At 37.7% G+C, this 62,243-nt stretch overlaps 1 protein-coding gene across 1 annotated transcript; it reads left to right on the top strand.

Moving 5' to 3' along the window:
• Window positions 1-21,134: 21,134 nt before the first annotated feature.
• Window positions 21,135-55,558, top strand: GALNT3 (polypeptide N-acetylgalactosaminyltransferase 3). Its single transcript, XM_005857527.2, has 10 exons — window positions 21,135-21,774; window positions 25,833-26,005; window positions 37,929-38,078; window positions 40,436-40,670; window positions 41,169-41,286; window positions 43,022-43,222; window positions 45,601-45,732; window positions 45,942-46,043; window positions 52,436-52,588; window positions 54,441-55,558. Exons 1-10 carry the CDS (start codon window positions 21,260-21,262, stop codon window positions 54,561-54,563), a joined length of 1,902 nt encoding a protein of 633 aa, XP_005857589.1. The 5' UTR covers window positions 21,135-21,259; the 3' UTR covers window positions 54,564-55,558.
• Window positions 55,559-62,243: the final 6,685 nt, after the last annotated feature.

Raw genomic sequence — 62,243 nt, 5'->3', positions numbered from 1 at the left:
GGGAGGGCATGACTTGGCCGGGCAGCCTTCCCGGCCGGACCCCAGACAGTCCTGCGCTGCAAACCGCGGCCGCCCGAGCCATTTCCACGGTTTCCGAGTGGTTTGGAAGGCGCGCTGTGGTCGGGACGCGGACATCCCCCGCCCCCCTCTCCTCTCTCTCTCTCTCTCTCTCTGTTTCGTCTCTACACTTTTCCGGGTGCGCTCCCTAAGCCAGAGCTGCGCCCACTTTCCGGTTTGATCAAAAAGAGTTATTTTCTTCGTGGCAGGAGGAAACCCAGCTGCCAGTCACCAACCGCACACCCTCTCGTTAAAGGACCTGTTGACTTAACGACCTGCATATCGCAGCTCTGGTTTGCCTGTGGTATATGACTCAAAGGTTCAAAAAAACTTGGTTTCAGGATCCTGCCACGTCTGAACCCGGGTGTGCCAGGCCCAAATTCCTTTCCTGGGTTAATTAGGCTTTTCTGAAGCCTAAGAATTGAGGGTGAAACTGGTGCTTACATTAGACTTTTATTTCCTTCTCCCTCAGACTCATCAAAGCACTTCCTTCTCTTAAAACTCATCAAAACACTTAACTTCAAACTCATCAAGTAACTGTTTCTGTTTTTAGAACCCCTATTGAGTTACCAGTTTTTCTGATTTCTAGACAATGTGAAGATAGCATAACTTGATAGAGAAGTGATACGACATAATGGAAATATTAAAGTCAAATTCTATTGTAAAAAATCAATCAGAAAGTTGCTGTACTTTCATTTGAGAATTTCTGGTTTTGGGAAAAATTTGTTACTGCTTTCACTGTATAAATTTTCCTTCGAGTTTGTGGCTGAAATGCATGAGGTTTAAGTCATAACCTACAATTAGATTTCTTTAAATTTAACTTTTAATATTTGAAGTTTAGTGTACATATGTATTAAACTTCCTGTACAGTTTAGTACCAAGCATGGTTCTTTTTATATTGCTTTAAACAGCATTTTTACATAGAAATTTCTAATAATAAATGGCAATTCCACTACCTAGGTTTGTTTTAGTTCTATCTTTGCTAATTAAATTATACACACACACACACACACACACACACACACACACACACACACACTCTAGAGGCCCAGTGCATGAATTCATGCACCAGTGGCGTCCCTCAGCCTGGCCTGCGGGATCAGACCAAAACTGGCTCTCTAACATCCCCTGAGGGGTCCCAGATTGCACCATGGGGCTGGGGAGGGACCGCGGGAGGGCTCCAGGGTGTGTCCAGTCTGTCTCACTCAGTCGGGATCTGCCAGACCCCAGTAGCAAGTTAACCTACCGGTCAAAGCGTCTGCCCCCTGGTGGTCAGTGCACATCATAGCGAGCAGTTGAGTGATCTTAGCATATCATTAGCATATTACACTTTGATTGGTTGAATGGACGACTGGACGACCGGACACTTAGCATATTAGGCTTTTATTATCTAGGATATTTAAGTTACACATTTAACATAAAATCCCCTAGGCAACACATAGTGTTAAAAAAAAAAAGGCAGTGCAATTAAAAGCTAAAACATCAACACAGCATGAAAGGACACAACTGGATATTTTTCAACCATTACTTTCTGCTTTTCTCAAAAGAGCCTTGCCTGCCCACTTAATCTTGTCTTCATACAGAGAAATAAATTTGCTAAATACTGTTTAAAAATTAGAGGTAGATGTTGCTCCCTGAATTTACTAGTAGAGCATTAATTTAATCCTCATTGATTATTGGCCAGATGCTATTAGAGCATCTTTACTTTTAACTCCAGGGAGAAATGCAACATGTTTACCTTAGCTATGGTAACAGTGTGCCTCAGTTAAACTGTTTGTAAAATTGGAAAAATAATACTTCCTTAGATTGAGATACTGAAGCCATAAAACAAATCAGGACTGTCCTCTGGTCTTAACATTCTCAGGACCTCCTCCTCACCCGGAGATGCAGTCAATCCATCCAGTTTATGAAAAACTGAAGCCTAGAGAGGTAGTTTAATTTCAGTTCTACCAGCAAGTTAGTGGTAGGCATGGTGTTCTTATTCCAGTGGCTTGACTCAAAGCTCATGTTATCTTCGCTTTTTTACCACCCAGGTTCTCACTTATCATTAGATGTGTGTCCTTTTATCTCTCAGATAGTTTGTAAGGTCTTTGTAATTGACAGGATAGTAAATTGCTCTATGTCCAGCCCTGGTTTACCCAAATTTCTACTTGTCCAGGTGATACTTGACTGCAGGGAGACTGAGGCCATCATCCTTTTCCTCTTACTGTGAATCACATGTGTATCAAAGATGCCATGTGGATTGAGATTTGAAACCCTTTCTTGGTTTTTCAGAGCCACGGTTAATTTTTTGAGTCAACACAGACAACAAAATTCAGTCCTCTGATCTTTTATGGTATTGGCTTAGAATATATTTTTTGAGGCAGCTACCCAGGGTCTTTCCTCTACTGGCAACACTCAAGATTTTTGGTTGGCAAGTCTACTTCCTCAACACCAATATTTTTTAAACTTTTTTTTGGGGCTGTGATCCTCAGTAAGAGATACATCTGTGCCTCAATGTACTACACTCGATTGTGTGTGTGTATATAAATGAAACAAGGTTCTCAAAACAATACTTAACCTTACAACATGGATGTTCTTATTTTATTTTTAAGATGTTGGTCTCAACACACTGGATTGATTTTATGACCACAAATGGGCTGGAACCTAAAATGAAAATGATGGTATCCCATATTGAATTTAAATTTTTTAAGGCTGAGTTTTCTACCAGCTTATTGACTCTGTCTCTGTCTCCCCCCTCCCTCCTTATTTCTCTGCCTCTTCCCTACATACTTGCAAGAAAGAAAAAATCAAACTGCACTTTAATCTATATATATAAAAGCCTAAGTGATTGAATGACCGAAAAACCAAACCACCAGTTGACCCGTCGCTATGACATGCATTGACCACCAGGGGGCAGATGCTCAATGTAGGAGCTTCCCCCTGGTGGTCAGTGTGCTCCCACAGCCAACCTTCTGCGGGCCCTCCCCCCGCCAGCCACCCTCCCATGCCTCGATTGGCCCGATTGCCAGCCAGGCCAAGGGACCCACCTGTGCATGAATTTGTGCACCAGGCCTCTAGTATCCTATATAATAAAGAGCTAATATGCTAATTAGACTGGACAGCGGAATGACCTTCTGGAACGACCAGTGGGTGGGGGGTGGGGCTGTGAGACGGGGCCGCGAGGGCAGAGTCCCTTGCACGAATTTCGTGCATTGGGCCTCTATTATATATATATATATTGGTTCGTGCACCAGGCCTCTAGTATCTATCGATAGATAGATAGATAGATAGATAGATAGATAGATAGATAGATAGATAGATATTGATTTCAGAGAGGAAGGGAGAGGGACATAGAAACATCAATGATGAGAGAGAATCATTCATCAGCCTCCTGCATGCACCCTACTGGGGATAGAGCCTGTAACCCAGGCATGTGCCCTGTCTAGGAATTGAACCATGACCTTCTGGTTCATGCGTTGACACTCAACCACTGAGCAACACTGGCTGGGCTCAAACTGTTCTTTTTAATATAGAAAATTATACTGTAATCTTTATTAAATATTCATTGAAAGGTTTGAGATTCTAAAACCTGGAGCTAGACTAAATCAAACATTGAGAACTGCGTAAAACCTCATTGTACATTATTGTATTTTAAATGGTTTACTTTGATAGGATTTAAAAAATTATTTATTGATTTGAGAGAGAGCAAGGGAGAGAGAGAGAGACTTATGGTTCCACTTAATTATGTATTCATTAGATGATTCTTAAATGTGACCTGACCAGTGATCAAACCTGCAACTTTGGCATATCAGGACAATGCTCTAACCCAGTGGTTCTCAACCTTCCTAATGCCGCGACCCTTTAATACAGTTCCTCATGTTGTGGTGACCCCCAACCATAAAATTATTTTCATTGCTACTTCATAACTGTAATTTTGCTACTGTTATGAATCGTAATGTAAATATCTGATATGCAGGATGTATTTTCATTGTTACAAATTGAACATAATTAAAGCATAGTGATTAATCACAAAAACAATATGTAATTATATATGTGTTTTTCGATGGTCTTAGGCGACGCCTGTGAAAGGGTCATTCGGCCCCCCAAGGGGTCGCGACCCACAGGTTGAGAACCGCTGCTCTAACCAGTTGCATTATCTGTCCAGGGCCACCCTAATGGGATTTTGATGGTCATAGTTATCAACTGAAAAATTGAGAGATACAAATAATTGTGTCCAGTTCCATTCTAAATTTTATGGCCAAGTTATAGTGCTGGATGGAGTCTGAAAAAAATTATTAGAGTAAACATAAGACAGCTAGTCTTTTAATATTTTTCTTTTACTATAAAACAGTTATGAGACAAATTGTAGGGACCATAATCCTTTCTTCTATAAAAGATGAGAGTGAGAGATTATATTAGATCCCTTAATGACCTGTAGGGATACAGGCTTGGAAGTTCAGATAGAAGCTTTTAATTTTAACCTGCCTTCACATTCCTGATAGAAGGAATATTTCTTCTAAGGAAATTATTAGTATATTTAATATTTTGGAAATGGTCAATGCCCAAATCATCTCCAGATACATTCAGTTCTCTGGTCCATAGTGTAAAAATGAATTTGGTGTGACAGATCTTGTATGGGTATAAAATGTGATTGAGAAGGAAATATTTTCAGTTTCTTATCTAATTATGCATCTATTTCATATAAGAATAATTAGTTTTATATAATTTTAACGCAGTTAATGTACTGCCAATAGCAACATTGAATCCAAATCAGTGCCAGCCATGGCAGGAGGCCAAAGAGCATTAACTTATGTCAAAGCAAAGACAAGAAGGACTCTGAATTCTAGGTCATTGGTGACTGTTGACAATTAGATTGTCTTTGAGTCATTCTCTGAGCCGGACTCATATTTTTGGCACTAAAATAGAGAGTTTTTCCCTGAGTACACATTTTCCCTATAATTGTTTCAGTTTCAAACTGTTTGAACTAGTTTGCTCATGTATCCCGTTGCCTGCTGGACATCTTTAATATTTCATAATGACCTGAGATTACACATGTGAAAATCAGAACCTTCATCCCATATAACAAAACAAACACATTTTAAAAACCACACAAAGACAACCTGTTTTGCTTCCTGTATTCTATAAGTATTAACAAATTTCTTCTTTGCAATTCTAAAACCAAAATGTCTCTGAAACCCAAACATTTTTTTTTGGTAACTGTTTGTCAGCAGAACTTAAACTCATTTGCTGTAAAACCCGAGTGAACTGTCAGGAAGTTACTTATGGGCTCTCCTACTTGGCGGGATGTGTCTCGCTACAGAAATAGTACTGAATTTTGATTACAGGTACTGTCCCAGGCCCTGCTGGGGATACACTGTTTGTTATATTGGGTATGTGAACCATATCATCCTTCTAACACCCAAAATATTCTCAATTTTAAAACACATTTGGCTCCGTGCTCCCCCAATTCTTCTTCCACTTCTACTGCCCTAGTTGAGGGTCTCATTAATTCTTGACTGGGGTACCAAAACCACCTGATATCTCAAAGCTACTTGATACCACAAAGGATACTCAGATCCATCCTCAGCCGAACCCCTAAGATGATAATCTCTTTAAAGATGGAAACTGGAACACTTTCTGTGGCTTCCAGGATAGAACCTGCAGCCCTTAAAATGGTCCCACCCAGGATATGACCCTTGTTTACTCTGCAAACCAAGTTTTATATTCCACCAACAGATTTCACACTTTTTTTCTGTGTGCTTTTGTTTGTTACTCCCCACTGCTAAGAATGCCATCCATATTATCTACCTCTATAACTTACGGGTTCTTAAGGCTCAACTGAGGTCTTGCCTTATTTAGGAAACTGTACCCACCCACACCTCCACACACATCTGAGCTGGGTGATATGTCCTATGGATACTTCCATAATGTGCTTTACATATGTGATATCATATAGTCTGCTTTTGCACCTGTGTTTACACACCCACCCACTCACCACCTACCCAACCCCCCTTTTAGTTTATTTAAAAAGCATTTAAAATCTTTCTTTCCTCTAATCCTACTGTGGAGTAAAACGTTGGAGTAAAAGTAGCCCAAGAAGGCAGCGGCATTGGACAGGCAGGATATTGCTCTTTATATGGCAGAGACCACAGGAACTGGGGAGTAGGAAACTTGTTTCACAATACTTAATTAGCCTATTTAATTTGGATTGCTGTTATTTCCATCTCATTCCTTTGAAATCCATGTTATTTTTGTGCCTTTTGGTTCTGTTCCAAGATCTGGGTTTTACCATTTAGAAATGAAAAATTAACTTTGTGATCGAACTGTCTTGCAGCTTTTGTTTATCAATATTCTACAGCTGAGTACATTACTAATTGTGATGAGTTTGTGGGGGGGTTGGTGGGCAGCTTTACTTAAGGAATATAATGTAATTAGACTAGAATAAAATAAGAAAGGCATACGATTCCTAGGAGTCTTCCGTCTCCAAATTCCGTTAGTTTTATCTATTGAATAAATATTTCTCAGATTCATCTACTTTCCTCCATTACTATCACTACTATCATCTCTTGCCTGATCGTTTGCAATGGCCTTCCTACTCGGCTGTCTGGATGTTTTCTGGTAGGGTCCCACACTGCACCCATCGTGATCTTTTCAAAACATTTGGTCTCTGCCAAAAAAACCTTCATTGCCTTAAGGATGCAATAGCATGGCCTAAGGGCCTGATATGAAATAGGTCCTGCCCACCACACACCTCTCTCATCATAGTTGTTTGCTTTGGCTCTGCTAACCTTTTTTTTATTCCCATGGTTCTCTTGCCTCTAGGTCTTTGCAAATGCCATTCCCCCTGCCTTGAACTCTCTTCCCTCCTCTTTTGCCCTATCTAGCTAAAACTCATCTTTCAGCACTTACTATAAATGCAGTTTTTCACTAGCGCCCTCCCACCCCACCCCCTACTATGGGTTAGAATAGTGATTTTTAGCTGCAAGGATTTTTTTTTAAAGCATGCAGTACCTGACTATTTAGTCAGGGCACTGACCTGTTTTCCCTTAGATTGTCAAAAAAATGACAACAGCCAGCACAACAATAGCTGTCTGGTGTGAATGAATAAAAATTGTACCTGTTTTTGTTTTGTTTTTTGTCAGATTAGCAAAAAATATATTTTGTGGTGTGCTGCAGAATTTTAGTGATTAGTTTATTTGTGACATGAGATGAAAAAGGTGGAAAGTCACTGGGTTAGAATGAAGACTGTAACCTAAAGAAAGTCCTACTAGGTAACTGGGAGTATTAATTTAAAAAAAAATTAAAATTTCTTCACAAAGGAAGCTGACTTTCATATGTGGCTCATAATTTAAAAATTAGATTTAGTTACTAATATCTTTATATTTTATCAATTAACACTAGTTAATATTTATTGTCATAGTAAGTATCAGTCCTCATTTACTATTGAGCACTTATATGCCAGGTATATTTTAAGCGAATTACATGAATTAATCACTTAGTCTTCAGAGAGCCCTACGAGGCATATACTATTTCTCTCCCTATTTTAGAGAGAGGAAAACTGAGAAATGAAGTAATTTGCTTCTATTACAAGGTTGGTGAAATGTCAGAGCCAATATTAAAATCTAAGCAATCTGATTCTGTACTTGTATCCTATTTATATGTAAATAAAATTAAATAGGATTATTGAAAGGCTTATAATACCCATGGCAACAAAAATCCAGTCAATGCTCATCTCCCCTAGTCTGCTGACTAAAGGCAACCACTTTGACACTTTAAGATGGGTTTCTTCCAATATTTACCTTTTGAAATAACATGCTTATACTACTATTTCTTAATTTATCAATATTTGACATTATGGTAGATAACGTCATTTTTGTAGATAAATATTTAGCTCTTTCACACACATACCCCCTGCCAATATAAATCTCACATTCTTTCTTTTAGTATGCATTTTAGTATTTATTATGGTATAAATATTGTTCACTGCTGAGCTAAGCAAGTGTATTAGGAGTATGGTTCCTTACTTGTAGATATGTTTTTTATCCTGGAATTAATAATTAACTAATTTAAGAAAAATAAATTTGTTTTGTTTTTCCACATGTCAATTTTTATTGCTATACTCCAACATCTCAGTTTGATTTTTCCACATAATTGAATCTATCAGGTATATTGGTCCCTTGCTGGAGCCATCTGTCTGTCCTCTTGTTCCAATTGTACTGTTGCTTTCTCAGCTTATTCCATAGCTGTCGTTTGGGATTTCTCTTTGCTGACATTTCCTTTGGAGTCTCTGTTTCTTAGATACTATGGCTTTTGTTGTTTATTTACTCCCTCATTTGGATGGAACATATTCCCCGGTAGCTTTCTGACAAATGCTAAATGGAATTAAGAAATTCGAGATACTGCCTGTCAGAAAATCTTCATGTTACCTTTACATTTTCTTTTCTGATTAATGTATTACTCTCTTTTTAAGTAGTTACTCTGTTCACCTGATTTAAAGTTTTTTTAAAAAGCAAGGAAGGGTATATTTCTTTCAAACTGCCCTCTGATACTCAGATTTTCTCTCTGGAGGCAACCAATGCTATCTTTTAAAATATAAAAACAATATGCATATATTTTCTCTCTTTTTAAAAAGCAAATAAATTTTGCTTTTCCCCCCATTTAACTTATTTTGGAGAAAACTTATCAGTATATTAAGTAGCTTCTTTGTTTTTATCTTAGCATAATATTCCACCATATCATAACTTATTTATTAAGTTCCATATTGTTACTAGTAGAGTGATAGGTTGTTTCAACCTTTTGATATTAAAACAATGCTTTAATGTGTAAGTTTACAGGCCGTCATTTCACTTGTGTACAAGCATATCGGTGGGGTAAATCTCTAGAAGTTATTCTCACACCTGATACATTGATGGGGAATTGAGACCTTTCACATTGATGATTCCTAGTCAAATGGGTTAAGGGTATAAGGTTAAAAAACACACACCCAGTAGTCAATACCTGATGGCACAGTGGGCCCTCTGGAGGACAATAGTGGAGAGAGGGTTTTCATTGAGCTTTTTGACCATGGCCTTTATTTTTTCAGATATGGCTCATCTGTTTGAACTGGATAACACCTGTTTCTATTGTTACTTCAGTTTCCTTCTTATAGTCTTTGCCCTCTATCATCACCTTCTTTACTGTTCATGGCCTCTTGTCCCTTATTTTAGCTCTGGTTCTTCCTCTGAAAATAATCCAGAACAGAGAGAGCATTCCATTTTCTGGTCCTTTTCAACAAGTCAAAAACCCATCCTTAACACACTTTGCAATTTAACCACCTTCCCAGACTCCCATTGATTCATTTGCTGAGTTCAGCTAACTCTACCTCCTAAATCTCTTCCCAAGCTCCCACACCCCTTCCAGTCATCTCTTGCCTGGATTATTCTTAATAGTCTCCTAACTGCCTCTAGACTCCTTTCTCTTCCCCCATCCCCCTAATCCATATTCAGCAAAGCTTCAAGAATAATATTTCCAAATTTCTGTTCTTATTAGGTCATTACCCTGCTTAAACTCCATCTAGGCCTCTCCCCTTTGCCTAAAGAATTAAGTACAAGTCCCATACAATTAGGTACCCCTCCCTTTTTTCTTTTGTACCTACTACAATTCCTGTCTTATAACAGAGTTGTAATACATATTTGTTAAAACAACTAAACAACCAAAGTTGGTTTCCCTATACTTTAGTGTTTTTCCCCTCTTCCTTTTTTTATGTGGAGCCTGGCATTAAGCATATGTCTCATAGATCTCACTGTGTGTTAATTGTCTATGTATGGTCCTAAGGAAAATTACTGAAGGTCAGCTTTTGAAAGAAGAATGTAAGTTTAGGCTAACACTGTTTTTTTTCCCCCCAACTGAAACATATATTAGAAGGGTCTTTTCATACTTTCACCATGAGGAGTGAGTAATTTCAGATGGTAATTGTATAAGTGGAGTGATATTGTGTGCTTCACATTAGGCACATATATAGCCTAATCGTGAAGACAGACATTGCTTTTATGAACAGTGTTTGTGGAGAATTAATTTTGTTCTTTCACATCTGAGGATGTAGCAGCTAACAGAGAAAGGAAGGGGTAAGTATAGGTAACCATATCAATATTGATGTTGAAGTCTTTTTGAATTTCTAGACTGGGGGTTGGAAAACTGCACCCTTGGGCCCCTGGTTTTGTAAACACAAACACAATTTTATTGGAACCAGCTATTTTCATTCATTTATGTATTGTCTATGGCTACTTTGGCATCAGAAAAATTGACTTGAATAGTTGCAAAAGGGCCCACCAAGAAAAAAAAATACTATTTAGCCCTTTACAGAAAGTTTGGGGACACCTGTTCTAGAGGGAAATGGAAGTTGAGAGGTGGAGGATAAATGAGTTGTGGATAAACCTGTAGCTAGGTGAGAGCAAAGTGATAGCTATTGATCAAGCAGTCTTACTCTTTTGCTTCCCCACTCACCTATCCTTAGTATTTTGGGACCTCAAAGGAAGAAGGAAGGGACAGAAATTATTTTACTACTTGGGAGTGCTTGGACTCCTTCATAAACATCTGACTAGATTTATTGTGGGCACATCCACTTCCAACTATATTCCATGACAAGACCTAGACACTCCCTTCACTAAGGTATTGAGAAAAGCAGTGAGGGGAGCCCCTGCATCGGTGCAAAAGACATCTATGATTGCTCTCCTTTGTAGGCCATTGAGATTGGCTCCCTGATTTCAGCAGGAGCCAAGTGACAGCACTTAAACACCAGGGACAAAGTAGATACATATACAATAATGGAAAGCAGAGACATGGATGTAATCAGAAGGTATTGGCTCACAAATGGTTTTGGTAGATAAGGTAATGTCTTTGGCAGACTTCTAATGGTAACTAATAAATGAAATAGATGGGCAGAATTACAGTATCACTTTGTGTATAGAACAGGAAAACTCTAGGTCTGCTAGCAAAAATGTTGATTTTAGTTGATGCAGTTGAGAGTCACAACCTCTCACCCAGTTGCCAACCATAAGACATATAGTGGACAAAATGACACACTGTGGATGTCAGCTGCTTTCCCCAGCTACTCCAGAGCTTGTTCAGTGGGCCCATAAGCATGGCCATGGTGGCAGGAGGGGAGGCTATGTATGCATAGCCTAAGCAATATGGACTTCCTCTTTCTATGGGTGACCTGGCTAGCACTACTGCCAAGTTCCTGATCTGCAGAAACCAACACTGAGTGCCTAGGGGTACCACCCAGCCACTGGAGCAGCTTGATTATATTTGATTTCCTACACCATTGAGTGAGCAGAGATTTGTCCTCATTAGAATAGGTAAATATTCCAGATATGGATTTGCCCTTTCTGCCAGCACCAACATCTATGGACTCACAGAATGCCCGAGGCCAGGGTAAATACAGAATGGGTAGTGGAAGAAGGAAGCCATAGATGCCAATTATGGCCTCATGGCCAACTAGATAAATGAGAATTGTAGTAGCTTTGCACATTTTCCCTTTGCTTTATGTGTGTGTGTGTGTGTGTGTGTGTGTGTGTGTGTGTGTGTGTGTGTTGTGTTTCTTTTTATATGCTAACAATTTTCTTAACTCCTTCCCCTTTTCTTTTAAAAACATATTACATAGGTGTTAGAGATTAAATTTACAACTTAGTCTTTAGGTAACAGAATATGAAGTGTGACTGACATAGAATTTGAGAAGTAATTCACATATAGTCACAGCAATGGCTATAATGGCTGTTGGCACTCTGCGTCTTTTCATTTTGAGGTATCCTCTTCACTGTAAGAAGGACGCTTCGTCTTGTTAGGTGGGATGTGGAACTGTTTTGTTATTGTACAGGAGTTCAAGTATTTGGGAAAGTGTGCATATGGAGGCTGAGTAGTCACAAGGGTGAACAATGCTGTTCAGTTTATTGTTTCTCAACTCCAAATTCATTCTATTTGCCACTTTGTAATAACGGAGCTGGGCCCTGTGAATATTGCTCTTTTGCTGGCTGCCACAATGGTGGGAAGGGGCTTTTCTTCTTGGTTTCAGAGTGGCTCACTGGCGAGGCTCTTGCTGGCCTATCTTCTTCTCTACTACTCAGTCCCTCCCTCTCCCCATCAGTGTTCTCCAGTCTAAGTAATTGCATTCTCTAAAGTAGACATCTGCCTGCCCCCTCACTTTCTCCAGAGCTTGACTTGGGCAGCAGTGATGTTATATCCTGGGGCCACAGACATCATGGACCTATTCTCTAGCCCAGGTCACTGTTCCCCACACTCTTTTCAAAAAAATATATTTTGTTATTGATTTCAAAGAGGAAGGGAGAAGGAGAGAGAGATAGAAACATCCATGATGAGAGAGAATCATTGATGGCTGCCTCCTGCACACCCCCTACTGGGGACTGAGCCCACAACCCAGGCATGTGCCCTTGACTGGAATCGAATTCAGGACCGTTCAGTCTGAAGGCTGATGCTCTATCCTCTCAGTAGGGCCCTCATACTCTTTCTTTAACCCCACACATGTGCACACTGGGGACCCCACAAGACTGGGTGTCTAGGGAGCTGGCTGCTCAGCTTTTATCCCAGGTGCCAGCCTGGAGCTATGTTGGCCCAAGATGCATATGCAAGTGCACTAGACTCCTGCAGAGGACAGCTTCTTAACTCCAGGTTCCACCAGTAGCTAGCAGTTTTCCTCAGCACCACCTAGCCAGTCCTGGGATTTGACAACTCCGTGTGAAGGGCTCCTTCCAAGACTCCAGGAGGCAGATTTCTGACAAGTCTCACCAAGTGAGGCACCTCAGTGACGTTTCCACTGTCAGGGATCCAACACCATGCCTTCTCTGTAGAGACCTCTAGATCTCAGCCCTGGAGAGGGGAAAGCTCTTCCTTGGCCCTCATCTCAGCCTTAGGGGTAGTGGTGGGCCCTTATATCCAGTTCTGTATTCTTTAGAATTTCTTTAACTCTCACTAGCCAGTTCCATTCCCCTAACCCATAACTAATAATAGATTAAACTTTCCTTGCTGAAATCACTATGCAATTTCTGTGTCCTTACTAATCTAAAAGCCATCAACTATGCTGGCAATATAACTAGTTAGATGGACAAATCTTTTTAAAATGCAGTGCTTCTGCCTGGGGGAAATATTAATTAAGTGAATAGTCTGTGGAACCACGCCAATCACACCTCAAAATTCCTCTACTCTCTAATATGTCATAAGTAATCAATATATATCTTTCCTATGTCATGTGAAATTCATTCGCAGGTACAGAGGTAGCAGGAGAGAGTATGTGAGCTCCCCTTCTAACCCCTCGCCCCACCCTCCATGGGTAATGTAACTCCATAATTCCTTTCTGGCACCAAACTGTAGAATTGACTGGTCCACAAATCAAGATCTGTCTTCAACCTTTCACCTTCAAAGATGTTTATCTGACCAGGTGTAGCAGTGGATGTCTCACCATGCCCTTCTGTTTAATAAAACCTGTGCCTCATAATTGCTGGAGGTTAAACTCTGTCAGTAGGCTTTTTGTCTCATAATCTAAAGAAACCTTTGTTCAAAAAATCATCCTATTTTATGACAAGTATGTGCCTTAGGTGTCTGCTGGTGGCATTTTCCAGCCATCTGGAGCAACTCTGCTTTGTCTTTAGCAGGGGATCTTTGAGGTATGTCTGCATGTGGCTATCTTAACACAGTTTGCTTTGCATCATTGTTTGTCCCTTGTCATACATCCATAAATCACTTCATGCTCAGAAGAATTGCTGGCAAGAATGTGAATGAACATGGACTTACACATAATCAAAACTAACAAACTGCAGTAGAAAATCACCATGAAATTTGACTCCACCAAAAAATATAAGCAGAAATCACTTCCTGCCACTTCTCCATTCCCTAACATTTCACCAGCAGATAACATTTCTGCCCAAGCATTTAAGGGTTTATTATCAGGGCCAGTTCTTGTTTTTTTGTTTAGTTTTCAAATTTAATTTTTTCTAGGTTTGAAAAACTGTTGCATGATATTCCTTATTCAGTTAGTGAATCCAGATGATAATCTGTGGCAAAGATTTAATGAGTATTAATTCACAGTAGTGTGCTTTTAAAAATTTACCAGCTATGCTAGGGTTTGGGGATGTAATTTTGTAATTTCTTGCTTGGTGTGGTTACCTTTAACTTTTTACAGCATGCTTTAACTCGGTATCAAGCAAGTTTCATACACCAATTAGGCATTGTGCCCATTAAAATCAATTGGAACCAGACCTTAAGTCCCTGGAGCTGTGAAGTTTTATTATCACAAATACAGAAACAAGAAATGGAAAGAATCACTATCCTCTTATTTTATTAAATGGTACCTTCACATGCAGTTATGAAGTGTTCTGCTTTTCACTGCATTAGAAGATTGCTTCAGTTGGAATTTTAAACCAACATTCTTGCAATGTGTGCTTTTCCACCTGGAGGGACAACCACAGCTATGAAGATGGATCTTATCTTGATATTTCCCCACCTGTTTGTATTTAAACAGCATCCCCAGGTGCTTCATTGTCACATTAAAGTTTGAGAAGCTATAGTCTAGATAACTGGAAGCCACAGCTTTGTAGTTAGATTATTTTAATTTGTGAGATTTCAGTTTTTGTCTGTTGAGATGAAAGCATATTTTTTTCTTTCTTTTTAAAAATATGTTTTTATTATTTTAAAGAGAGAGGAAGGAAGAGGGAAGGAGAGAGAAACATCAACATGGCTGTCTCCTGCATGCCCCCTACTGGGGACTGAGCCAAAACCGGACATGTGCCCTGACTGGGATGGAAGCAGCAACCTTTCTGTGGACAGGACAATGCTCAACCAGCCACATTGGCCAGGGCAAGATGAAAGCATATTTTACCCCTAAGAATAATCCATTGATTTTTAACCCAGTCTCATAGACATAGAGTCATGCATATTGTTTTAGCCTTTCAGAGTATCATTTTGTGGATATTTTTATTTATTATTAATGCCTTTTTGTAAGGCCTACATGTATAGTAGGATATATAGATTAATATATATATATTTTGAGACCAGAAGGTCTCTGAGTTTTTTTATTAAATTTATTAGGGTGACATTGTTTAATATGATCATATAGGTTTCAGGTGTGGGTTTCTGTGTTTCAAGATCTGTATATTGCATTTTGTGCCCACCACCTAAGTCAATTTTTTTTCTATATTTTAGAATTTTATATGGATTTCTAATTTAGAAAATTTAATTTTTTCTAGGTTTAAAAAACTATTTCATGATATTCCTTTCTCTTTTTCTGTGAGTTAGTTATTTTATAATTAGCAAATGAACATTTTGGATTGGTATATGTAAAGGGTTTAGAATACAAGGATGACAAACCCTTCATATGCTAATCATTTCTAATATGTAAATATAACATTATATTTGAGTTTGTTGTCGTGCTGATTTTATTTTCAAGCCTCAAACTTCTGAGTCCAATTGAAAATTGATTCTAGGTGAGATTTGTTTTGTTTTAATGGCTATTTAAACATAGGTCTTCAAATTTGTCAAGAAGCATGGTTTAGGAACATGGCATTATTCCCAGGAATAGGAATTAAGAGTCCTGGTTTTGTTTTACTTATGATTTTATTGTGTGTTTTTTTGATTATTTGTTTTCTTGTTCAAAGCCTCAGGTTTTCTATCTTTGTGATTAGAACAAAATATTAAAAAAATGATTTTACAGCCTCGTAATTTGCAATAAAACTTCAATTATATCAGCCATAATTCCTGAAACTCTTCCAGAAACTTTGGCTCGTTCTTGCTTTGGTTTTTAAATTTTCTCCCCATGTCAAAATAACTTTTACTCAGTTTGTATCAAGCATTTGTTTTGAAAAACCTGATTTTGAAGTATTAGGAATTAATAATGAGGTTATCTTTGGATGGATACATTCCTTTCTGTATCAGGTGCTAGTTTTGATATGCCCAAAATTAGACCAGTAATTTTTAAGCCTAGCTGCTCTTTGGAATTATCTGGATAGCCTAAAATAACAAAATCAGGGCCTAGGCCCTGCTTCTAGAATAATTAAGTGAAACTCTCTAGAAGTAAGGCCTAAGGTACTGCCTTATTTAAAGATCTTTCCACTAATGTTTATTCAGAGCTTAGGACCATTGATGGAGATGCTTAATGTTGAGTGTAGTTTTCATTAATGGAAGCCTGGATATTGCACATTAGCAGAAAAGGACAGAAAAGTCATATAAAATCCCTGGAGAACCAATGTTGAAATCTTTATGTGATCAGCAATTGATATAAGAAGACTATTCTTTTCAGAAATAATCTGAAAAGAACAAAGCATCATGTTCTACTTTAGTAGAGCAACTAAAAGGTCTCAGTATCTTAACACCCCATTTTCAAGATCTACAACCTCATCCTCAATCTTTCTTTCCCCAAACATGCTCTTAAAACAGAAAAAAAAAAAAAGAAAGAAAGAAACAAAACCACAAAACTCATTTGCCCTGAAAAACTTACCTGAGGTGATATGAGGCTATTTGTACTTTTTTTTTACCTAGGTTATTCCCTAATTTCCTGACATCTAGGGTATCAGTTCTTGACTTTTAAAGACCTTTTTTTTTCAGATAACTTCAGTTAAAAGTTCAGGATTTTACATCAGACCTGAGTTTGAACATGGTTGGGAAAAATGCTACTCTTCCACTTAAAATTACCTTGGCCAAACTGCTTAATCTATTTGACTGTCATTGTTTGTCAGTAAAATGGGAATAACATAAATTTACAGAACCATTGAAAGACTGTATTAGGAATTATTTAGTAAGTGTTAAAGTATCAGGGACTTAACATTTAACAAAAGTTAACTATTTTTAAAATTATTTCTAATAATAAATTAAATCTTGGTCCTCCTTCTCTTCTCCAATCAACAAACATTTATTGGGTGCCCACTATGTCACCAACATAGAAAAACAACCATGAGTAAGGGAGCCACTCTTCATGAGTTTTCCTTCACTCCTGCATTAGAGACATGCTAAACTAAAACCTACTATTTGAGTGACTCCCTTAGATAAACATATTCACACAGTGATAGGATTATTGTCCTATCGATGAAGAACTCCTTTAGTTTATAATCTATTCCTAAAAAAAAGAACTCTTCCAACTACTTCACTAATTCCATTCTTTTTACTAATTCCCCACCCTAGCCACAAATATGATTTCTGGCATAAAATGTTTTAGGAAAAGTATCACTACTGTAGAAGAATCTAGTTCTGTCATCTCCCTCTTCTCTGTGATTTCTCTGGACTCTCTTTGGTTCTCTATTGTGTTAAAACATTCTTAGGAGACTATCTTATTCCCTTTCAGATTTTTAAATCTAGCCTACCTTTGGCTACTTAAGAAATCTGGTATCACTAAATAGCACTCCAAAAGGGAATTTTTAGTGCTTCTCCCAGAAACAGAAAGGAGGGTGAACATAGGTTGATTTATGTCCATGTCTATTGTCAAGCTGTGGTTAGAGAAAGGTGATTAGGTTGTATTTCATTGGTTGGGGACTATGAAATAACATTTTGCTTATCCCAAATATTTTTTCTCATCTTTATCTTTCTGGAAACTCTTAGGTCAGGTTGTTGCCCTGTTAGTCTGAAAGCATCTGGATTCTAAGCCTTAGAATCTTGGGGGCATAACTACAGCTAGTCTATTGTATTCTCTTCCAAGGTTCATTCCTGGGTTTGCACTAAAGCTTGTTGGACCAGGTCTAGTAAAATTTATTTTTAAAGGCCAACTAGCTGTCAAACAATTATCATCTCTCAAGGATAAGATGCAGATTGTAAAAAATCTAAATTTACCTGACACGGACACTTTATCTGCTAATCTATTTTCACTTGACTCTCCATTTGTTTTCCTTATTTCCCTGGGTCTTTTTTTCCCTCCCACCCCTTAAATATATACTATAGGTGAACTCTTCTGTACCCTGACACTGACTCTCAAATTTTCATCTCTAGCACAGAGCTTTTCCCTGATTTTCAGTCCCATATATGTTTTTTGCTTATGGGAACTCACTGGGAAGTCCTACCAGCATATCAAATTTGTCATGTCCAAAATTAAAGAAATTATATCCCTAATTCCCATCCCAAATCTATCCTTCCTTTGTTAATGTCATCACTTGACCCACATACCCCCCATTCTTCTCTCTCTCTCACCAAGTCCTACTTAATACCACTTACTAGTACTGGGCATATTTTTTTTTAAAAAATATATATGTTTTTATTGATTTTAGAGAAAGAGGAAGGGAGGGAGAGGGAGAGAGAGAGAAAGAAAGATAAATATTGATCGGTTACCTTCTGTATGCACCCCGACTGGGGATCGAACCTAAAACCATGAGTATGTGGCCTGACCAGGAATTGAACTGACCACCTTTCAGTGCATGGGATGATGCTCAACCAACTGAGCCACACTGGCTAGGGTTTCTGAACTCTTTTGAATCAGTCTTCTCCATCCTTCCTGATCTCTTAATTTTTTTTTGTATCTATCAATTTTACTGGCACTAAGAAACTGATTGTTCTAAAGCATAAATGTGATTATAATCCTTCCTTAAAATATCCAGTTCTTTTTTTTTCATTCTATTCAGGACAAATTGGTAGATTCCAAATTATCTTTGTTAACTTGCCTTTAACTGACCTCCCAGCCTCACCTCCTACCATTTCAAACCTGTGCTTTCCCTTTCTGCTGTACGCAGGATTGACCATGGCTTTTCATGCCTTTGTATCTGCCATTCCCTCTCTCTCCTCTCTCTTGTCCACCTGCCTAAAATTTGCTTATCTTCAAGATCCTGCTCAGCATGACACTGCTGAGTGTCATCTCTGGGAAATTTCCTCCAACATTTCTCTTTACCCTCCATGTTGCTTTCACAGTCTCCTGTGATAGCACATGTCATGCTGCTTTCTAGTTGCCTGTTGACATGCCATGTCTTTGCTCCTTAAAGGTAAGAGGTATCTTTAATTTTATAGTCTCAGCTTAACAAAACAGTTGACATTAGACACTACACAACAATTGTGTGGCTCTCAAACTCCTTATATTGTGTCTTTAAACCATGTATAAAGCTTAGGAGGGCATTTAATCTTTACCTGAAGCTCTTAAAGTAACCAAAGCTCAGAAATATTGGCATCTCATTTTCATGGGCATATACATCATTAGTTGAGGTATTTTCTGGAACTAGTATCCATTTCATACTAAAAAAAAATAATTTAGAGCAGTCCAATTAGAAATAGTATATACAATTAAGTATGCAAGTTCTGGCATTTTTGTTTATTCAGTTTAAAATGCCTTGCTAAAGGCCAGAGACTCCATCTTTGAACTTAGTTTTCTTATTTTAAATTTAATAATAACTTTGGAAGATAAAGGGAATAAAATGTCAAAGTTAGTTTTCACTTCTATAAATGATATTTTCCTTAAAATATGTTTATGGAGGACAGGTCTTACCCCTACAAATTACTTGAATAATTATAATGGTGTATGGTATGTAATTGTGTACTAAAACCCTTTCACATTACTTTTTTTTTTTTAAAGCACCATGTAGAAAACCCTCACTGTGATTCAGCCTGTCATGGATGCCCTTTTTCTCCCCCTCCTTTCTTTTGCTCCCGGTGGCCTATATTAGGTTTTAGTAAACATGTTGCTCTGTTTTTAGGGTCAAGAGCAAGCAGTATTTTATCAGGCCAAATGCTGCTTTTATAATTTGATGATCTCTGTTGCCTCTTTAGAGATACCACAAGTAAAGCTTAATGCATTTTTTTTTTTTGCTACTAGATTTTGTATTTTGTGAGATGTACTTTTGTATTTGAAAATGGCTATTTTATAACAACCAATGCTCTTAATGTTCTAGTCTTAATTGGTTTTGTCAGAATTCAAAGTACTGTCAGGTCAGCAAATCTGCGAGAATGTGTTTACTTGTTGGTGATGCTGCTTTTTAATATTAATTGGTTTAGTTGGAGTAAAGGTTCATAGGTTATGGGCAAACTTCATAAAATAAAAAGCAATCTTTTGAATGAATGGCTGATAGTACCTGTCAGTATACCTTTGCTTTTTTATGGATTCTCCCTTTCTTTATAACCAGTTTAATGAAATCCTTTGCCCCCTTGATTATTAAGTTAAGATACCTGTTATTTTAGACTCAAAATATATTTGTAAAAGTAATTTTATGCATATTATATAATAGCTATTTGCCAGAGTTAACAATGTATTTTTTACTGGAGAAAAATCTCTAATATTTTATTTATTATTTTTTGTTAATATATTTTTACTAGAGGCCTGGTGCACAACATTCGTGCACTGGGGGAGGAGGGGTCTTTCAGCCCAGCCTGCACCCTCTCACAGTCTGGGGCCTCTCGAGGGATGTCCAACTGCCAGCTTAGGGGAGCAGGCCTAAGCTGGCAGTCGGACATCCCCCGAGGGGTCCTTAGCGCTACCGCAAGCTACCGCAGAGGCAGGAGAGGCTCCCAGCACCTCTGCTATGCTTGCCAGTTGTGAGCCCGCTGGCAAGCCCGGCTTCTGGCTGAGCAGCACTCCCCCTGTGGGAACGCACTGACCACCAGGGGGAAGCTCCTGCATTGAGCATCTGCCCCCTGGTGGTCAGTGCACATCATAGCGACCGGTTGCTCCACCATTTGGTCAATTTGCATATTAGCCTTTTATTATATAGGATTGATTTCAGAGAGGAAGGGAGAGGGAGAAAGAAATATCAATGATGGGAGAGAATCATTGATTGGCTGCCTCCTGCATGCCCCCTACTGGGGACCAAGCCCACAACCTGGGCATGTGCCCCTGACCGGAATCAAACCCGGGACCCTTCAGTCCGCAGGCTGACGCACTATCCGCTGATCTAAACCAGCTAGGGTTCTAATATATTTTATAGTCCTAATAGATTGTGGTTAATTATATTTGTGTTCTTCCAAAAGTATAATTTGCCCCCTGGTGGTCAGTGTGCATCATAGCAACCGGTCGTTCTGCCATTCAGCAATTTGCATATTACCCTTTTGTTATATAGGATAGGAGTATATTGTTTGTAGCTCTTGTTGAGTTGTTGGTTGAATGAGTGAATTGAACCATGCTGATAGGAATGAATAGTAACTAATGTCATTTATCATTTCTGTTTATAGGTATTACCATTTAATGAAACCTGCTTGCCAGCAAATCCATGATAAAAAATATAATTAAAAGCGGAAACTATAACTGTTATTTGTCAAGTGACAAGCTTTTAATGTCAGAATGACTCAACTAAAGCGACTAGTGAAATTACATCTTAAAAGACATTTTCATAAAAAGTTCTGGAAGTTTGGTGCAGTAATTTTTTTCTTTATAATATTTTTGATTTTAATGCAAAGAGAAGTAAGTGTTCAACAATCCAAAGAGGAATCAAGGATGGAAAGGAACATGAAAAAGAACCACAAGATGCTTGATTTAATGCTAGAAGCTGTACACAATATTAAAGATGCAATGCCAAAAATGCAAATAGGAGCACCTGTTAGGCAAAGCATTGATGCTGGTGAGAGACCTTGTTTGCAAGGATATTACACAGCAGCAGAACTGAAGCCGGTTCTTGACCGCCCACCTCAGGATTCTAATGCACCTGGTGCTTCTGGTAGAGCATTCAAGATAATCAGCCTAAGTGTTGAAGAGCAGAAGGAAAAAGAACGGGGAGAAGCACAACACTGTTTTAATGCTTTTGCAAGTGACAGGATTTCTTTACACCGAGACCTTGGACCAGACACTCGACCTCCTGAGTATGTTGAAGAATATTCACTGTCTTCTGTTTATCATCAGGGCTTGCAGGGGAAGGCTGTTAGCTAAGGAAGTTGCTTGTTCTTTAGCCACTGTAAGGGGAAAAGAAATCACCAATTATCATTTATTTAATCAGTTTTAATTACTTTTTATTTTTCTTATTGAGGCCAGATAGTCGTATCTATTTCTGGTGTGGCATTGGAGATGTGAAAAGTTATTGTCTTAGAAATTAGAATATTGAATTCTAGATCTGACATCTATAGAATCACAAATAAATTCTTTATTTGAAACACTTTAGTTTCCTCATCTGTTAAGAAAGAAATACAGGACAGTTTTTATGGAAAATATGGGAGTTGTCTCCATTCCTCTGTGTATTACTGTAGAATAGAAATGATTAAAAAGTATGCCAAGACTTTGGAGCTGTTAGATAGCAATATTTTATGAATCAAGTCACAGACTTTGTGGTTACTCTCTGTGCTATAATTATATTTCATTATATTTAAGAATGCCCTGTGTTTTATGACCTGTCTTTTAAGGGACAATATTGTTATAATTAGTAATTCAACTATGATTCTTTCTCTAGAGTTTTTTTGAATAAGTCCCGGTATTATAGATCTGTTTCCCTTTAGCTTCTGAGAAGTCAAGATTGCTTTTTATTGTCACTTTACTCACATGCTTATTTCAAGTATTTTGATTAAGTTTTCCTCCAGCTTCCTTTATACTGTTTGTCCTTAGTTAATGAACCATTTTGTTATCTTTGAGGTAGTGGTCAAATGCTCTGTTTGAACTGAAATAGCTAAAATGAATTTCTAGTGCTTTCAAACCATCTATAGATTTGTTAAAATTGTAAGACAGAAAACTGTAAGCAAGTAGTGCTACATATTTTGCTTTCTGGTTATAATAAAAATATATTTGGAAGTGAACCTAAAGAAAAGGACTTAGGTCTATTGCTTCATGCATATTTTTCTAGATTTATGATCTGATCATAAATACCTGCTCCAACTATGAGTTCCTTAATGTTGAAGTTGTGTAGATTAAATTTCTGTTGCTGTATTATTTTTATTTTAATTTTAAAAATCCTCACCCAAGGATATGTTTTTATGAGAGAGAGAGAGAGAGAGAGAGAGAGAGAGAGAGAGAGAGAGAGATGCATGAGAGAAACATCAATCAATTGCCTCCTGAACTTACCTCACTGGGGATCAAACCCACAGCCTGGGTATGTGCCTTGACTGGGAATCAAACCAGTCATCTTTTGGTGCATGGGATGATGCCCAACCAACTAAGCCACACCATCCAGGACTGTCACTGTATTATAATCTGTGTGATTCAAAGTTGGGTTGCTCATCAATATTAAATAAATGTGTAAAGAAATAAATGAATGTCTAACAAATATTTTAGCTGTTATAACAAGGCACAGTTTTGTTAAGTTAAAACGTAGTATTGCACTTCACTGATCTGGAGAAATGTCTTGACTGAAAATCAATTCACATCACAAATGAAGAAACATACTTTTTATTCTTTAACATGATAATCAATGCCAGCTCAAGATAAACTTCCCCCCCCAATATAACATTTAAAAACTACAGTAATATTCAATAATGTTTATCATTAAGTAAGTGGGAAATAACTAAGCACGTAAAGAACTTTTTTTTTTTTTGGATAGGCATGGGTACCTGTGACTGTGAAGAGTTGGTGAAGACTTAATACTTTGCTACTTTAAATTTAACCTATATCTGCAAGGAACACATTTTCTGAAGAATTCCTAATCTTTTCTTTGCTCATTAGAAATATAGGTCTAGTTTCTCCCAAAACCAGATGTGACTGATTGAGCACTTTCCTATTTGCCAAATCTTTCAAATGGCTTGACTAGAAATATGCAGTCACTTTGGCAAGTTATTTTAATTTCACTACTTTAAATGACATGTGAAACAGTTTTTAAAGCATAAGTTTAACATGCTAATTGTTTCCAAATAAATGAGGTAATTTCATTACCCCTTGCATTAATGATATGACATGACAGTTTTATTTGATATTAGTGGTTATCAGTTAAGCAAATAAAGCCTCAATTAAACCAAGGGAAAGCATTGTAAGATTAAAATGATAACATTTTATTAGTGTGAGTTTTTGTAAAGATTTATACTTTAAATCTTCAAGACCTTTTTGTAATTCTTGATTAATATTACATTACTTAGTCACATGGCAAATAAATGTAGGGAAACATTTTTTAAAATCTTGAAAATCTCTCCCCAAAATGCTTATAATACAGGAAATCATAAGGTTTCTTTTTTTGTTAAAAAAAAGAAAATATGGAGTTTTTCATAATTTTTACTTATAGTTTATCAGCTTATAAACCTTTATGTCTGAAGATACAAGCTTATATTTAGTTATTTGTTTCTGTGTAATTAAGAGTACTATATAGGAAGAGGTAGTTTATGTTTGGACATTATTTTTAATTGGTAGTTTATCCAAAATTCAATTTAGAATAAATAACTTGCTTACATCTATCAATGAGGGTGAATGTGATTATTTGCTCTGACGATATATGTATATTACACTTTGAAATAACAAATGCACTAGAGAGTAAAATCACTTTCACTCAGTCAATTCCTCTATTTTTTCTATCCGGTGGTGTTGATACCCTCTCAATACTTTATTCCCAGTCTAATTTTTTTTTTTATCACTACAAATATTCCACCCTAAAGACCTCCTCTTAGAAAAGAATCTAAGACACATACATATTGAGGTCTGGATATAAAAGTGGTTAATGAGAGTTTGCAGGATATCTTCTCCCAGGGTGGCAGTCCCAGGCCTCCCGTACCATCCTGGAGGCTCTGGTTTCCCCATTGGCCCTGGCAGAGGGGCTAAAGTGCTCTGGGCCCTTATCTCCATGATGAATGATTTACTTCCTTTGTGTTTGACCAGCACTTGTTCACACACTGTACTTACAGTGCCTTTTGACCGTGTGGGAGATTTTTGTACTCTGTTGTCTGAAATTATACAACCACTTATGGTTTTTAAGTGAACTTAAAGATAAACTTATTTATTTATCTTTTCCATATGTTCCAGGTTCACTATGATTTTACAATGTTTTGAAGCCCTCTCCTATATGTTATTTCATTTGATCTTCACCTCAATGCAATAGGCCAGGGGACTGGAGGCTGTACAGGTCCTCCCACACCCCGATGCTTCATATGAAGACAACTTTCACAGAGGAAGACATTGTTATAAAAATGAATCAATTTATAACTATTGTTTATAGCTAATGGGTAGCACAGTGCCATTAACCTGTCAAAAATTACTAGTGTTGCTCTCCTTGTGCCTTTGATGTTTCATGTGGTAACAGAGCACAGGACTAATAACATGGATTTAGGACTTTTATTTTAAATTTATAAATGTATTTTTAAAAATATTTAAAGTGCCTTGTCTCATTTAATTAAACAGTAGATTGGATTATTGGAGCAAAATCTTTGCTGAATAATGAAAATCATGCATAGCTTTATAGTACGCTATTTTCCCCCTATTGTTTCAAATATAGATTAAGTAAATTGATTAAATAAACTTGGAAAATATTACATACTTAGGAAAGTATCTAATTTAAGATAATCTGTACATATATGAATATTTAATTAAATTGCAGTTTTAAAAATTACAAATAAGAAAAATGTATGATTTCCACAAGGAAGGAGAAAAACTTGATTTTTATTTGACCAGTTACAAGTATTTGTCATTTTTATAGGTGGTCTCACTTGTCGGTTATTTTCCTTATTGAAAATGTTATTTTTATGTAAAATTATACTGTTGAAAGAGTTTACAATAGCATGTTCTCATCTTTGACATGCAATACATATCAGTGGCCATGATCTAGGTCTTGTAAAGAATTTTGTTTTGCTCTGCTTATGTTTACACAGCATTAAGATTATCTTACATAGTAAAAAGTCACAGAAAACTATTCACTACCATTTCTATAGTGATAAAGGTTAAATAATAATTTTGGTAATGGCATAGCTATGATATAAAGTAATAAAATTCATAATTGTTCTTCTACTTTGACCTTTTCTAGATGTATTGAACAAAAATTTAAGCGCTGTCCTCCCCTGCCTACCACCAGTGTCATAATAGTTTTTCATAATGAAGCATGGTCCACGCTGCTTAGAACTGTCCACAGTGTGCTCTATTCTACGCCTGCCATACTGCTGAAGGAAATCATTTTGGTGGATGATGCTAGTGTAGCTGGTAAGAAAGCATATGCAAATTAGGTTGTTTCCCAAGTAAATCCATATGGTGTTGTCCAATGTCTATTGAGTTATATTGTACCCTCAGATGCCATTTCAGAACTTGAATATAATAGTTTGGATGCTATATATGGTGGATGAAAGTAGAATCCAAGGGTGTTGATATTCTAATATTTTGCAGTTCAGAAATGTATAAAACACCATTGTTCATAACTTTGTAGTCTGAAATGTAACACTTATAAGGAATATCTGTAGTCATTAAGAGCACAGACTTGAGCCTGGAGTCAGACTTCCTTGGTGTGAATCCCAGCTCTGGTCCTAACCCTCTTTCCCCTTACCCCCAATGCTTTAGTTTCATTATCTGTAAAGTGGAAAAAATGCCATATCTCATCAAGTTTATTGTATGATATGTAATTAGTTTATATACCACTAGTTTAAGAAGCTTTCATAGCCAATTAAACTAAGATGCTATTGATTATAAGAAGTATTCAATTGTGCAGTTTATAATTGAGGAAGTACATAAATAGTATATAATTCTTAGGGTTGTTTTGAAAATTAGATGAGTTAATATAAATAAATGTAATTAATATAAATAAGTAGTTAAAAATTACTGAGTTATCACATCCTGTTTTAGTTTGGCTCTTAAATTTTTCAATATTGTTTGCAAAGTTAGCCACATTCTTTAATACATAGCTACTTAAAATTAAAGTCAAGAGGCACTTACTAAATTACACATTTTAAATTGGAATTGCGAGGCTAATTCGACAAATACTCTAATTTGCTAAATTTTCAAACATTACAAGCATTTTAAATACCAAACAGATATAGATTGTTTCAATGATTACGACATTTATTCCTGAATGAATCATAGTTTGGAGCCAGATTCTTTAAGGACAACTTCCAGCTCCAACACTAATTAGCTGTTTAACTCATCTGTAAAATGGGGTTGGTATTCTTTCATCAAATCCAAAGCAATATCTGTGGTAAGATAAACCATTCCTTTATGTGTCATGAGAAGAAAAAAAAAGATTAAGTGACATGTTATCAATTATAAGCTGTACCAAGACTTCAGAAATGGTAATAAGTGAATAAAACATAAATTATTAACCTGTTTATTTCTAATATACAATTACTTACTTATTTAATAATTTCTACATATAATTCTAAACCAGTGGTTCCAACCTTTTTTCTGCCATGCCCCACCTAAGCATCTATATAATCCTGATGCCGCCCCCCCACCCCGCCCTTGACATATAATTCTTACTAGAGGCCTGATGCACAAAATTCGTGCAAGGGGCTTGGCTGTGGTGGCCGCCTCTGCCTCGGCCCCCGCCACCACAGCTTCATCTGGAAGGACGTCCAGAAGGACGTTCGGTTAATTAGCATAGTACGCTTTTATTATTATACAGTATTCAAAAAATGAACTCCTATTCAGGTGGAGGAAACCTTAAATGCCATTAACTTGGTCTAAACAAGCTTCCAAAGAACATGGCATCCATGAAAGAGAAAAATAAAAGAGCAAAAGGACAGTTGAAGTACTAAGGAAGAAATCACTAAGAATTGTTAAAATGGTGCTGGTTGCTCGCAAGAAGCCATGACTAGTGCTTCTTCCTTTGATTACATCCCAACAGGTGATCCTTAAAACCCCCTCTAATGCCAAATTCCATGGTTCCATTCAGGGGTGGGGAACCTTTGTTCTGCCAAGGGCCATTTGGATATTTATAACATCATTCGAGGGCCATATACAATTATCAACTTAAAAAGTAGCTTTCTGCATTTGGTCAAACATTTAATTAACTCACACCTAATGCCTTGGCAGGGCCAGACCAAATGATTTCGCAGGCTTTATACCACCAGTGGGCCGGATGTTCCCCATCCCTGCTAGGTGAATTAATTCTGAACCTTTAAGGTTACAAAGCATCTCTCATGCTCATACTCATGGAAAGGCAAGAGGATAGGACTTCCCATCCTGTGCATTGATGCAGGAACTCTCCCAAAAGAGTTGCCAAAGCAAAAGAAGTTTAACTTCCTAATCTTCTTGAATACTCCAGTGAATTATTATCAAGTGGAAATGCATGTAATTAAGGTGGGTGGAAGGCGGGAATTGAATTATGATAAAACTCATGCCTGCTGATGTGTTTGATGACAGAGGAGAAAATCATAAAGGGAAAGATGATGAATTTCTGTATTTTCTTTGGGAATAGCTGACTTAGAATCAATGTAATGAAAAATTGTCAAGTGAACACAGAATAGCACAGGGGAAGGATAAGTTTCTGATGGAAATACATTAGCTCACAGCAGAGCCACACTTTCAATTTTGATCTCCAGGGGGAAAATACCACCAAAAATGTATTATTTGGAGAACAACTACGATTATGTCACTTTCCTATCAAAAAGATTTCAGTGACTTTTCTTCATTTCCTACAGAATAAAGTTCAGAGTTCTGAGCATGGCCTTTAAGAACTGTTCTAAACTGACCCCAATCTCCTTCCCAACCTTATTTCCTACGACACTCAAGGTACACATATGGGCATATATGTGTACAAGGCACACACACATCCACACCCCAGTACACTGCAGACTAAGGGAACCTTACTTTCCCTTCCCCAAGATATTAGTCTTGATTAGTATTACTTTCTTAAACATAGTACCCAAATGTGGGCACCTTGCTCATGCCAGAAAGCCCTGCCATGAATCACCAATGATCAGATTCCAACCCCATCTAAGGCCCAGTTCAAATATCTTTTCTTCTATCAAGTTTTTTCCCCTAAGCCAGAGTTAATCTTTTCCTAACTAATCCCATGAATTTTTTTTTTGTAGATGGCAATTAGTAATGCTTGCATTACTTAACAATGTCTTGGTATTAGTATTGATGGATTTTTTTTCTTTATTATCCTCTAAAATCTTTGAAGGCAGAACTCATGTCTTATTTATTTTTGTAGCTTTAATAGTGCCTGGTATAGTGTATTGTATGATACTAGCTTTAAAAATAAATTCCACTTTTTCCTTTAGCTGTTGGGAAGCTCAGAACTAAGTTTCTAGCTCAATTGCAGTTGCTCTTCATGTGGGCTTTCTAGTACAACAATTCCCCACCTTTCCTTACTTAACTCTTATCCTTGCATGCTTGTTTTATTGTTTTTGTGTATTGGACCTTTTTATTATAAGCTACCCTAAATCCATTTTGTAAGTAGGCAGGTAGAAATAATAGCTTATAAAGATTGAATTGGAGTCAGTGTTATATGATGAAGTTAAATGTAGACTTAAGTTATCAGATGTTAGCACTGTCCAGGGGGAAGCCCGGGGAGATACAGATAAATGAAAAAACAGATCAGATAAAGATAATAATAACACCTCTATTTAGATGTGCAGCCCCTAGAATTTACATTTGATCTTCCCAGAAATTCTGTGAAGAATGTATAAGATAAGAATCTCCATTAATCTTCATTTCATTTATTTGGCATGGATTGAGGCAGACTGAGACTCAGAGGCTAAGTGTCTTGTTCAAGATCACACAGACAACTAGAAACAGCACTAGCTATAGCTCTTTGAAATTCTTCTTGTTTTCAGATCTATTTCTGTGAGTACAAAGGGTGTACAAAGGGTGAAATATGGTCAATGAATATCCATCACAGGGCCTGATGGGCTGGAGTGGTGGGCTCAGGGTGGGAGTGGCTATTCACTGCTAATATAGTTGTAATTTCTTATTTTCTCCATCTGACTTCCAGCCTGTGTTGGAGAATAGATTGCTGTTTGGCTTGGTTCATAGAACAATTATGTTTGAGGGTAGATCAGTTAGATACCTTTGGCTGCAGATAACCAAAAGTCCAACTCTAAGTGGTCAGAAATATAAGGTTATTGATTGATTCCCATAATTAAAAATCTAGGAGTCAGATGGGCTTGAAAGTGTATTTCATCCAGTGGCATCTACCTCCTGTTATTCTCTTGACCTCACTCTTTGTTGGCCTCATTCTCAGGCCAGTAACAAAAGGTAGCAATCTTTGTAGGCCTAAAAAAAGAAAGGAGAATAACTTCTTGGTGTTTTCCCAGGACAAGAAAACTTCACCAAACCCCTAGCAAACTGTCCTTGCATTCCATTGACCACAAATGGATAATATAATCATTCCTGAACCAATCACTTGCAAGAGGATGGAATTAGTCTCAGCCAACCAGGCTGAGTGGGGTCAGTTTCTCCTGAGTCACAGGGGTAAGCAGGGGAGGTCGGGCGTGGGTGTATAGGGGATGGGAAGAAGCATTACCTGATCAAAATTGGAGTATTGAACTTCTGCTAGTTTTCCCTTCTAAATAAACACACCCTCTCCTTTCTGCTCTCTCCTTGGGCTATGCCTGAGGCACTTTCTCTAGCTATAGCCCTGCTTTCCTTCCCTCCCTCCTTCTCTCTCTTTCTCCCTTCCTTCCTCCCATTCTTTATTTATTTCTTCTTTCTTTTCATTCATTCATCAAATATCCTTTGCACCAGGCCTTGTTCTAGACACTGAAGGTACATAGATGGTTAAGACACCGCTGTCCTTCATCTAGGATCTTCCTTCTGTCATATGTGGCCAGTATCCTGCAGATTCAGTGAGCAGCGCCCCTCAGGTGTCCTACAGAGACTATCAGCAGATAGAACACAGCCAGTCCTGAGAGTTATGGCACTAATCAGGAAGTTTGTTTCATTTAAAGGAGAGAGCAGCGAGGCAAGGAAGACTGATTTTTGTCCACCCAGAACCGAAATACCACATTAAAATGCCTCCTAGCACCGAGAGGTTTGTCCATTAAATTTAATTAAGCTTTCTTTAGAATCACATGTCTCAGGAGATCTATTACACCCGGGGGACAACGCATTTGCTTTTCCAGCCTTTGCCTTGCTCTTTGCATTATTCTTTCTTTCCAGAAAACCCCTGTGCCTCTATTGTTTCGCAAAGTGTTCATATTTAGTGGCCAAATCCAGGCATGTGAATCGTGGTAATTCTTCCGGAACAATCCTCCTGCAGTTTCTGGCTTCAACCGCCTCTTCAGCAAGAGCTCTGAGGTCCATGAGCTTTGTTTTCTCTCTTAAAACAGAGTGCCTCTAACGGAGATTTGCATTGTTTCAAGGACAGCTTCTCCGGGTCTCTGAGATTCTTGAATCTCTCAAGCATCTCAGACATTCTAGAAGCTGAGATTCCTACTGAGGGACCAGCTGGGAGAGGCATGTGCCCAAGCCAGCCTCAGAGTGGGTGTGAATTCCTCAGTTCCAAAAAGGAGCAATTCTGTCTGATGGGCTGTCTGTGCCAATGCTTACCCTGGCAACTTTCTTGGTAGTGGAACCCTGGCATGCTGCAGGGGAAATATTTCAGTGCTTCCCAGCCCTGGGGACCTGCTCCATCCTTCTCCTTTTGGAAAAATATGCCACTCAGCTGCCACATTAATGCTGTTACCGAGAGCAGCCACTGACACCCCAAGTGACAGCATAACACATGCATGCACACACACCCTTCCCCAAAATCACAGGGCAGAAAGTTGAAGGGATGAGTGCTCCAGCCAACACCTGCCATTTCCCAAGGGTGTTCCCAGAATGTTAAGTATTTGCAGGGGCTCGCAGGGCAGGCACTCTGGTCAAATGTGCAGAAGAAATACGGGATTAAACAAAATAAACAGGTTTACTGCAGGGCTTGTTGGAGCTGTTAATGTGCTAATGTGCCCTGTGAAGGACCAGCGGGTGTGGGAGGAGAGGAACCACAGTGTTTGTGTTTTCCAAAGTAATTTGACCATAGAACCTTTTTCCTTGGAACATCATTTACACGGAACTGGTATTCAAGGGAATATATACAAACCCTCCTTGATTCTTGCTCATTCCTTCTACTATGAACACACTTTATTTTTGGTGTCTTTCTGTTGCTTTTGAAGCAGGAGTTCAAGGTATGCCTAGTGAACTGGTGGGGTGGACCCTGCTGGAGACTTCATTACAAGAGAAATTGGTGGCTTCGTGGGAGAGAATGCATCCTAGGAAGGAAGGAATGAGACAGACAAACTTGAAGTGGCAAAGCCTGACTCATCAGAGGGAAGATGCAAACTAGAGCATGGCGGTATCTCTCAACTGGCTTTGTCTTCTGTGTTGCATTGAATATATGTCTTAGAATGAAGGAGAACAGCAGGACTAGAAATAAACAGTCAGGTTTGCTTTGGGGTCCAAGCAACACAGCTCTGGGGCCCTCTAATAGAATTCAACACATAAGAGGGGAAATTGCTTTCTCTCCTATTTTGCAACAGAACCCTGAGTGATTCTGTTCTGTGCCTCTGCTGGGTTGGAAGGACTCTGGAGCAGGGGACCAGGAAGAAATATCAGATGACTTGTGGTTACGAACAGGAGGGCTGACCTCTCTTGTTTGTACACAGGTGTGATGCTTCTGGGGAATCTCTGGGATAATTGTTGACCACAATCCTGTGGAAGCACGTGGGACACGAGCTATTTGGGCATTATTGAAAATGAAACTCAATTTGTGCTCCTAGGTTGGTGAGTCTTGGAGAATTTGATGATTAGTTAGGATATTTATCTTTCAGCTTTAACAGAGAACTGAGTAACACAAAAAATAGTAAAAATTGCAGGAGGGAGGGGGGTAAGAGATCAACCGAAGGACTTGTATGCATGCATATAAGCATAACCAATGGACATAAGACACTGGGGGGTAGGGGAGGCCAGGGGATTGTCAAGGGCGGGGAAAAAAAGGACACATATGTAATACCCTTTGTAATACTTTAAGCAAAAAAAAAAATAAAATAAAATAAAGAAATATACAAAAAAAGTAACATGAAGTATATGAAAAAATAGCAAATAAAGTTTCAAAACATAATAGAAAACTGAAATGCATAAATATATCACAATGTATATTTATATACTATAGATGAGGCCCCTAGAACCATAAGAAATGCAAGAGATTCACTGTTAATAACTCATTCTAGAATTGCCTCCCTTAAAAATCAAATTGCCCCCCTGTGGAGTGTGTGCCCCATCTTAGGAACCACTGTTCTAAACACTCCTGTGGTTTCAAAACAAAATCTCAGTGAATTGAAGTTATATTCTCAAGTTACATTAACATCTATGTGGAATCAGGTTGCTTATCACCTGGGGATTTTTTTCTTGGATGTGAGACATATTTACCAGATGGCAAAGTTTTTATAAAATACGTTTTTATTGATTTTTAGAGATAGGGGAAAGGAGAAGGAGAAGGGAGAGATTGAAACATCAAACAGCTGCCTCCTACATATTCCCTACTGGTGATCCAGCCCACAACCCCAGGCAGGTGTTCTGACTGGGAATTGAACCATGACCTCCTGGTTCATAGGTTGATGCTCCACCACTGAGACATACCAGTTGGGCCAAATGCGGAAGTTTTATAACTCAGGTCCCCTACATACAGTTAAGCACTTTATGCAGATCTCTGATTTGAATCTTTAATCCTCTTACCCAGGCTACTTTACCACTCAATTGTAATTAACTAATTTATTTACTGCTTGATCTGTTCTGAATTCTTCTTATCCTTACAGTTTGGACTGCAGCCCATAGAGTTTAAAGTGACATCTGATTAACTTCTGCATACTTCATATGTTTTAGCTTTAAAAAACAAAAACCACTTATCTTAGAAATCTTTCCCTCTTTGGTTTCTTGAACTTGATTCACAGATAATTTTTATTTTGCTTGATTTTTCAAGTAGTGAAGCAATAGGGGAACAGTAAGGCTACTTCTCAAAAGTCTTCAGTTGAAGGAAACTTTATTATTTAATTGCACAAAGAACATTAATAGAAGTAAAGGAAATAAAAATGAAAAGTGACATCTATTCATAATCTTCCTGTTTCAATTATTTTAATCTTTTCCTCTTTTAATCATTATCTAATATAGAACGTTTATCTAATTATACCCATGTCATAAATCCAGTTTTGAAGTCAGACATGTCACAGAACATTATTAGCTCATTTATTTTGCCTTCACAATTTTATTTTTAATGACAGTTATGGACTAGATGCATTTTATGTAATCATTCACCTTTATTCACCTCATTGTTATTCTATATTACACTGCAATAAATATCCTTGTACTTCTGTTTTTCTTCTTTTGAATTATATCTTCAGATAAGTTAGAAGTAGAATTGCTTGATCAAAAGGGTGTGAATATTTTTATAATTCTCTATAGCAATTAAGAATAGATTTGGGTTTTCTTGGCAAAGGCTATCTTTGCATACTAATATAATTCGTCTTATCGAGTCAAAGAGCTGTCTAGTAAATACCCACTGTGGAAAAATGTGTCTCTACTTGCTGTAAGTAGCTTGTGAAGTAGAAACCACAGTCCCTGATTTCAACTGGCTTAGGGAAAAGCAGCAGAAGTATGCGATAATCAAATAACAGATGTAAAGGGTGTTCCAAAATTCACGCAAGAAGTAATTTTGATAGAAAACACCGGTTTATAATTAAAAATTGTAAATTTTTTACTGATTCATAAAGTATACAGTATAGGGTTATGTATGGAATAGCATATCGGGTAAATGGCCTCCACGGCTTTGCTGGCACATACCCACTCTTGTTGAAATTTTATCATGTCGTGATAGCGAGCACCATTAACTGTTATTGCCTGAGCAGCCGCATTTTCGAAGAAGAATGATCCGATGATGCCTCCAGCCCAAAATCTGCACCAAGCAGTGACACGTTGTGGATGCATTTGTTTCTCAACAATCACTCGTGGATTTTCTGAACCCCAAATGCGACAATTTTGTCGATTAACTAAGCCATCAAGATGAAAATGAGCCTCATTGCTGAAGATGATTTTGTTTGAAAAATCAGCATCCACTTGTTGTTGTTCCATAATCCATTCAACGAACTCTATTCGCTCTGCGTGGTCAGTAGGCTTCAGTTCTTGAGTCAATTGAACTTTGTAAGCATGAAGATGCAAACCTTTCATGAGAATACGCTGTAGAGAGCTTCTCAAAATGTCCAATTCTTGACCACGGTGCCGAATTGATGTCCCTGGACTCTCAGCAACACTCTCATGAACTGCTTTGATATTTTGTGTTGAACGACTTGTTGAAGGATGGCCAGAGTGTTTAAGATCACTAATTGATCCAGTCTCCCTAAATTTTTTAATTAATCTCTTCACAGTTGATGAAGTTAAATCACTATTCCGACCATATTTTGCACGAAAATTGCGAACTGTAGCTGCCAAACATTCATTATTTTTAAAATATTGCTCAACTATACAAACATGTTCTTTCATGTAGCACTCCATTTTTAATAACCCTGAACTGTTAGCTGTCACGGTATCTTTTTTTTTTCGTTGGCAACACTTTATGGCACAAATGGTGTAAAATTCAAATCTTGCGTGAATTTTGGGACACCCTTTAGTTAAATATCAATGATAGCACAACAAAAGATAATCAACATTTACAGAATATAGGCCCTGTGCTAGGCCCTCTCTTAAATGCTTTAGTTGTACAGTAACCTCACATTTTATCCTTCCAACAATCTTTTGTGAGGGTAAATCCTATCATCCCCATCTTAGAGATAAAGAAACTAAGTTACAAAAAGGTGAAATAACTTGCCTGCAGTCACACAGTTAAAAGTAATGGTGCTATAAATTGAACCCAGGATGTCTGATCTCATAGCTTTGTGCTCTTAACCTTACAAAAAGTGGGATGTAGATGGGGACTAAATTTAGGGGGCAGATAAGAATTTACAGGAAGTTTGGAAGGTGTGGGCAAATAATTTTTTTAAAAATTCAAACCATGTTAGGACTTTTTTTTTATGGAATCTATAGTGACTCCAGTTTTTACAAAATCCACATTAATACCTTTCAAATGTTTCTATTTTAAAAGTCTATGATTAAAGCAGAAATATCCGTAATTATATTTTTAAGAAAAATTTCAATCTTGCTTGTCTTTCAGAAAATTAATTCTGAGGAACTTAGAAGGTGTTTAAAAGTTAATCTATTACTCTGAGACAACAATGTTTAGATTTATTTTTCTACTAAAATTGTTTCTAGACTCTCACTTCTTTTATGAATGTTTAAGTTTTCAATAAGCAACTCTCTTATCTTCACCACTGAAGCACTGAAAAAAACATATATAATCATAGATGAAACCATCTACATTTGCTTCTGAAATCTGGCAGAAGCAAACATCTACAATAGGACATTTATTTATGTTCTCAATATTCCCTAATCTTTTTTTTTTATTTTTATTGACTTCAGAAAGGAAGGGAGAGGGAGAGAGAGAGAGATAGAAACATCAATGATGAGAGAGAATCATTGATCAGCTGTTTCCTGCATGCCCCACACAGGAGATAGAGCCCGAAACCTGGGCATATACCCCAATTTGGAATGGAACCGTAACTTCCTGGTTCATAGGTCGACACTCAGCCAGTGAGCCATGCCATCCAGGCTTCCCTAATCTTTTTGAGGCTATCCTATGGGCCCAAGAAGCCCACTGGAAGGACTGCATTGTATAGTCAACAAGAAATTGTTTAAAAATATGAATACTTGACTGACCTGATTAATGTGTTTTCTTTTACCTACTGTCTTAAATCTTGCTTATAATGTCTCATTCTCATCCAAATTGAAATACTTAATATCTCAAATGATACATCTGTTACTAAAATTTTGCTTGTTTTTAGCTTCATTCCTGATTCACATGTTCCCTTATTCCATATTTTAATCGGAAACAATTCTGTCAGGAGACTCTAAAAACTTTTGAAATTTTTCTGCTGACTGCAGAAATATTCCCAAACTGCTATAGCCTTGAACTTTCTTACTTTATAAAAAACTATGTTTTTATTGATTTTTTTTTTAAAGAGAGGAAGGTAGAGGGAGAGAAGATAGAAACATCAATGGCTGCCTCCTGCAAGCCCTCTACTGGGAATTGAGCCCACAATCCAGGTGTATGCCCTGACCAGGAATTGAACCAGCAACTTTTTGGTGTGTGGGAGGACACTCAATCCACTGAGCCACACCAGCTGGGCTGGACTTTCTTACTTTTGCTCAACATTTTGGTCTTAAATTATTTTGATCACTGCCTAAGTATCAGAGAATCCTTTTGATACTTGGCATTTTTCTTCACATTTCCAAATTAAATAATAATTTTAAAAAGCATCAAATATTTTGTTGCCCAAATTTAGTTTCTTTACTTCCTTAGTTAATTTTCTCAGATCTCCAAATGCATTTTCTTGACTCCTGGGTCCACTCCATTTAAAGTCTTTCATTTTGCCCCAAAGTATTAACATGGCATATATAGAATCCTATATAATAAAAGGCTAATATGTAAATAGAACAAATGGTGGAATGATTGGCAGACATTCAATGCAGGAGCTGCCCTCTGGTGGTCAGTGCACTCCCACAGGGGAGCTTCGCTCAGCCAGAAGCCAGGCTCAGGACTGGTGAGGGCTCCCAGACTGTGAGAGGGCGCAGGCCAGGCTGAGGGGACCGCCCCCCCCCCTCCCCCAGTGCATGAATTTTATGCACCAGGCCTCTAATCCTATATAATAAAAGGCTAATATGCAAATAGACCAAATGGTGGTATGACTGGCAGACACTCAATGCAGGAGCTGCCCTCTGGTGGTCAGTGCACTCCCACAGGGGAGCTTCGCTCAGCCAGAAGCCAGGCTCAGGACTGGTGAGGGCTCCCAGACTGTGAGAGGGCGCAGGCCAGGCTGAGGGGACCGCACCCCCCCCCGAGTGCATGAATTTCGTGCACCAGGCCTCTAATATGTTATAATGTTATATGTTACAATAGTCCAGATTTGCATGTGTAGTTTTTTTTCAATGAAGAGTTAAAGATATAATTTTCATCTTAATGGAGAAATGTGTGTAACTGTTACAATTATGAATGTGGTTTCTTCATTAGCTTTCATGTGACATATATGAAAATAAACTTAAGAGTTAATCCTGGTTTTATTTTTTTTTACAGAGTACTTACATGATAAACTAGAGGAATATATAAAACAATTTCCTATAGTAAAAATAGTCAGACAAAGAGAGAGAAAAGGTCTGATCACTGCACGGTTGCTAGGAGCAACAGTAGCAACAGCTGAAACGCTCACATTTTTAGATGCTCACTGTAAGTATATATGTGTAGACATGGTTGTAACATTTTTCCTTCCCCTACCCCCTAATTTAAAAGGTAAGGAAGCCTTTTCTTTAAATGCCTAATTGCATTTTCTTTAACATCATTTTCAACTGGTGATTATAGCATTGACAGCCCAAGAAGATTATAGCTTTAGTACACAGGGACTTCCTTTCACTTATGCAAATTTCTTGCCTTCTTTGCAATTAAAGCTCCTCAACTTTAATGTTTTACAGTGGCCAGCTTCCCCAGCAAGTTATCCCTGCTTGGGATCTTTTTCTGATGCTTGTTCTATTTTTTTAAAGTGTTTTTATCCTTATTATTCTTGATTCCTATAATTAAAAAATATTTTTATTGATTCCAGAGAGGAAGGGAGAGGGAGAGAGAGAGAAAAAAACAACAACATGAATAATGAGAGAAAATCATTGATCTAATCAGCTGTCTCTTGCATGCCCCCTACTGGGGATCAAGCCTGCAACCCAGGCATGTGCCTTGACTGGCAATCAAAACATCAATCACTGAGCCACACCGGCCGGATGCCAGATGATTCCTATAATTTTAGATGAGTGAAAGTTTGTTTTTTTACATGTAGTCAACCCTATCATAAACTTTGTTCCTATACTAACACTTTTAAATTGTATATTTCAATTCTTCCCCCCCACTCCCACTTCCTCCCCCAAGGATTCACACACACCTTCTTGTACCAAGTTACGGGTTCCCCTTCCAATTTCTGGTATCTCTTCCATGAACATTGTCAGTTGTTGCTGGGTTTTTTTCCTTTGTATTTTATGTGTGTGTGTGGTTTTTTTTTTTGGCGGTTTGTTTTCTTTTGGTGTTGTGTGTGTGTGTGTGTGTGTGTGTGTGAATGATTTTATATAATAAGTGTAATATGCTAAGTGTCCAACCAATTGGTCAACCGTTCGATTGACCGCTTAACCAGTTGCTATGACACGCACTGACCACCAAGGGGCAGATGCTCCAATTGGTAGGTTAACTTGCTGCTACGGTCCGACCGATTGGGACTGGGCAAGAGAGCTGGACACAACCTGGAGCCTTCCCGTGGTCCCTCTCCAGCTGGCCAACCAACCTCCCGTGGTCCCTCTCCGGCCAGCCGGCTCCCATTGGCCCTGATCAGCCTGATCTCAGCTGGCCAACCAACCTCCCGTGGTCCCTCTCCGGCCGGCTCCCATTGGCCCTGATCAGCCTGATCGCCAGCCAGGTCGAGGGACCCAACCTGTGCACACATTTCTGCACCAGGCCTCTAGTTTTAAATAAATTTGCAAAATATTTTTAGAGTCAATGTTTAATGTACACATTAGGTATTACTGAAATGTCATTTTGTCCCTTTAGCTCTAAGTTTGCTATAGTGGGTGTTACTTTTTGTATGAGTATTTAGCTCTGAATTTGCTAGCCCTTGGTTGTGTTTGACCCAGCAAATGGTAGTGAGCTTACACTAATGGTCACAGAAGGGCTTTTGGATTTGTTGGGAGTCTCTTTAGAGCTAACACATCCAATATTCTTTTAATACCAGCCACTTAAAAATGAAGAGAGATCTAGGGTAATCCAAGAGAGGTGATTTTAAAAGGAAATGGTTCATCCTCCAGTCTTCCCTCTCTTGGTCCAAAATGGATAATAATGTCAGACTGGACCTTCTTCCCCTCTGGGCGAATGTGTTTGAAGTTCCTCCTGAACCATGACTGTCCAACTGCCCTTGTTGGGAGCCCTCAGTAGGACTGTACATGTCGCCATCTCCTGAACTCTCTGTGGTTTGTGAGATAGCCTGGCTTATGACGAGGGCCCAGACCTTTCATAGCATTCCTTTGCCCCACCTTCCATTAAGCCTGGGACAGGCTTGAATGTTCCTTCTTCTCCAACTGCTAAAATCATAATATTCTGACTCCTTGACTTACTTTCTTCTAAGATCCAGTTAGAGGAATGAAAATTTTGATTACTCTATTTTACTCAGGGAAGACCAGTTTAAGTAAGTCAGAATACATTTGGGGCTAGATGGTATGGATCAGCAAAAAACTTTCTTAGATTCATGGCCCATTAGAAAGAGAAATACCTCATCTGAAACTTAAATACACTGGTATCATTTTGCTCCCTTTCTAAGTTATAAAACCGAACATCATCTGTAGGAAAATTTTCCCAATGATGCTGAATCTTGTTTACTTTTTAAATGCTACCTTGATCTCTTCACAAGAAAACTTTAAGAAACCACCCCCTATAAAAATGTTCAAAATACAAATGACTTTGTTCTCATTTCTCTGTAAACCCACTTCCCAAAAACAAAAGGGAAAAAACAAACAAACCAGATTTCATTGAATTAATTATAATTGTGTTCCTTTCAGGTGAGTGCTTTTATGGTTGGTTAGAACCTTTGTTGGCCAGAATAGCTGAGAACTACACTGCGGTTGTGAGTCCAGATATTGCATCCATAGATATGAACACATTTGAATTCAACAAACCTTCTCCTTATGGAAGTAACCATAACCGTGGAAATTTTGACTGGAGCCTTTCATTTGGCTGGGAAGCACTTCCTGATCATGAGAGGCAAAGAAGGAAAGATGAAACCTACCCAATTAAGTAAGTTGAGGGTATACAAAGTCATATATCTACATAAATGGATACATGTCTATTTCAATTATTTGAATATGTATGCAGGCTTTGCTTTTTATCATAATTGCCTCCAAGATAATTCACCCTAACAAAATAAAGAGCACACCCATTGTATATGTAGGGAATAGAGAATTCATTTATTTATGTACTTACCCATGATGTTAGTGAGTAAGAATTAGCATTAGGTGAGCTCGTATGCCTTCTTTGTAATTATTACTTAAGAATCTTTAAGCTTGGTTAGAAGATACTTAATAATTTTACTCCATTGAGAAAGGATACTTAAAATACCCTCTCCCCAACTTGACTTTGAGGAAAGCATTTTCAGTTTTTGTTAATCTATCTAAGAGCTTTGGAATTAGAATCTCTCTTTAATATGTTTGTGGATTTGATTCAGTTGTTCTTTAAAGATGTTCTTTTTTCTTATTTGACTTTTATAATACAGTTTGACAATGGATTATTTTTCAGAACACCCACTTTTGCAGGAGGCCTTTTTTCCATATCAAAAGAATACTTTGAATATATTGGAACTTATGATGAAGAAATGGAAATCTGGGGAGGTGAAAATATAGAAATGTCTTTCAGAGTAAGTTTATAAACATAGCATACCTATAAAAGAGTGAAATCTATAGTTTGTTCTAATTGGCTGATTACCATGGATGTATATAGTCTTTACTTTTTGTGCTTTCTAAAATTTAATTGCTAGAAATTTTAGAATAGGATATTTCCTTTAAAAATGTAACTTAAGCCCTAGCCGGTTTGGCTCAATGGATAGAAGGTCGGTTGGCCTGCGGATTGAAGGGTCCCAGGTTTGATTCTGGCCAAGGGCACATGCCTGGGTTTCGGGCTTGATCCCCAGTGTGGGATGTGCAGGAGGCAGCCAATCAATGATTCTCTCTCATCATTGATGTTTCTATCTATCTCTCCCTCTCCCTTCCTCTCTGAAATCAATAAAAAAATAAATAAAATAAAATAAACTGTGCAAAATGATTTTAAAAAATGTAACTTAATATACTTATTCATTGCTGCCAATGTAACAGGAGGAATCAGTTAAATGCCTGTGTCCAGGCAATAACACCAATTAATGCACTTGTAGCTACTGAATTCCAGCCAAGATAAATATAATTAAATCTAGTGCTTCAGGAAATAAGTTGATTCTCAAGGGAGTCAGAATGGAGAAACATTTATGTATAATTTTAAAGGACATTGAATTTAACTTTTTGGATTAAATGAGATCCCCCATCCCTAAACATATGAAAAGTTAATATGAGAAACAAAACAAAGGCTTTGGATGGTCTCCATATGTACTTATTTGATTTCATGAATTCATTTTCTGCAATGACTTTGTCATTCATTTTTATCCCCTACGTTGGAATGTAGTGGAAAAATAACTGAACTAGGAGTTAGAAGATTTAAGTTTTGGCTCTGACTCCATCTATCCCATAATGGCAGTGATGATCTTAGCCAAGTATGAACTGCTTAAGGGCAGGGGTCTTGTTTTATTCATTTCAGTATTCCCAACCCTTCACACATGTTAGATCTCAAGCACAGTTTGTTGAATTGAACATATCACTGAGTTTTCTCATTTGTTTAAAAGAGAGAAAAAAAAGAATTTGATCGCTTGCCCTAATACTAGCTCATATGATTAAACATTATTTTAGATTTTTTGCTTAGTGATTATTTATGAAAGAACTAATTGTCAAGATATTTAAGTGGATAGGTATTGATTTAATGATTTATCATTTTATTTAGAGTTAATGCAAGGATTTTTTTTTCTATCTCTACATACATATGAGTTGTTGTTTTTTTTTTATAAATGACCAATTACTTTATAAGTTTAATAGATTTTACTTTGGTAATAATGACTGTTCAGAATTGTTGTCTTCACTAAAAATTGGATATGTAAGGGATAATGGAGTGTGGGTTCATTTACTCCAAGGTCACTAGAAGAGAGTAACCATATAAGTTGTATAAGAAGACAGAAGTCAAATGCAGAAAGGCTTTGATCTTCTGTGTATATTAGAGCTTGCATAATTGTTTGCAAAAAATAAATTCTGGGTTTCATTTTTATAAGAGATCTGAAATAATTATTATGTTAAATTTCTGAAAATATGCTTTGGTTGACTTTAGTATACCATTTAATAAAATTGCTCTTTATATTTAAGAACTTAAGCTGAACTGACGGAGCAGAGACTATTTGTGAAGTTGTGCTAAAATTCTTCTATATTTTGCTTTTAATAATATCTTATAGGTAAACTTAAAAGCAACACTTTGATTTTCCTAAAATACTGTAAATTTAAACAAATATCATTAATTATCAGGTATGGCAATGTGGTGGGCAGTTGGAGATTATGCCTTGCTCTGTTGTTGGACATGTTTTTCGCAGCAAAAGCCCTCATACCTTTCCAAAAGGCACTCAGGTGATTGCTCGCAACCAAGTTCGCCTTGCAGAAGTCTGGATGGATGAATACAAGGAAATATTTTATAGGAGAAACACAGATGCAGCAAAAATTGTTAAACAAGTAAGTTAGAGCTAAGTAATTAAATTACAATAAAAATCCACTCCCCAGTTCCCATGTTCTTTTACTTATTTGAATCAATTCAAATACGGAGTATTTTAAAAAGGCTGTTTTTGAAGCTGGCTTTTTTAACTCTTAAAATATATAACTTATGATGCCAGTTCATTTTTTGTTTTTAAGAAAAATTGAGTAAACTGCTTTTTAAAAATTTAGGCATTCTCCTTGATTATATCCTTTTGGAAAAAAAAATATTGATTTCAGAGAGGAAGGGAGAAGGAGAGAGATACTGACATCAGTGATGAGAAAGAATCATTGATCAGCAGCCTCCTGCATGATCCTCTACTAGAGATCAAGCCCGCAACCTGGGCAGGTTGCCCTGACTGGAATTGAACTGTGACCTCCTGGTTCATAGACTGACACTCAACCACTGAGCCACACCATCTGGGCGATCATATCCTTTTTAATATTGGAAGCCATTTAGTTTTGTAACTGCCTTGGTTAAAAACTTTTCTCGAAGAAAAGATTAAGTGGAATTGTTTTTAACTGGTCTTAGGTGATGTGATTAACACCTAAATCAATGTGCTAAGTGGCTTTTTGAACTGGAGATAGAGACATTGTCAGAATGTGGCCAGAGAATAAGCCAGGAGTATCAAAGCCTTTTTTTCCCCCCCAAGTTCTGGTTCCACTACACATTGGAGGGACCACCTTGGCAAAGCCCCTTTGAAACTGTAATTAGGGATGGCACTTCATAAGTTGGTTAAGAGCTTGGCTGGATGTGGGATGTGTGCTCAACCAATTCTCTTCTCTGTCCTTCTGTGTTTTAAGAGAGGAAATACTTGCCTATCTCCCAGAGTAGTTGTGAAATAAATAAGTGCTAACAAACGGTACTGTTATTGACCTGCCATAGATAAAAGCGCTGCAGAATCATGGTGTCCAATACATGAAAACTGAGTTCCAATAGGTTTCATATAGGATGTGGTAAATGAACTGGACAATTTAAGAACATGCTTCAGTGAATGGCACCCAACTCTTTTTTTTTTTTTTTAGTTATGTTTTAATTGATTTAGAGAGAAGAAGGGAGAGGGAGAAGGGGATAGAAACATCAATGAGGAGAGAGAATCATTGATTGCTGCCTCCCAGGGATTGAATCAGCAACCTGGGCATGTGCCTGACCCAGATTCAAACTGGCGACCTTCTGGTGCATGGGTCGATGCTCAACCACTGAGCCACATCGGCTAAGGGGCACCTAATTCTTTATAAGAAACAGTACTGATTTGTGGGGAAGGGGTTGTATACTGGGTTTAGAGGGCATCAACATGTTGACTGTCATAAAGATATGGTTACTTATATTCACTTTTTCTTTGGCCTCCATTGTCTCCATGTAACATGTCAGAAGGATGCAAAGTCAGAGCCCTGCTGGGTTAGATTGCTATCTTTTTACCCAAGGCCACTAAGACAAATTGGGCAGATTGTACACTGCACAAGGGTACTTGGCTAAGCAGGCAAGTAGGCGCTAAATACAGCTTATGCTCACCCATAAAGAGGAGTGTGAGCCAACAACCCCCTCCCCCCTTTTTTTTTAACACAGGGCAAATAGATCTGCTTGTAAAATGCATAAGCTAGCCAAAAGTCCTTTGTAGAGTTTTACACTTTTTGCTAAAACACCTGGGTTCAAGACTTTGAAGCTGGTAAGGAAAATATTTTCTGTAGTTGAACTGACTAGCTTGAGAATTTACCTTTTCATATATTTAGGTACCAAAGATAATATAATTTTCTTTAAAAATTTTCCTACAGACCAAATTCCTTTTCAGTTTAATAGTGCTTTTTTAAAAAGTTGTTTGTTTAGTTCCTTAAAATGCCATTGCCTTTTTCTACCAATATACTGTTATTGCTAGAATATTATGAGGGCTATTGTTAGGAATAAGCTACACCCATAAAGCTAGAAAAAAAATTTTTGTGTGTGATCTTGACTAGAGAAAAGGTATAAATTGCATTATGTTTGGCACTTTCTCTATACCTGTTTTCTCACACCTCACTTTACAGATCATTTTAGGGATCAATTTTGAATGCTCCCACTACCATTTCTTTGCCCATAGCATTTTGCTAGAGATCTTTGTCCCATGGGGGAGATTTGTGGTACATAGGAAGAGTAAAATAACACTTGACCAGCACCATGGTAGTACCTGATTCCCTTTGAAGCCAGAAATGAGCAAGTGGGAATACTTGTTGCATGAATGAATTATGAATGCAATGAAATTTTATCTTGCATTTAGCCCAGAAATTTTTTTAAGACCTAAAGATAAATACTAATAGTAGCATTTGAAGTACTTTACCAGTGCTGTTTTGATGAAGCCTTCTCTTCACTTGTTATCTTTCTCCAGAAATCATTTGGTGATCTTTCAAAAAGATTCGAAATAAAGCACCGCCTTCAATGTAAAAATTTTACATGGTACCTGAACAATATTTATCCAGAAGTCTATGTGCCAGACCTTAATCCTGTTATATCTGGATATGTGAGTATTTTCCTGTTCCTTTTTACTTGGTATACTCCTTGCCACCAACATTTATGTGGTTCAGGGGAAATTGCTGAAATACTTTCAGGTTGTTTGCTTTTGAAATTTTTACACTATTCTTATTTACCCTACTTGTTGAAATCAATTGAAGAAATATATAAACTACATGGATTTAAATTTTTTTTTATAACTTGAAAATTTTCCTTTAGATTAAAAGCGTCAGTCAGCCTTTATGTTTGGATGTTGGAGAAAATAATCAAGGCAGCAAGCCATTAATTCTATATACGTGTCATGGACTTGGGGGAAACCAGGTGAGCCCTGCATTAAAAACCCTCCCTTCTTACTAGTCCTTACAAACACAAGTTGTCGCATATTTTTCGAAGTCCTACATCAGTTTTATATTCGCGTAACTGGTGTGTGAAATGTTTCTAGATTAAGTTTGGAAATTTACATTGAAGTTGTAGAGCGCTTTATTTTGATTTTCACTCTGGCTCTGAAAACAATTTGAAGTTGCTTACCTATTCAGTAGAAAGGCAAATGAGAAAATAATGGAATAATGCCTTTTAAAATAAAAAATGGGATCTTTTATATGGAATTTTTATACTGTGTGACTATTGGCATGGTGATTTTGCAAAATTATTCATAAAGGTTATATTTAACTGGATTCAATAGTGAATTATAAATCATGTTAATCCCAGTGTTATAAGTAATTTTCATGGCCATAATAAATGTTCTAAAAATAAGGTATGTTCTTGATTCTCTTTGATTGATGACATTTCTGCTTGTTACTACTTATTTGACTGTTTTTACCAATTTAGACTCAAATGTCAAATGTCACTGTTTGGCCTACTATTGGTAGAGAACATATTAAAATATTATTTGAGTTTTTACCTTTCTTTCCTTGCCTTTACAAATAAACTCCTGGAATGATTAGACTCTTTCTTTCATTTGTTAATTCAGCAAATTCATGGAGTGACTCCTGCATGTCAGATACACTGCTGGGCTCAAGCAATTTAGATTCTAACTCCTTCAGGAAATCTGTATTTCAGAAAGTAGGCAAGGTATAATGGTTACAGGTTACAGGCAATGTGGGCTGAGTGGGGTTGCAGAGGGCAGGCGGCTGCCTCCAGGACCAGGTTATAGGCAATAAGGGCTGGGGGTTGCAAAGGGCAAGGGCCTCTGGGATTAGATTGTTTCAGACAAGAGGTTGTAAATCTTTACATAATGGTAGACAGTTTCTTGGGAAATGAGGATGGACTGCATTCTGATGTTAACTCCCATATCCCAGGGCATATAACTCTCACCCAGGTTACCAGCCGTGGGCAAACTACGCCCGTGGGCCGGATCCGGCCTGTTTGAAATGAATAAAACTAAAAAAAAAAAGACCGTACCCTTTTATGTAATAATGTTTACTTTGAATTTATATTAGTTCACACAAACACTCCATCCATGCTTTTGTTCCGGCCCTCCGGTCCAGTTTAAGAACCCATTGTGGCCCTCGAGTCAAAAAGTTTGCCCACCCCTGGGTTAGACTATGCTTTCTCTAGTCAGAAAAATCATGCTTAACAGAGAATGGTAAATATTTCTTTTTAAAAAAATATATTTTTATTGATTTTAGAGAGGAAGATAGAGGGAGAGAGAGATGGAAACATCAATGATAAGAGAGAATCAGCAATTGGCTGTCTCCTGCATGCCCCACACTGGGGATCGAGCCCACAACCCAGACATGTGCCCTGACCGGGAATTGAACAGTGACCTCCTGATTCATAGGTCAATGCTCATCCACTGAGCCACACCTCCGGGCATAGCATTATATTTGTTTTTATTATAAAAGTTGAAGATATATTTTATAACATTGTTTCATCAGTTTTTCTCTTATCATTGCCATAAAGATGTTTTTATAGTTTTGTCTCTGGAGAAATAATTCACATATTCTTCCAACAAATATTTGTTTAGAGCTTATAATGTAACATGTACTGCTATAGTTGTGAAGTCAAAATCCCTGATCTGGTCTGGTGGAGCTAGTGTTCTAGAAAGGAAGGAAAAAAAGAAATATGTGATTTTGGGTATGAAGAAAAATAAAGCAGGATGGGGGGAAGTGTGTGTGTGTGTGTGTGTGTGTGTGTGTGTGTGTGTGTGTAATTTTCAAGGTTCAGGAAGACCTGTTTGAGAAGGTGACCTTAGAGTCGAGGCCTGAGGGAGTTAGGAGAGGAACCATTTCCCAGGGGGAGAACTTCTGCACAGGGAATGAAAGGCCAGAGGCCCAGTGGCAGGTACATGGAGCACACGGGAGGCCAGTGCAGGAGCAGAGTGATCTGGGAAGAGAAGTGTGGGAATTGAGGGCAGTGACATCAATGGGGGGTCCTGGTCATACAGGTTTTACAGACCTTCTTAAGGGCCTTGGATTTAATTCTGAGCATGACAGAAGCCATTTGAGGGTTTTGAGCAAGAGGATAATATCTTTTGGTTTATATTTAAGAAGATAATTCTGGCTTCTGTTACCCTAACTTAGCCATCAATTTTATTTTGGTTTATTTCCTTTAAATTTATTTTCAATCAAGTATTGAATTTAAACTACTTTGTGAATTTTAGTTTCTAGTGCTACATGTTTTTGAGATATCATCTAACTTAATCATTTCCTCATGCTCTTTCCTACTGTTTTGACCAGATAATTATATTTTTATAATCTAAAAATTCATTGTATCAGTATTTGTATATGCCAAGTAAAAATATTTTGATAATGCAATTAAATTGACAAATAAGCTGTGCAAGGCAGTCTAAGTCATTATGGCTTTTTAAAAATTATTTTATTGCTTAAAGTATTACAAAGAGTATTATATATGTCTCCTTTTTTTTTTCCCCCTTGACCTTCCCCTAGCCTCCCATACCCCCCAGTGTCTTGTGGTTGATCTCTTACCCCCTTCCCTCCTGCCCCTCAACCCTCCCCAGCCTTCCCGCTGCAGTTTGACAATCAGTTTGAGGCAGCTCTGCCTCTGTATCTATTATTGTTCAAAAGTTTATAATGGTCTCTATTATCCATGAATGAGTGAGATCATGTGGTATTTTTCCTTCATTGACTGGCTTATTTCACTTAGCATAATGCTCTCCAGTTCCATCCATGCTGTTGCAAATGGTAAGAGTTCCTTCTTTTTTACAGCAGCATAGTATTCCATCGTGTAGATGTACCACAGTTTTCTAATCCATTCATCTACTGATGGGCACTTAGGCTGTTTCCAAATCTTAGCTATGGTGAATTGTGCTGCTATGAACATAGGGGTGCATATATCCTTTCTGATTGGTGTTTTTGGTTTCTTGGGATATATTCCTAGAAGTGGGATCACAGGGTCAAATGGGAGTTCCATTTCCAGTTTTTTGAGGAAACTCCATACTGTCTTCCATAGTGGCTGCACCAGTCTGCATTCCCACCAGCAGTGCACAAGTGTTCCTTTTTCTCCACATCCTCTCCAGCACTTGTCGTTTGTTGATTTGTTGATGATAGCCATTCTGACAGGTGTGAGATGGTACCTCATTGTTGTTTTGATTTGCATCTCTCGGATGATTAGCGACTTTGAGCATGTTTTCATATGTCTCTTGGCTTTCTGAATGTCCTCTTTTAAAAGGTGTCTATTTAGGTCCTTTGCCCATTTTTTGATTGGATTGTTTATCTTCCTTTTGTTAAGTTGTATGAGTTCCCTATAAATGTTGGAGATTAGGCCCTTATCAGATATAATGTTGGCAAATATGTTCTCCCATGTAGTGGGCTTTCTTGTTGTTTTGTTGATGGTTTCTTTTGCTGTGCAGAAACTTTTTATTTTGATGTAGTCCCATTTGTTTATTTTCTCTTTAGTTTCCAATGCCCTAGGATCTGTATCGGTGAAGAAATTGCTTCGGCATATGTCTGAGATTTTGTTGCCTTTGGATTCTTCTAGTATTTTTATGGTTTCCCGTCGTATATTTAAGTCCTTTATCCATTTTGAGTTTATTTTTGTGTATGGTGTAAGTTGGTGGTCTAGTTTCATTTTCTTGCATGTATCTGTCCAATTTTCCCAACACCATTTATTGAAGAGACTGTCTTGACTCCATTGTATGTTCTTGCCTCCTTTGTCAAATATTAATTGAGCATATTGGTTCGGGTCAATTTCTGGGCTCTCTATTCTATTCCATTGGTCTATATGTCTGTTCTTGTGTCAGTACCAGGCAGTTTTGAGAACAGTGGCTTTGTAATATTCATTATGGCTTTTTAACACAGTGTTTCGCTTCTTCCACTTTCTCTTCCAAGTTATTCATACTGGTTCTAAGTTACAAGTTTAGCCAATGTTCTCAGCTTTTTTTGTTGTCTAAGTATCTTCAACTATTTTCCATTCCTTATAATGCCCCTTTTAATGCTTTTAAAAAAGAGTGGAGCCCCAGCTGGTTGCTCAGTGGATAGAGCGTTGGCCTGTGGACTGGAAGGTCCTGGGTTCAATTCTGGTCAGGGGCACATGCCCAGGTTGTGGGCTCAATCCCCAATAGGGGGTATGCAAGAGGCAACTGATCAATGATTCTCTCTCATCATTAATGTTTCTATCTATCTCTCTCTCCCTCTCCCTTCCTCTCTGAAATCAATAAAAATATGTTAAAAAAGGTAAAAGGGGAAATTCATTCCTAAAAAAAAAGTGTGGAGTAAAATACTGGACAGCCTTTCTTTGCAATCCTAAAATTTACTTTTCTTAAAGACATATAGCTAGAGTACTGTTTTCATGATCTAAACCCATTTTCTTTCAATGTCTCCTTCTGTCAGTTATAAAAATGACTGACATAATATTTGTAGAAGGAGGTTAATTAGGCATGATACTAAGACCAAGGGAACTCAAGATTAATTCAGCTAGTGTTTGTACAGTGCCTATTGTCATACCCATAAAGGGTATAGAACAGTCTCTCCATAGGACATAATAAAGGCTCAGTAAATATTAGTGCTAAGACTAATTATTTAATTACTGAAAATCAGTTATATTCAGTTATTTTATCTTTGGTATGTCAACATTATGAAATGTTTGATTTGTAATGAATGCTTTTACTAGTTACACTACCAGACTTTGCTCTGTGGTGAAGCCAGCTAGCTACGCACACAATTCCAATAGAGTGCAATAAAAGTTATCTTCGATGGACTATGGGAACCCTGAAAAGGATGTAATTTTGTGCAGTACAACAAATTCATGGAAAACTAAACAAGGAAAGGAATATTTGAATTGGCCTTTTGAAAAATAAAAAGGTGTTAGATAGGCATAGAATGATCCAGAAGGATATTCCAGGTAGAGCACAATAGAGCAAAGTCTTAGAGTTATAGATACACATGTTCTGCATTTGTAGAATTGTTTGAAAGGAGCATCTATATATATAAAAGCCTAAGTGACCGAACAACCAGTTGACCGGTTGCTATGATGTGCACTGACCACTAGGGGCAAACACTCAATGCAGGAGCTGTCCCCTGGTGGTCAGTGCACTCCAACAGCCAACCTCCTGCGACCGTCCAGCCTCCTGTGGTCCCTCCTCCCTGCCGGCTGGCCAGCCTCTCCCAGTCCCATGAGAGTCCCACTGGCCAACCTCTCATGGCCCCTTCCCCCAGCCAGCCTGTGCCCCCATCGGCCCCAATCAGGGGGGCCAGCCAGTCAACCTCCCGTCGTCCCTCTCCCCCACCAGTCAGCTCCCCTGATCAGCCCCGATCACTGGCCAGGCCAAGGGACCCCACCCTTGCACGAATTAGTGCACTGGGCCTCTAGTAGTATATAACTGGGACAATAGATAATAAAAGATTGAAAATGGAAGTTTCATGTTCCAATTAAGGAATGTGGACTTTATCTTAGCAACAGCAGTGACTCACTTTAGCAGGGGAGGTAGGGGATCAAATAAATGTTATAGAAGACAAACAGTGAACTGAAGCAGAGTGAGTTTCCACTTACTGAGGTAGCAGAGTGAACTGAAGTATAGGAGCAGAAACTGCAGATAACTGGAGGTGTTGCAGTAGAGATTTTGAGTGCCTGAACAAGAGCAGTTAGGATATGGAAGGAAGGATGGGTGGGATGGTAATATCTGAGAGAACAATGCAGTAGGACGAAGGGACTACTAGTAATTAATTGGACATATGGGGAGGAAGGAGCATCAATATAGTAACAATAGCTAAAATGTATTGAATGCCCAACATGAGCCAGTTATTATCATTGTTTGCATAAATTAACCCATTTCTCTTTATAATTCTAATGGGTAGGAGCTATTAATTTACCCAACTTACAGGCAAGGACACGGAGGCAAGGAGATTACCCCCTTTTAAACGTTCCTAGTTTAAATAAAAATGCCAAGAATTGAGATGAATAAGAGAGAAGGAACATTTGCAGTTAAGGTGCTTCTAGAGCTTGCCAGGCCCTTTCCTATGGAGTGCCTGACCTAGCCTCCATCCTACCAGATAACTTCCAGTTTCTGAAATGGAGAGGAGATAATAACGTCTTCATTAGGTAACTTCCTGTTGGTAATAGGCTGGAGAAAGGTTATAGTATCTTCTATCATAAAAACTCAGCTTATGTTCCTGATCCCAATTCCTACTGTATTATCTTGTTGAAGTAGACATGACTTCATTATTGGGCAAGTTGATGATTTTTTTGGTTGGACTGTTATTTTGCACCTGAGCATATAGATGCTTTTGTCAGTAACAGCAGTCTGTCTTTCACAGTACTTTGAATACTCTGCTCAACATGAAATTCGGCATAACATCCAGAAGGAGTTATGTCTCCACGCTGCTCCAGGTCCTGTTCAGCTGAAGACGTGTACCTACAAAGGTCACAAAACAGTTGCCACTGGAGAACAGATATGGGAGATCCAAAAGGTACCTCAGTGCAGTTAATTCACCCCTTTATGTAATTACTGTTTTGAATAGCTCTAATTGCTTATCTGGAAACATACGTGAAACATTTTGTATTAATGTTATCCATCGGAACTACTGAGCTTTTCTTATAAGTACCGCACGCTAACCTATTGCGCCACTGGAGCTCTGACCCTGAGCTTTTCTTAACTTTGTTATTGTTTGTTTACCAATGTGATAAAAGAGAATATATGAGTTAAATACTCTTAGGAACAAAATAATTGGAAAGCTGCTTAGTTAAAGCATGGTTTATGAAGATCAACACTTCTGTGAATTATTAATAATTGTTGCCCATATTTATCTTTTTAAAGTTTCTTATAATGCGTCTTGTAATAGACATACTTTTTTCCTTGGCAGAGAGAAAAGAAAAATCATTATTATTATTTTTTTTTTACCTGAAGTGCTCAATTCTTTTCTTCCCTGTTTGAGTACCTTTTTGTGAATTTAGAACTAAGAGAATACACAAAAGTTCTTTTCTGTTTTTAAAAAACATATTTTAGGGATTAGCTGGAATCCAGTAACTCTTATCTGAAAACTGTTTTGTGAAATGCAAAAACACTGACTTTTATGACTTACATTTTTTAAAAGAGTTTGTCACTTATGGGTATATATAGCTGGAATGTTTCTTGTTTGAAAACTTGATTGAGACCTTGCTCTGTATACCTCTCTTCATTTATATAATACCTTCTGTAGTGGCATAATTGGTGGTGTTTACTCCAGAAACCAACAAGATTTTATCAGACATAGTTGATCTTAGAAAATAACAAGTTAAGAATGGTGTATATTTGGTGTGCAGGTTTTCCTTTAGATTTGATGAGACCTGTTAGGGTTTGGGCCTGTGACTTGGGCTGAGAAGGAATTCACAACTAAAAGAAGGGATGTAGAGGGGAAGTTTATTTCACTTTCCTCTAAGGGAGAGGACCCTGCCCATGCATTGCTAATCAATACAGGGGCAAGAAGCAAAAACCGGGCTTCACCTTTTAAAGCAGTGGTTCTCAACCTTCCTAATGTCGCGACCCTTTAATACAGTTCTTCATGTTGTGGTGACCCCCAACCATAAAATTATTTTCATTGCTACTTCATAACTGTAATTTTGCTACTGTTAGGAATCGTAATGTAAATATCTGATATGCAGGATGTATTTTCATTGTTACAAATTGAACATAATTAAAGCATAGTGATTAATCACAAAAACAATATGTAATTATCTATGTGTTTTCCGATGGTCTTAGGCGACCCCTGTGAAAGGGTCGTTCGCCCCCCAAAGGGGTCGCGACCCACAGGTTGAGAACCGCTGTTTTAAAGGGTAATGGCTGCTGTTGCTAGGTGACAAGGAAGGGAGGGGGATTTGAGGCTGAAGTGGAGTTTGTTTTTCAGGAGACAATACCAGCAGATGCCTTAGGGATGTGTCTTACCAATATTTTTCGCAAGCTTGTAAAACATGCTTAGAGCAAAAGTTATGAAGAGCTCAAAAGAAGCCTATTTGAAGGGGGGAAGGGAGTTTTCTATTAACTAGAGAAACCTTGGTGCGAATTATCCCTTAGTTCTGAAAATAGCAGGGAGGAGGGGTATGCAAAAATGTAGCCTTGAGAGTATCTTGTATTTGTCTTGTAGTTTGAACACAGGGGCTGTTTGAATCAGAAGAGCTAACAATCTTAGGTGCTTCTCATAAATTGTGGAAGGCTATAGCAAAGAAAAAGAAAGGCCTTTTTTTTTTTCTTTTTCTGTCCTTACAAGACCATAAAGTAGTTTTTGTATTTATGAGTTAACTTTGAGTCTTAAAACTTAATGTCTGTTGTGTTTCCTTTCATTCTAGGATCTACTTCTATATAATCCATTCTTAAAGATGTGCCTTTCAGCAAATGGAGAGCATCCGAGCTTAGTGTCTTGCAATCCATCAGATCCACTCCAAAAATGGATTTTTAGCCAAAATGATTAAGTGTTCCTTAAAATTAAGGAGTTGAAAAGGAGATATTTTTTCTCATAAAACTGTGACTAGGCATACACTGTAGTTTTTGAAAATTATGCAAAAGCAGCTAATTGTAACTTATTCCAAGTGCATTTTTCTTATTTATATCTTACAATGTCTCTGTAGCATTGCTACGGAAATCCCTTGTTTCCATTTCAAAGCACAATAATTAATAATACCAAAGACTCTTTTGACATGTCCGTATGTAGGGGGAGATATGTTTACAGTATGATGAAAATAATTTTCCAAGTAAAGTGATGTTTGTGTGATTTGTACACTCAAGGATATGCACAACTACATTCACACACTCACAACTTAAAATATTTCTTCTAGTTTTGGGGAGGAAGGGAGAAAGATTTGATACTGTATTTTTTTAACTTCATACAAATGGATCAATGAAGGTCAAACATTGGCCTTTATACACAAACCAGGAAATTTTTATAGATCTAGAATTTATTACATGAAAATGCAGGTAAATGTGTTTTTTTTCCTTTTGTTTACTGATCTGTCAAATGTTTCCTTAAACATGGAATTAAATGAATAAGCAGTAAACTATTTTTAAAACTTTAATTTCTTGGAAAATTTTAAAATATTTTTTATTCTGAAGCCCACTTGGTTTGAAGCACTTAAGTCTTTCTTAAAAGACTTTTCTTAAGTAACAATACTGTGTTTTCCCAAAGCAATTAAAAAAAAACTTTTATAACTTACTATCTGTTGAAAAGGTGTCTTTTTCCTTCTTGTCTTTTTTTTCTTACCAAAATTCACTAATCTTTAATGTTTGTGAAATTGAATTTTAAATGCAGAATACTTGACTCATTTAAAGTGAAATTTTATTTGTTATTGACTTAATTCAATTTGTTACTGTTCAGTTAATAGATTGTCTTGTGATGAATATTTTTCATTCAAAAAAAAACTTCTTTCTCTCTATGTGGAAAACACAATAAAACAAAACCTTACTATTGTAACATTGGATTTATGTATTTTTCTCTTTTGGATAAAATATATCATTGATAATAAGTAGGGGAAGCATGAATTTTGTATTCTGAATTTCTAAGAACTGATTATAGAGCCATCAGATATTTCTTAAGGAAAACTCAAACGTTTAATAATCATGGCATAAAAAATGTGTAATGGAGAAGATCCCATGTTAGATGTTTAAAAAATTTTGTACTAATTCCTGGTAACTTTCCTTGAGCATCTGATAGAGTAACTTTTTTTTAATGTGATGCTTATTTAGGAGATTTAGCACTTTTTTCTTTTTGGCCATTTTATATATAAGTCTCTGGTATTCTTATTTCAGAGGTGAAGTAGGATTGGGTTCATATTTTAAACCCGGCAGAGCCTCACTTGTACAAAAGAAAAAAATTAAATATTGGTCCCATCTTCTCATTATTTGTAACTTTGAAATTGCATTTTTAAAAACCTGAATTCTTTAATTTGTCATAATTCCAACTTTTATTTCAATTAAAGTGCCATTTATTGTGTCTCTAACTTTATGACAAGTTATGGTAGGCAGAGTAAGACTTACATTGCCTTTGAGCTTAGGTCTTATGGAGCAGAAAGAAAGACATAATTTTTAAATAGTATCATGAGTGACTTTATGATGTTTTATTTTATGATGAGATGACAGGTCATTATTCATATTTGATATTTTTAATAAATAAAGATATTTCTTTATTACTATAACATACTAATATGTATTGTGAAATATACACTAATACCCAATTACATGTACAACTTCTGTTTCTTAGTTTGTTACTCTAGAGCAGCGATTTGCAACTAGTGTGCTGCAAGAATTTTAAAACATGCAATACTTGACTATTTAATCAGGGGCACTGAGATCTTTTCCTTTAGATTGTCAAATGAAAAGATGACAATAACCAACACAATAGTAGTTTATTGTGAATGGATCAAAATTATACCTATTTTTTTTGTAAGATTGGCAAAAAATATATTTTTTGGTGTGCTGCAGAATTTTAGCAATTTATTTATGCCATAAGATCAAAAAGGTTGAAATTGCTACTCTAAATGAACATTCAGGAGCAAATATTGCCCCTAAAATTTTTTTATATCTCCTAGTCCTATATAATAAAAGGCTAATATGCTAAGTGTCTGGTCATCTGGTCAGCTGTTCAACCAATTAAAACATGCTAATTATATACTAAGGCCACTCAACCGCTCACTATGACATGCACTGACCACCAGGGGGCAGAGAGTTGACCGGTTGACCAGTCGCTATGATGTTCACTGACCACCAGAGGGCAGACGCTCTGACCGGTAGGTTAGCTTGCTGCTGGTCCAGCCGATTGGGACTGAGTGAGACAGGCTGGAAATACCCTGGAGCCCTCCCGTGGTCCCTCCCTGGCTGGTCAATCTCCCATGTCTCTCTCCGGCCCCAATCGTGCATTGGTGGGGTCCCTCGGCCTGGCCTGCACCCTCTCGCAATCTGGGACCCCTTGGGGGATGTCGGAGAGCTGGTTTTGGCCAGATCCCACAGGGGGAGTGCCACTCAGCCAGAAGCTGGGCTCACGGCTGAAGAGCGCAGAGGCGGTGGCAGGAGCCTCTCCCACCTCCACAGCAGTGCTAAGGATGTCCAACTGCCTGGGGAGCGGGCCTAAGCCGGCAGTTGGACACCCCCCGAGGGCTCCCAGACTGCGAAGAGGGTGCAGGCCAGGCTGAAGGACCCCCCCGCCCCCCCCAGTGCACTATTTTGTGTAGCGGACCTCTAATATGAAATAAAATTAAATAGAACAAATTCTCAAAGATATTTTATAAATGAACTTAAGTAAAACACATTAAAAACAAACAAATCTGAGTACTCTCAGTGTATTAGTCACATGCTGCCATGTCAAGAGCCAACCAAAATCTGCTTAGATTAATTAGGTTGATTGTTTTATGGCTGTGATAAATGCATTCAAAGGGAGAGTTTTTCTTACCTGATTTGGGAGCCCCAGGCTGTTGCTCAAGTGACATTTAACTCATTTCACTAGGGATTTATCCTTTCTGGTCAGGAAATAACTTTTAAAAGTCTGAATTTTGAAGCAATGCTCATAGAAGTTATTTATGCAGCCTGGTTGACATCCACTTGAGATATTTAAATGTACTCAAGTGTGAAATTGTGGAACTCTTGCTTAATTTGAAGCTACCATGGCAAATTCTGCAGAAGATCTGACATGTTGCCTTTCTTCCAGAGGACCAAGTCCCAGGAACTCTAGATTGGGAGGCTCTGTTACCAGATAACTGGCCTTGCTGTTGACAATTTAATTAAATACTATGTAAATCATAAAAATATAGCAAAAGAAAACAGGATTGAATGCTTTGTGAAAACTTAATATTTTTAAAAATTTGGCTAAGTTATATGTGGATCAGAATTATAAAAGATAAGAAAAACAAAAATCTAGGAAGATTCTGTGCTCAAATTGCTTCACAATAGGCTTTAAAGAAATCAGAATGCATCAGATGATGCATTCTAATATTATTTGTGCAGGAAAGATGTTGCACAATTCTCATAAACCAATGCACACTCAAATAAAAGGGCTCACCTTACAATGGAATATTTGTGAAGGAATTAATATACATAGTGTGTGTATTTTAAGTTAAAATATTTGATATGTATCAATTTTTATGGCTTTCAATTTTAAATTCCCTTTTCAAATCATCATTCATCTATCAGCCCAATTGCATTGAAGGAGAGGTTTTCTCCTCTACACATATATAGACACTATTGTTCTCCTATCTTCAACAACTTGTTTTCAACAATATTTAGGAAATATTTTTGTTTGTTTGTTTCAGTGATTGCAGTAGGCACCAGGAACTAATGATGCACAAAGTGATCCCTATCTTCAAGAATTTTAGAGTATTGTAATGTAGTTATCAATGAAGTATAATGGTGCTATTTTATTTAATTATTTTTTTTGTTACTCCTCACCTGAGGATATTTTTCCATTGATTTTTCAAGAGAGTGGAAGGGAAGGGGAGAGACAGAGAGAAAAACATTGATGCGAGAGAGAGACATCGATTGGCTGCTTCCTGCACGCAGTCTCATAGGGCCAGGGATTGAGCTTGCAACCTAGGTACAAGCCCTTGACCAGAATTGAACCTGGGACCCTTCAATCCACAGGCCAATGCTCTTTCCACTGAGCCAAACTGGCTAGGGCCAAACATATCTCTTGAGTACTACATCGGTCACAATGGAATACTTTCTTGAACATTAGCTGTGATAGTATTTGTTTCCTTAGTTTATTCACATAAAGACACTTCCTACAGAATACTAATACAAACCACCCAAAACCAGTACCAGCGGTTCTCAACCTGTGGGTCGCGAACAATGAAAATACATCCTGCATATCAGATATTTACATTACGATTCATAACAGTAGCAAAATTAGAGTTATGAAGTAGCAACGAAAATAATTTCATGGTTGGGGGTCACCACAACATGAGGAACTGTATTAAAGGGTCATGGCATTACCATCCAATTCATTCCAAAAACCTCATTCAAATATCCCTAACTTTTTCAATGTCTCTTTTTTCTTCCTGGTCCAGGACCTACTCTAGGATCATGCCTCACATTTAGTTCTCATATTTTTTAGTTTCTTTTACTCTGGAGCAGCTTCAAAGTCTTTCCCTGACTTTCATGTAGCTTACAGTTTTAGAGTATAAAGAATGTCAATCAACCTAGGGCCATGTGATATTTTCTTATGTCCAGGCTTAAGCCATTCATTCTCATCAGGAATAGCACAGAAACAATATTGTAGTATTTATCAAGAGTCCTTCAATGTTATTCCTTCCTACCACTAGAGATGTTAACCTTGATAACCTGTTCAAGTTGGTGCCTGTCAGATTCCTGAACCATAAGTCCACCTTTTCCCACTTTGTAGGTGGTATTTATTAAGAGATACTTCAAGACTATGCAAATATGTAATTCTTTTTTTTTTTTTAACACTTGCCAGTACTCAAGGGGAGGAGGGCTTGGGGGGTAACTGGATAAAGACAGTGAAGGGATTAGCTAAAGAACATATATCCATACCCCATGGACATGGACAATAGTTTGGTGAAGGCCAAGGGAGGGGGAGGGAGGGGTGGCAGACACATATGTTTTATATATATCTATATCTACGTGTTACCTAATTATATATTTGTATACACATCTTTATCTATTCCTGGATCTCTCTCAGTTGCAATCCCATCCTGTAACCTCTATTTCCATTTTCATAAACCTCTCTCTAACTATGAGAACCCTAGTTCCCATTATCTTCATTCTATTTAATGAAGTAATCTCCTGACCATGCCGTCAGACTTCTTGGCCTCTGGTCTCATCACCTCCTCATCCATTTCCTCCATCTTTCTAATCTCCTCAGCTCAACTACCTCCACAAGAAGGGAAAGAAAGAGGAGAAGAGACAGAAGGAGAAAAAAGAGGAAACAACTTTGTATTTCTTATACACACTTCTTACAAAAGAAAAAAAAAATTGAAACTAATGGGTTTGACCAAATTTCATGTATTTTATTGTAACTGAGACTAGAAGAAATGCAGTGAACAAATTTTAAAAAAGGACAAATCATAAGGGGCATTTTGATAACTTTGTAAAGGTTCTGTACATTAAAAAGTTGGACTAATATTTGCAACATGTATATCTGTTTTCTAGTGCTACTATAACAAATCACCACAAACTTGGTGGCTTTAAACAACACAAATGTATTAACTTGCAGTTCCAGAGGTCAGAAGTCCTAAATGGGTCTCTCTGGTCAAATATCAAGCAGTTAGCAGCACCGTGTTCCTTCTGAAAACTCTATTTCCTTGCCCTTCCCAGCCTGCAGAGGCACCCACATCCTTTGTTTTGTGGCTCCATTTCTCCATCACTAAAATCAGCAGTGTAGCATCTTCAAATCTCCCTCTGAGTCTGATCCCTCCGCTGTCTCGCTTTTCCACTTCTAAGAATCCTTATAATTACATTGAGTCCACTGGGTAATCCAGGGCCATCTCCCTATTTTAAGGTCAGTTGATTAGCAACCTTAATTTTAATTTGCATGTGAAATAACGTATTCAGAGGTTCTTGGGACAAGGATGTGAACATTTTTGGGAGGCCATAATTCTATCTACCAGGATATAAGGCATAAAAAAATGTAGACATCTTTTTTTTTTTTTTTAATCCCCCCCAGATATTTTTCCAGTGATTTTTAGAGAGAGTGGAAGAGAGAGGAAAGACAGAAAGAAACATAGATGTGAGAGAAACACATTGATTGGTTGCCTCCGCATAGAGTCCCGACCAGGGGCCGGGCCTGGGAGGAGCCTACAACTGAGGTAGGTTATGTGCCCTTGACCAAAGTTGAACCCAGGACCCTTCGGTTTGCATGCTGAAGCTCTATCTATTGAGCCAAACTGGCTAGGGCAGAATGCCAAGGGAGTTAAAGGGTTGACCCTGAGCACATCAGTGGGCATGTAGATGAGGGTCATGGTTGTTTTACTGGCAGACATGACTGTGCTCTGTACTTTGGAGGGCAACTTTGAGTTAGCCAGTTTGACTGTCCTTTAGCTTTCCACTAGTAACCTGGAGTTTATTCTTCGGGTAAGGTAAAAGAGGATGATTTTCACCTACTCTTGAGGGCAGGAGATGGGCCATGGTGAACTTAGAAGCAGAGGCGGCTGAGCTGGCCCCTCTCCTGATCCTGATCCTGACCCAAGGCCAGACCTGCAGCTCCAGACACACATCCCAGATCCCTAGCTTTCCACTCTATTTCCCTCGCCTTCCCTACTAATGACTTTTATAAACTCCCTAGGAAATGGGAGCATGCTCTGATGGAAAACCTTCTGGAAGATGTCCTCTATCAATGGCGATATTGATTTCTTACACAGACAGGCTTATGATGGCTACTGAGTTGTGAACAACTAAATGATGTAGTGTTAGAGATAAATCGTAGGGAGTAAATATAAAGAACAAAAATCTGGATTAACACAAAATTCAATTATTAGCACAAAAGTTGTGATAATGGTTACCTCAGAATGTGGGAGGACAGAAATGTGATTGGGAGGGGACACACAAGGACTCTCTATGGTACATTTTATTAAGGTGGATGCTCAGGTGTTCATTTTATTATTTTTGAAAATGAATATTTTCATTTTATGTATATTTATATTTCAATGTCCCTGTATATATGGGTAATATTTTTAAAAAGAAGATGTGAAGAGGCAGGAGCATGAGGATGATGAAGAAATAAGGTTATGTGGAGGTGGGGCTACGTATCACAAGGATGGTTTTCTTTGTCTACCATTATTTTACTCTATATTCTCTACAATAGCCCTGTTGTCTTTAATTTGTTATAAAAAATTAATGACAGATATTTGTTTAACCTTACAAGAGGCTTTGCTAAGCAAAGTGCTTTGTGAATTAGAAGTGGAATTTACAATCCGTTAGAAGGGCCTACAGGATATGAAAGCTGTAGAGCCCTAGCTAGCAGCATTGAACAAATGCAGCATAAAAGGATTTGCATTGTGTTCCAACCAGAGAGCAAATGCATTTAATGGAGTTATAAGGGAACCCTGGGAATTCTGTGTTTATAGAGAGTTCAAAGGGAGTTGCCACTGTTTCAGTGAGGAGGGGCTTTGTGGAGGAGGCAGGATTGCTGGAGCCATTTGATAGAAGCAGAAGAG

This window comes from Myotis brandtii, unplaced genomic scaffold, assembly GCF_000412655.1.
Source record: "Myotis brandtii unplaced genomic scaffold, ASM41265v1 scaffold112, whole genome shotgun sequence".
Lineage (NCBI taxonomy): Eukaryota > Metazoa > Chordata > Mammalia > Chiroptera > Vespertilionidae > Myotis > Myotis brandtii.
This window is presented reverse-complemented; position numbering and strand designations above follow the sequence as displayed.

Coding starts and splice junctions, on each gene's coding strand:
- GALNT3 (XM_005857527.2), top strand. CDS start 21,260: ATGACTCAACTAAAGCGACTAGTGAAATTACATCTTAAAAGACATTTT. Junction 38,079..40,435: donor CACATTTTTAGATGCTCACT/GTAAGTATATAT, acceptor TGTTCCTTTCAG/GTGAGTGCTTTTATGGTTGG. Junction 45,733..45,941: donor ATCCTGTTATATCTGGATAT/GTGAGTATTTTC, acceptor ATTTTCCTTTAG/ATTAAAAGCGTCAGTCAGCC.